Source organism: Psittacula echo, assembly GCF_963264785.1.
Source record: "Psittacula echo genome assembly, chromosome: 1".
Lineage (NCBI taxonomy): Eukaryota > Metazoa > Chordata > Aves > Psittaciformes > Psittacidae > Psittacula > Psittacula echo.
Genome location: NC_137735.1, coordinates 95,229,527 through 95,301,615, shown reverse-complemented (window position 1 = coordinate 95,301,615; position 72,089 = coordinate 95,229,527). Strand labels below are relative to the sequence as shown.

Sequence of the window (72,089 nt, the reverse complement as noted above, 5' to 3'; positions counted from 1 at the left end):
TGGGCATAACGTGCTGTGGTATGGAATACCTCTTTGGCTAGTTTTGGGTCAGGTGTCCTGTCCCTGCTTCCTCCCAGCTTCTCCTCCTCCCTGGCAGAGCATGAGACTCACAAAGTCCTTGGTCAGAGTAAACATTCTGACCAGCAACTGAAGACATCGGCTTTATCAGTACTGTTCCCAGGCCGAAAGTCAAAACCACAGCGCTGCACCAGCTACTAAGAAGGAGAAAAACTGACTGCTGCTGCTGAACTCAGGACAAATGTCTTCAACTAATACAGATTATAAATGGGTTCACTGTGAATGCACAGATGCTTTTTTCCTGTTTGCTTTCTGGAAAGAATCTGGCAGTATGGTTTGCTGGCAAAAATACTGGAATAAATAGCTAATTTTTGACAATTTTTGAATCTGAAAATATTATAAATCCTGCCAGTAAAGCAATTTTAATAGTTTCACAGGCTCACTTAGGGACAGAGACACAGCCTATGCCACACTGCATGTTTCCACCTAAAAATCAACCAACACAGACAAGATATCACAGAGCAAATCCTTGCAGGAACATGCTTGCAATTAACTTCTAACAATTAATCTGTCTTGTGTAGAATAGCACGTAAGAGCTGTTCAGGAACAACAGAGGAAAAAAAAAGAAAAAACAGAGGAACAAAAGAAAAAAGTGAGAATTATTTGCTCATTTAAAAATATTAGTGAATATGGGATAATTACAATGGCTTAAAAACACTGACACAAGGCTCACACACAACATCTCAGGCTTTCCCTAAGCCTGTGTCAGGGTTCTCCCTCACACCCAGAGGAAAGGAGGGCAGAAGATGTGAAAGGGTGGCAGCAGCCTTCACCTTTGTGCTCTGCAGCAGCAGGACACACTGCCAGGCTCCCTCTGCATATCTGGGCTCTGGTCTCTCTGGGTTGTCTGCTCTCTTTGCACTCCTTGAGCTCTGTCTCACTGTACTCAATGACACCAGATTCCTGTTGCAGGGAAACAGAAGGAAAGCTTGTTTAACAAAGATTGCAGTAAGTGACTCAACAGGTAAACATTGGAGACATTACAGAAAACATGAGGATGGATAACCACGAAAGAGCTCAAATCCTGCAAGCAATATGTGCTGCCTCCACATGGCCAGAATGTTTTGTGGTCTCTTCCTTTTCTCCCTTTTTGGTTACTGTCCCGGAACGCTTTTTTTATCTGATATTTTTTGTCTTTTTTTGCCTGGGATGGTACTGTGAAGTAGCTTTAGAAATCAAGTAGTTTAGAAGTCAGCCCAACCCTAAGAGTTTTCTTTAGTTGCATTCCATCACTGTTGAATATGCTTCATGGAGCAGCCTCTTCTGATGAGGTGAAGACTAGAAAGAAAGTAGCTTGAAGAGGCACAACGTGCTATGACAGAGAGCAGAGTATCTGAGCAGAAGCCTCTTACCAAAGAATGGTGATTTAAACTCCCTAAGCTCTTGACATGGTATGAGCCTAGCATGCTCAAGTCTTGCTGGATGTTTAGAGGGATAAATGGTACTAAGGAAGCAAAGTTTATTTCAGCTTTCTGTTCCAAGCCAAAAGGTACCTGTAATCCATTCTCTTCCCCATTAAAATATCTTGTCGCAGAGTTTTTAACTGTTTTGAGCAGTAGTCTGTCTAATTTTATGAGTGCTTCTTTGCAAGCCTACCTGTCAGACTATGAAAATAAACTTCTTATGAAAAGATGCTTTGTCTGGCAGGAGGCCAGGGTGTGCACTGCAAACACTAGATGCATGTAGGAAGAAAACTTCTTCTGTCAGCTCTACAGCTTCCTAGGCGATGTGTCCTCAAAACTGGAAGCTTAAAAAAGCTCAAAACTGAAATTGAAAGTTTAGTTTTCTTTTAGCTCTTTGCGCACTTCACTGTGAATCTGCCACCTTTCTCATCCAGTGTGTATTCAGAATTTCTCATTTTGTCTTTTCCTCACATAATTCAAACTGACTTTCTGGTGCAAACATAGGTCATTGGGGTGGAATGACTGCAAATGACAAACCACACCTACAAATAGCCTAACTCTGTTACCACAACGTGTCTGAGGTTCAATGCCTTTTTTGCAAATAGAAAGCTGTGACTTCCAGTAGTGTCAGTTTAGTACTTCCAAAACTGTATGCTGGTTGGCAATGTAAAAATCTGTATTCTGAGACAAACAATTGGGCTTTTTTTCCATGGATATGTACAAAGTGTCTTTTCAGGCCTAAAGGCAGCTTTATCTTCTGCTGTATCCATTTCTGGTGGGAATTTGTGTGTGTTGTCTTTTTCGTATCCCTTCTCCATCCCCTATCTCCTTGAAAATCTGGGCTGTCTAGTCCTGTTAAGAGATCCACAGGACCTGTTGATTTCCCAGGTCAGAGACCAGGCCAGTTTTGCACAGCTGAGAAGAAGGTGGCTCAGATTCAGATATCTGACAGGAATGTAAGCCAAAAGCAAAATGGCTGACATTTTCCTTGCATTGTGAACAAAAACAATGACACCAAGACAAGTGTGGCAGGGATACAAGAGACTGCAGGAATGTTATACAGGGCATAAAGCATAGGAAGTTTAATAACAGCCTTTTTTGTTGTTGCTGCTTTACAGATGGAAGTTCCTCATTAAGGGAGCAGTTACCTTACAGAGGTACCTTTATTTAGTGTGCTAATCTTCAGATGTCTCTGAAGAAAGCAGTTCTGAATGCCAGTGACCATGTTACTATGGTGCTCCAGGTGCATTCTCTACACTTTGGATTGTGATGACAAAATTGCTTGAATAAAGTGGTGTATGCAATTTTATTTCCACTTTCCTGCTCACAAACTAATCTCTATGCCTATCACTCCTGCTACTGCCTTTAAGGATGCAACATGTTTATCTTGTTTTCCTCGGTTCTCTCCATCACGGTTTTAAGGCTTCAGCCATGCTTACCAACAAACTTCTTCCATCACTGATTGAACCAGATTAACTTACATATGCTGGAAATTGACTGCTGTTTCCGAAACACATTACTGTGGTGGAAGACACAGTGTGTGTTTGCTTTATGATTTCCTTTTGGCTTAACCTCTCCATCTCACCTGTCATGGTTTATATTTCAATCAGACACTTACCTGCAGAATACTTTCACAGTTTCTGGAAGGTCTCATCTGATTTCACTCAGAAAGATCTCTCCTCAGGTAAAAGTGCTGTATCAGAAAAGCAAAAGCTTCACATGCAGAAATTACAGGAGTGCCTGAGAATTAATGATAGCAGGACTAGTAATTCACACTGGAGAACTGAAGCCCTTTTACCATTGCCCATTCCAAAGTAAGCTGCCTTTAAAGGCATGACAGAAGAAAAAGGAAGGACATACTATCAGATTGTTTGCCAAATTTCAGCATAGATCCTCAAAGGTATTTTTAGCCCGCAAGCAGTACCGTTCCTGGGGACATATGGAGAGCTAAGGCTATCTGGAAATAGTCCTGGGTGCTTCAACACACCTGGGGGATGTGTCCCTTGATTCAGTACATGCTTTAGCTATGCTTTAACTCCAGTGGCTGGAGGTTCGGTCCCTGGAGGCAGTAATATTCACAGCCCAGCCTACTGTATCTGCTACAGAAAAGACAATTGTTTTTTTTATTTGCCTAGATTGCTAAAACCATACTCAGAAACTTAGATTTGAAAGCAAGTTTTGCCTTTCTTTTCAAAGATGACATGATTTGGCTTTAAGGCAAAGCCAGCACCATGTCAGAAAGCATGTGGCAAATTCAGAACCCCAGCCCATCAGCTCTAACTCATGTGCTTAATTGTTTTTTGGAAGGTCCCTGGCCCCCTGGATCAACAGCACAGCCTGCCAGCCACAGCCTCAGGCCTCCTTCCTTTGACTGTCACACCTCCCACCTGGCACTGAAAGCACAGATCTAAATATGTGGTTTTGTCCTGGCAGAGGCTCCAGCATGCCAGGCATTTGGTTTAGAGCTCTTGTCATTGCAGCCACTGATATGGATGGAGGGAGGAGAGCACTGGGCTGGCTAGATCTCGCCTGTGCCAGAGAGCAAGCAAAGAACTGGGATGTGAATAAGAGGGGTACCGTGATAATTTTTTTTAAGTTTATGTAGCCCCTGTCAGCTGAAGAATTTAGAGAGATTTTCTGGCCAGATCAGCTTTTCACAGAGAGAAGTAGCTCAGATACCAGTTTTAGGTCTCTCAGGAGATGCTGAATGCCTTGCGAATGAAGCCCTAAATCTGTCAACGGGCAGTGCTAGATAAGGAGTGGTCCTGCAGAGCTATTCCCAAACCCTCCCCATTCTGGCTGCACGGCCCCTTCCTGCGCTCGCTTGTTTCCAGGAATTACTGGCCTGCTGTTGAGAAATGCGGCTTCACTCTGGTTCCCAGCATGGCCATGAAAGAAGTGGGGGCATCCACATCCACATGCACATTCATCCTGGGAGAGGAGCTTCCCCTCACACCTGCTGTGTGGCACAAAAGCCCTGGAGCCTGGCAGGAGGCACAGCCCCTCTCCCAGCCTCCCTCCCTTCCTCCCTCCCTCAGCTGAGGCAAAGGGAACAAAAGCAGGGACTCTCTCTCCCCTCTGCTTCAATACCCATGTCAGGGCCAAGGAGGAGGCTACGAGCAATCCTCTTTCACATCTCTCCCACTCTCCCACTTGGGCTGTGCTATGTGTGCAGTCCTCTCTCCCCTCTGACAAGAAAGATTTGCACTGGGACTTCAGATCTGATCCCTCACTGCCATAATCCACGGCCTTAGCCCACTTACCTTTTACTTTTTTTGGCCACTGTCATCAAAGATATTAAGACCCCTTACATGTCAAATTCCTAAATACCTTTGAAGTTCTGGCCTCCAGTGTTGAAGTTTGCTGTCTTAACGGGAGGGCAAACTACCAGGTGAAACTCAGGTCAGCCTAATACACTTGATTTCCCTAAGCTCCCTACACAGCTGGTGAGGAGAGAGGCCCTTCATGACATCTTACAGATTTGCTAAATTAGCCTTCTACTTTGAATCACCTTCTGAATAGACTTGTCATGCTCCACTGACTACAGCAGGAGCCTATGGACAGCCTCTGAGATTAACCTTCCACCTCACCCGCAGGGATGGTGGGTACTTAGCATTGGCAAACTGCATAAAAGTTTTTGAATCAAAGGTGTTAACTGAGAGTGTATTACTAAACTACAGTACAAGGCACAATAATGGCTGCTAAATTATTGTTGTCATTGCTACTAATAACAACAGCAAATAAAGAAGCGTATTCCTGGGTTTAAGATTAGAGTGGTTTTCATCTCCCTTGATGAAATCCATCTACTCCAGGGACTGGTAGCATAAATGCTGTGAAGTAGGAAGCTTGGGGCCTTTTCCATTGTTTTTTCTTCCTCTAAAAGCTTGTTGCTCTTCTTTTATTGTACCACTTTACTGTGACCTTACATTAAGGTTGCAGAGCACTTACTCTTTTGGGTACACACTGCACTGAAAGAAAATTCACTGGTCTTTTTCTTCCCATACTGGTAGATAGAGCAGTGGCTTATTTAGAGTGCTTTCCAGATAAGATAGCAAGTAGCAGTGATGATACACAGGCCCAGTTCAAATTCAACTGCTTACAAAACAGTCTTTATCACAGGGAACTTCTGTTTTGTCTTTGCAACACTCAATTGTGCAGGCGGCTTGATGGACTCCCGTCATCCAAGGAGGACAACAGCAAATAGAACAAATGCTGCACTTCACTCCCAGCTAAGGGTAAATGGAGACCCGGTCCTGGCACACCCTGGTTTTTGCACTGGGAATTGTCCTGTTAAATCAATAGGACTATCTGCACCATATAAAGCACAGCACTCACGTAAATTGTTACAGGACTGAGATATTATAAATTTTAGGATCTTTATACATTATATGATGAGTCTCAAGACGTTTCTCCAGGCTAAAAACAGGCCACTTCACATTCAGAATATATTGAAAAACAGGTCCTGAATTGAACATAAATCTTTCTTAGTGTATCTTGTCAGAAGCCAAAAGGAGAAATCTCTGGCTTTCTCCGTAGCCAGTTCCATCTACTGCCCAAGTAATCCTATTTTTGGGATGGGACCCTTCAGCACCTCGGACTGGGCCTTTTTTTGTATCTTTCTGTGACATGTATACCTATTTTCTTGTTGTTTTCCAAAATCACCTCTCATCTTCAACATTTCATTCCCAAAACTGCCAGCTCCACTGAAGTTTGAAGAGTCTGTACAACAGGGACTCCATGCAATTGCAGACATCCCAGACACATCTCTTCCCAGGCAATCACTTACTCCCCAGGTTTAGGTTCAACGGTATGTGGCCTAAGCCCAAACAGAGAATAAAAGAAAGGAATAAACAAAGACAGGAAGGAAGAAAGAAAAAGAGAGGGAGAAAGGCCAATAGGGATAATACTGCCTTGTGTTAGATTTCTTATCACTACCTCCACCACAAATGCTTTGAGAAGAAAGTGGAAGTTGGTCCATTCTTGCAGCTGGAGATTCCATTATATCAAGCACATCCCCAGGAAGCCACCTTGTCAGTCTGAGGAACCCTGTGCATCCTGCAGTGACACCAACTGCATTTGACCGAGGCTGAGTATCTAGATCCCATGAGCATCTGTAGCGCTATGTAATGAACAGTAGAAATACAAGAATTAATGTATAAAATAATTAATAAAAATAAAAAAGCTAAGGTATTTCAGACAGAAAAAAAAATTACTTGGGTGCAGAACTCTTTCGTTATGAACAGTAGGTTTCTGAAGATGTGTATTAGGGTAAAAAAAACCAAACCAAAATAACAACTCGTATTTCAAAATGCAATAGTATGCAAGGTAATTATCGGTGTTATAGAAAGCTCTTTTGCTTTCCTGCATCCCCAACATACTACATTTTTCTTTCCTGTCCCTTCAGAACCTCCAGTAACAAACAGTTAACAACTGCTAAATAGCTATCAATCAACTGAAAACATTTAGCATTATATATATTCTTTATTAATTTATTTTTTAAGAAGGATTCTTTCTTGTGTTCTGGTCTTTAGAGGTTTTGTCTACTGAACAGGACTAAAAATAGTTACTGACCTTTTCAGATCCAAGCTCTTATCTTTTGTTCCTGGGACAGAAATGGAGCAAAGTAGCAAATTAAAAGCATTAGAATGTAACTAAGAAAGCAGAGACTGAATAAATACAAATAAAAAAAATGTTCTTTGCCAATGGAGAAAATATTTTCAACAGTGGCTGTGTAGCAAAGGAGCTTTCTATAATTCAGGGTAATGAAGGAATGTAGGTATTTTTCTGTAAAAGACACTCTGTGTGTGTGCACATGTGTTTGTATGTGTGTGTGCATGTGTATTTATTTTTAATTTAAAATCTAATTTGACCATGAGTCAAGTGTAATGGTCTTTCTTAAGAAATGCTTTCAGTAAACAGTGAAGATTTTACAACAGACTTATGTTTTACTATAAGATTACAGGTTTTCTTCTTTCATTGGGTCTCTCGAGTTGATCAGTACAGACTAAGTAAGATGAACAAAGAGGAGATCTCCATGTAGGTGGCTTCCCACATCACCACATAAGATGACAATGGACAAAGAATTGTATTATTACTTTGTGGGAATGCTTAATCTTAAACATGAACAGTTCATTGGGCAAATTCTGTATTCTCAGTGAAAATCACATGTTGCTCTGTCATTTACAAGGCAAGGGATGAAGTGAATGTGTCTGTGTGTGTGCATATGCGACTATCATGTATTTGAGTATTAATTATAATTCTACCCTGTGCATCCCAGAGGGATGATGAAGTACAAACAGGCTTTTAACTTCAGCTGTAAAAATGCATAGATTGAGCTTACAGTTCTCAAAGTGGCCTTCACATTGCTACTGGTTACTTTTGCATGGACATCTTGTCACACCATTGATCGACCTCCTTGCATCCACAGACCCACTTAATGAACCACCAATCCCAGAAATTTGGAGCACAGAGTGGTAGGAGATTTTGGGTCTCTTCCGCATGAAATCCCCTTCATTTATATACTCCATATATAACAAAAAGAGGCTATGCAAACACAGAGATGGCCTTCTAACAAACTGTTCCATGAAGGCAACCCACCAGGAAAGAGCTGACCTAATAGAACAGAATCATAGAATAGTTAGGATTGGCAAGGACCTTACAATCATCTAGTTCCAACCTCCCTGCCATGGGCAGGAACACCTCACACTAAACCATGTCACCCAAGGCTCTGTCCAACCTGGCCTTGAAAACCCCAGGAATGAAGCTCTTTCCCAGACCTGTTTATAGCTTAGCCAGTATCTGGAGATAGAGATGGGAAGGACAAGAGAAATCAGACTGTGCACCCTCTATGATAGAGATTTGGGAAGCTAAGCATGACTTGAGACAATCCTCAACCAGCTGAGGCTTACTGAGCAGATCAGATATCTCCCATGGAAGAACCAGAGCACCTTAAAACTCTCTCCATCCCTGGCAGCGTTCAAGACCAGGTTGGACAGAGCCTTGCGTGACATGGTTTAGTGTGTCCCTGCCCATGGCAGGGGGATTGGAACTTTATGGTCTTAAGGTCCTTTCCAACCCTAACTATTCTATGATTCTACAATTCTATGATTACTCAGTAATCTGAAAATGTAACTAACTGCTAGGTAGCATATTAAAAAGAAATTTAAATTTTTCTTTTGTAATTCAATAGTAATGAGTGCTTGGCTATCCTTTCCAAGGATAGGATTTCAGTTGAGGAGTCCATTAGTGTTTTGAAGAACGCACTGCCTGTTTTCATACCTTACAATACTTCACTTTCTTCCAAACAATTTCAGAAGTCCGTATAAATCTCCTAGACTTGGAAACAGTGAAGCATCTCCCTCTTTTGGCAGTGAGTGATAGAATGGCTTGTACACAGTAATTAATTATTCTAACATTTTAACTAACAGTTGAACACAGAAACAAAACAGGAAAAGTATTTGGAACAGAAAGTAGATTTAGAAAAAAAGGTTAATTGAAGAACAAAAAGAAAGGAAAAGAAATTAACACACAATGAACATTACCTCAATTTTGTCTATTTAGTCTATTGATGTAGCTTAACTTCTTTGTTCTATTTTTGAGGCTTAATCATCTCTCAATGAACACACACCCATTAAAGTCACTGTTAAAGTAAAACTGCTGAGTACGACAGGCCTGAGAATAAGGTTTTCCCACTGCTCACCTGATAGAGTAACTTAAAAAAAAAAATCACAACAAAACAAACCTAACTCCTCATCCGTATTTGTGTCAATATTACACAAGCTGAAATAAATGTATACTGAAACAAGCTGCTTTACAAAATGGATAAGTGTCAGGAATTCGGGGCAGACTTCAGTATACACAAAACAGCTGGTTTCTGCTAGAATAATTTTCTCGCAGATTTCTTTCTACAGACTAAAACTTTTGTGAGTTTACAAATACAAGTGTTTATGGGACAGGCAAAACCTATACAGGGTGGGAAATTAGTACAGTAAAGAAAGACCAATAAGAATACTTGGAATTGATTTCAGAATCTTCTGATGTCCCCTACAGTTTCCACACCCAAATGAGAACACGACACTTCTGTGTATTAGTTTATTTAATTCTTTATCGCCACTAAGAGCAAGTAAATTATGTTGATACAATTGGTAAACATATACATTCGCTAGAGCCTCCCACAATCCCACAGAGCTAAGGGAAACATTGAGGGATGTTACAGGATTAATGCTTTCATTCTACAATATGGATATATGGCTTTCATACAAGTTTAAAAAAAAAAATTGAAAAGGTAACACACTGCTAGCTTACAAAATCAATATACAAACTGAAAAAAAAGGAACAGGAAAAAGAGAGTAACCCATGAGAAGACATCATATAGCACTGGTTTAATAGATATATACAGAATTAGAAATCCATTGAACACAATATTCAGGATTTAATTTGTTATTTTGACTTTCATTCCTTCTTTGTGTTTAACGTCCAATCTACAGGTATTATTTCAGTTTTACTTTATTTTTTCCATCTTTTTTTTTTTTCCCCATTTTCTTGACTTTTTATTGGCAGAGAAAAAGCCTTTTTCTGCCTGGGTTTCTATGTTCACACCTAACTGAAGCAGTCCGTCCATTTCGAAGCTTTGAACAAAGCCCTGCCACGCACTTGGTGTGACAGAAGAGAACATCATTGTGATACTAAGTCCTATTGGCCATTTCATTGGCATGTGTTTTGCGTTTTCCTCAGACACAGCTATCCTTAAACTGATATTCTAGTGAGTGGGAAGAAGCCCGTCTCTTCTTCCTACGTACTACTTTTGTATCCTTGTGTAAACACCAACACAGGACAAAAAGCTCTTTCACTTCTACTTTAGCTTGAAAACATGGTAGCACTATTTGTGAGATACATTTTGAGTTATGGATGCGCTTTTTTAATAGTTTTGCTTCCTCATATATGAATATATATATGCAGTATGTATGCATATATATTTAGAGACCTGCTGTGCCTGATGCTGATATCCTCATTACGTGGTTTCTAGCTCAAAGCTGCAGCAGTACCAACCTGACTCTGCTTGAGGTCCCCTCAGCAATCACAACACACTCTAGATTATCAGAGCTACTCCTTCAGAGATAAAAACCTAGATGGACTACATAATTACAATATGGGAAGTGCAATGAATGACCTAATGGCAAAAGTTAAATAATGTCTTCTTGCCAGGTAGATCAGGGTGAGGCAACTCAAACAGTGTAATTAATTGAATGAAATCGGCTATGGGTAAGACAGCCGTGTACATTCTACTGGACATTCTATCTGTCTTTCAAGCTCTACATCACAGAATTCAGGGCTAAAGCTTTTATACAGTCTTTAACTTTAATGACCTTCTGAAATGGGAATACTTGGGAGCCTCTGTTTTATCTCACCAGTAAATTCATACATTGGACACATGCTACCAGTTTTGTTTGGGATTTTGTTTGTTATTGTGTGGGTTTTTTTAAGCAAGGTATAAGAACTGTAGGTACAGTTTTTTCATAGGCACATCACTCAAAAGCCGAGCGATTTAAAGGCTAGGGCTAGGAGATATCTACTGAGTTTTTAGCCATCTGGGACCCCAAGACACTCCACATTTAAGTGGCAAACCGCAGAAAGGCGAAAAGGATTGCACAGCCCCCCCAAAGAGATAATGATAGTTGAATATAGTTGAATTCCCACATTTCCCTTGAGATATCTCATTTCTGATCAGGTCAGAGTGATGAGGCCACAAGGCAGACTGCCATTTTTGAAGGGGAACATTAAGAAAATTGTTAGACTTCAGCATCATTTAGTTTTGGTCCAAAAGTACACACAGTCCTCTGCTGAGCAAGGCAACCTAGACCTTCTAAAAATGCAAACACCAGTGGGGTGGAAGAGGCTCTCTCCATGCTCTATTTGCTCAGGCAAGTCTTCCACTACTCCCAAAGCTCCACATGACATGTCTCTTTCATTTAATTTGATGGTAAAAGATGGAACAGTGGGAAACAATGCAGCTTCTTGCCACTGTTTATCTACCTAAAGTGTTTTTCTGCGTGACGGCAGACCCTCTTTCACCGCTGTCTAATTTTCGATCATATGATGCATTTCTTTCCACCAGGAAGCCTTGCCCAGATTGAGCTATGACAAGGGTTTTACAAGCAAATCACTCTCCCAAAGAATCCAGGGATTCTTTTCTCATTCTCATATTTCCGTGTTCATTGTCATCTTCTGATTAACAAGTTGCTACTGTGTCTTTTAATCTTAAAAGAACACAATGAGAGGTACTTGACAGCAGGGGCTTGCTGGCTGGCTGCAACAATTCAGTGAGAAATGCAGAATACAGCCTCAAGCATGAGGAAGGATCAATGATATCCACAGAAGTCTGGCTGAAAGGTAGAGTGCCTTAGCAAAATTGACAGAAAATCTACAAATACTATAAAAAGTATGGATGAGTGGAGGAAGACAGACAACAGGTATAAGCTGTTCCCATAAAGGAAAGAACACAATCAGAAGTTCACAGAAGATGCTGTCCTAGAGAGTTTTAAAAGATTGAATATGAGATACCTATCCCCGTTGACATACTGCTTCCCCTTCCTGTAAGAATTTAGGAGATGTGAAAGACTACAGTATTCTGTCAAAATGGTGTACACCTCACCAGTATTTTGCTTTAGAGAAGTGTCAGGTTCATGTTGTTGATCTGTTGCACTTCCTAGGCTGAGGCAAAGCTGGCTTTTGCCCCACCCTCATCATTGACATTAGACTAAAGAAAGTCGGATAAAGTTTATTGTTATGTTAAGGGATTTCATTAAACAAATGGGAATGCTACACAATGTTTATCTTCAGACACTCCCTGCTAGCAGCATGGCTAGTTTAGGGGGGTTTATAGCCTGTTTCCATAAACAGTCTCCATAAGTATTCACTTTGCCTTAGTTTGTCCTAATGCTCTGTTGCTTTACTTGAATTGTTCATTGCCACATGCCAAGTGGTGAAAGATATACACCAAAGATAAAGAAATAAGTTATGTTTTCTCCTGCCATCATAGTTTGTACTCCTAAACCAGAAAAGCCACACTATTGTCTCTGTTTGACCTTACCTCTGGTTGGACATGTTCTTTTGAGGCTGCAGTGGGACTTGACTTCTCTGTAACATTCTACATTTGATTAGTTTTCATTAAGGCACAAATCAAGCAAAGCATAATAACCAATGTGCCAGCCACTAATCCTGCCTTCCCTGGTCAAGGAGCATGCAAAAGAATTTTGTGTAAAATGCTCCTGACTTCATACCTTTCTCTTTTTCACAGTCTCCAACACTGTCTGTTGATATGTATCATCATTATTATTCTTTAATTTCTTCAGTCCAAAATATCATTATGGAATTAGAAGATGAAAATCAGTAAGTTATAACTTAGTATCTACCTACATGTACAGCAAATGTTCTCGCTTCCTGGAGCCTTGCCCCATAGCTCTGCTGCATTCAGTAGTCTGTTGAATATGCCAGGCTGACAAGCAATTTCAATACGGGCACTTCTGCCAGCAGGTATGTCAAAATCAGAAAATGCCCCAATCACCAAATATTGTTTTAAATCAAGATAAAGTCAGGCCTAATTGCTTATAAGCTTGGCTCAGCCTACTCAAGAGGAAGAGAACTGAGCTATACCTAAATTCCCCTAAGTGTAAACTTGCTAGAATCCAGAGTCTGGATGAAGATTCATCCTTAGCTGATGTTCAATAACTCATCTCTCTTTTTCTCTAAGAGATCTGAGTGCTCAGAAAAAGCGTTTAACTTTCCATCATCTCTCCATACCATACTATAGCTGTAGCAAGTGAAGATGGAAACCACTTCTCGAGAGGGACATTCACAAAACAAGCTTCAGTTGGTTAAACTAGCTAAGCAATATATCTATGCTAAGTCATTTTCCATTTTAACAGGATAGCACCAAGAGGGTAAAACATATTGCATCTGAAGTAGCCACCCCCGCAGCACTGTCAGACAACTTGCCCTCCCAGAGGAGGGAGGGTAGAAGATTAGAAAGCAAATAAGGAGAAATTTCAGAATGACTCAAGTGGAAACTGAGCAAGATAGGATGGGAAGACGTTTTGTTCATATTCTTGCCTCTTGCTTTCTTGAAGATGCCACTAATGAAGCAACTGCTCCTGTTAGGTACCAGGCACCTCCTTTCAGAGCTGACCTGACTAACGTATTCTATTCAATCTTCCTCTGTTCTGCCATGAGTTACTTTTATCATCTCCTTCATCACCATAGTTTCCACAAAATGTTTTCTGCTAGCTTTTTAGAAATTTTCTTCACTGTTTATAAACTATGACAGATAAAACTCCAATAACTGTCAATAATAAGATGCTAATACAGATCCAAACATATGTGGCTGAGTAGTACAGAGGAATTCTCGTATTTCACTCTCTTCGCCAGCAGGACTGCTGCGCTTTCTTCTGGCCCTAACATGGTAATTTTTTATTTGTTTCTTTGTTTTCTGTAAACTCTCTCTATGGAGGCCCTATACCACCACAGGAACATGAGTGGCCTCCTTCAAAAACTAGTAGGAATGTTCCTTTAACAAGCCAGATGGGCAGTTAATCATAAGGGCCATAAGGTGTTGGAGGAAACTCAGGGGAAATTATTTTCTTCTTACTCACAGAGGTGAAAATCAGAAGTTATATCTAAGGTTTGCTAAAGGGTAGTCAAACTGTTGGTCTCAGCATCATTCCCAAATCCTGTCAGCTCCCTGTGAAACATGGACTAGATTAACCAGTGTAAGACAACGGTGCAACAGTGTTTGCACTCAAAGCTGAACCACTTTAAGTGAACTGATGCAGCATTTAGACAGACAAACCTTTGGTGAGTGAAAAAGCTTCTTTCTCCCTTTGCTTTCAATCAGACCTACCAATTCATTAGTTTAAGTCTGAGGCACAAGCACAGGTAGACCTGATTAGACCATGAGCAAAGCAAATAGCACCCAGAACCACCCAAATATGAGCCTTTATGATTTTGCATTTGGTCATTGCACATCCACCACATGCTGGGGACATATTTAACTATATCACTGGCTCAGATATGTCTAACAGCATAGTCAAAATAACAAGGACATCAACACAGACTGCAAAACACACCCAAGAAGTCTGGGAAATAATCAGGTGGCTAGTCTACCTTGAGCTATGTGCAGGCTTGGCTAGCTGGCTTCAGAAGGGTTTAGGAACATCTATGGATGGACTTGCCAACACTGTGAGTTCAGATCAGCCATACCCTCCATGTAAGAAAAAAGAGGGCAAGCTCTGCAATTGTTATGCATTTTTTTGCATAGAAAAGGGGAGTGATGTTAGTCTGGAAAAAGACTCTCTACCTGTCTACAAGCTAATCCCTAGAGAGCAATGTGATTTACTCAGATGAACACACGCTGCTGTGGCTTCACTGAAGTCAGTGGGTACCTGCAGGATTTCAAGGAGTCTATTCATCTTGACCAGCAGTCAAGCAATGATTTTGAAATTTATTTGTGCACTGAAAACACATTTCCTCAAAAAAGTCTGGTCCACTGGTTGTTTAGTTTATTAAACAACTGTTTAACTGGGAACAGATCAGCTCTTTGTTACATCATTTTTCTACTTTGTGACTTTTTTGTTACTATAATTTATGATAGGCAAAACTGAACAAACTGAAAACCAGCTGACTATTTTTTTTCCCTGCAGATAACTAAAAAAAAAAAACCAACCTAAAATCACAGAACTCTTTTTACATTGAGTGAAATTTTCCAAGGTTTTTTTCTGCTTATATAAAAATGGAGTAAAGAAAAGGTACTGCTTTCATATTTCCCTTCTACTTTACTAACAGAGAAACAAAAATTAATTCCATTCCTATTGGTTTCAAGTCCCACAAGTCGTCCTTTATTTTTTTTGGTTAAAAATACGAACAACTTCTCAGGCAGTTTCCAAATAGATTTCTTCTGTTACTTCCCATCAGACATAGTATTTTTCAACCAGCTATATTTAAAATCAACAGGAAGATTCCCACTGGTACAAAAGGGAGTTGGATCAGGAAGAATCACAACAATTTCAACTAGATTTTTGTCAAAAGGATATTCTCCTTTCTGGCAAAATAAACAAATAAAAGAAAGCATTTCTCAGGTTTTATAGGTAAACCAGAGGACACTACCATCCAACAGCAATGATATGCTGAAAAATGGAAGTTTTGCTAACACTCTACTTGGAAAAATCATTGCTAGAAAATAGTGAAAAATTAGGACTCTTCCATGTCCAACTGTTGAATGATTTCAAAATTTTTACTGCTAACATCCAAAATGTGACCAAGGATAGGAGTACTACTGGTTTTTACCTGGAGATAGTGGCATTTTGAAATGAACAGTCACCACACATCCAAAAAAAAATTCTATGCCTGTAAATACTAAAAAAAATGTCCCCATCCTTTCCTTAAACAAATAATTTCATACAGTTATCAAGATGCAATAAGTACTTAAGAAACAAGTTTGGGTTTCTTCAGATATGAGGTCCCAATCTTGAATATAATTGCATTCAGCCAGACTCCTATGATCACACAGGGCACCACTGGCTTCAGCAGAGCTCCACATGGGTTCAAGTTCTGCTTGCACGGAGTAACTACCAGACTGAGACCTATGGCAAGACTTCACAATATTTTAAAAACCTCTACATTTTTCAATACACAATAGACATAATTTTCTAAATGAGATTGGAGTCCTTTATTACAGGCCTCTAAAAGTTGTTGTTAGGGTTATACATCAAAAATACTAAAGTAATAAAAAAAAGTTGGGTTTTTTTTTTTTCTGTGTTTGCTTGTTTCTTTCTATGATACCATTAAGCTATAAATAATTTTAGGATAAAATGCCTAGGTATAAATGAAACTGTTAACAGATCATGTTTGCTGATGTCCCTTTCTCACATTGCCCAAGTTGGCTCCATTAATCCAGCATCTTCTCTTGTTTCTTGCCTTCCTTTTTCTTCTTCTTGGATTCTGTCAAGATAACAATAACCATAAAGAATTAGAGTCTAACAGTCACTGCAACAAATTTCGTTCAATACCCTGAAACTTTCGCTTGTTTTCTCTGTGTATGTAAGAACTAATTCTGATTCCTCATTCTGAACAAGGAAAGGGAAAACAGAAGGAAAAGAAATTAGAAAAGGAACAGCTGAGGCGCTAGAGAAGATGGAAAGGGGGTGCATGTGCCGTTCAGAACCCTTCCTATCTGAGCAGCTGACCCTGTTTGGCATGCAAAGCATTGTCTCAGGAACTTGCTTTGAAAATAAGAAAACAGCAGGCAGCTCCTGGAGAAACCGGGTCATGGCTCAGTGGAGAGCTGGAAGAAAGCTTTGCACACACTATCCACACACATACCCTTCTTCCTTGCTTCCTTTCTGTTTTATTGTCTGTCTTTGGCTTTCTCTAAATATAAGAGAAACTCCAGAGTGTGGTGAGAAAGCTCACTTATTTCTTCAGCTTCTCCATTGCCAACCACTTCCCCTTTGTCTGGGACTAACACCTATGTACACTTGAGGAGCCTGGAGTCACTGGAGCATAGTCTGTTCAGGCAGCTGGTACTGACAGGACGGCGAAGGGACTAGGGGACATCTGCTTCTCTGATTAATTTGAGGTAAATAAGGTAACGATGTGAAGGTGCAAGTTAAAGTTTATATTAAAATTACCATTTATGGTTGTATAATACCATACCATATAATACCAGCTTTCACTGTGCTAAAGGGGACTGTGGTATTCTACAGGTAAAGGAAATTCACAGAGGGACCTAAGACATGAAATATGTGTCACATGTCACCTTGCAATGGGCAAAATAACAGGTCTCACAGGGAACGTGAATAAATCAAATCCTCACAGATACCACCAAAAAACGCAGCACAACAGGTACTACAGAAAGAATGAAACTGAGTCTCTGTGAAGCATCTTTCCTGGAACCAAAACGGCAAGCAAGTAGACTCATGTTTGCCTTAAAACAGATGTCACTTTTCTCCTTTGAATCCTGCCTCTGTTTCTTCCTTCTCAAAAAAATACCTCCTCCCCATCAAAGAAACCAAAACAAAACAAACCAAAACAAAACAAAAAAAAGAACCCCAACCAAAAACCAAAACAAAAAAATCAAAACAACAACAACAAAAGAAAAACCAAAAGCAAAAAGCAAAAAACAAACCCCAACAGAAAACAACTCAGGTTAAATAACAAATATAACCACAAATGAGAAGACAAGAACTTGGCCCTTTAGGTGGTACACTCTTCTTTGTGAATATGATTCTTTTCTCTCTGACCAGTTTGCAGAACACAGACAAGCAAGCAATAATCACCTCTTGTAAAACCTTACTTGCATTAAAGCCAAAAGAACTACACTGACATCTTTCAGCTATGTATAGGGCCAGGGTACCTTCGAAGGAAGGCAGGCTTAAGTCATCACATTTCTCTGATGGTGTTTTTTTTCCTATTTTTTAGTGTTTCAAAACAAAATCTTCATCTTTTTCAATGTGACAAAAATTGTTTCTGATAACCCTTAGTCAAAGCAAAATAAAATACCTATTTTATGCTTAGTCACAAAATCTGCTCCATAGAATCCCTTAAAAACTCTTCTTAACATTTAAATGGATAATAATTTAAAATAAAAAGTAATTTTGTTTGAAAATAAGAAAATGAACTATTGGGTTTTTTTACCCCTGCCTTTGTATGTTTGTCAGTGTTTGTGTGTGCTTGTGTATGTATGCTTGCAGTCCAGAGCTATTCACAGAATCTGGCACTATTTTACATGTCATTCTAAAATGCCACTTATCATTAAGTTAATATCTAATTTGCTTTCAGCTAAAGCTTTTTTTCTCCCTACAGATTTTCTGTCTCTCCTCCTATCCTCTTTAATCCATGTTCTCCAGCACTTCCTCTAATTTTCCTCTGTACCACTGAGCCTCCTGGATTCTGTATTGATTGCACTCTCTCTGACTCTCTTTCCTCACCCCCCAACACTGCTTTCTCTGACAGAAACAGTGGTGGTTTATTAATCACACCAGCATTTGAATCTGCAAAATCTATTTAGACCAAGCACAACCAGAAAGACACTCTGCAGACTTCAACTAAACTTACCAAAAGCAAAGCAGACACATGAATGCAGGCAGACCACTAATAGGACTCTATTGAAAAGTATGTGCAGTTCACAGTAGAGGTGAAGTCACCACCAGGAAAAGTTTTTGGTCTGGACTTGTGTGATCACATCAGGTCCCCATCTTCACCTGACTTGAGTACCAAACAACTCACTGTTAATCCATCTGCACTTGGCCCCTGTGGGTATCTATCTGCTCCTGTCGGCAAAAGCTCAATTCTGCCCTGTTGTCTACCTTGTGATAATCTACATATCATCTCAACTGCCAAACCCATCTACCTACAAAGATAAGTGATTCTGCTTTGTGTCCCAGCAGAGTAAAACCTTTGTGTTCACTCATGGGATGTAAATTCCCTCACACTAAAGGTATTCACATCACCACAGCTTAATCTTTCAGACAGGTAAACTGTATTGATGCAAAGTAAATTTCTCTATGAAATGACATGCATCCCCTGAGTTGTGCAATATTGAAAAGGAAAAAAAGAAAAAAACCAAAACTGCTCAAATATTCCCCAGTCCTTAAGCTCTTCTAAAAATCCTACTACAGACATTAATATCAGATACTGACCCATGAAGACGTTGCTGTTAATCTTCTCATGTGCAGCTACCCACCAACTGTTTTGACTATGGGCAGGCTACAGACTATTCTATGTCCATGGCTAACAAAATATAAAGTTGCATTAAGAAGTACTTTGTTTATTTTTTCTCATTGCTCAGACCTAGTCTTTGCACCTGTGTCATTCAGGCTTTCACTGCCCCCATCTCTACTCACCCTGCACTACTATTTCAACTTTTATGACCAGCTACCAGGTCAGCTTAAACAGCCACACTGGAATCCATGTCACTCTGATCATCTGGTCTGCCAGTGTTTCCCTTCCAAGAGTAATCAGGCTTGATTGAAAGGGTCACCATGCCAGCAGTGCCAGCACTAATGCCATGCTAGGAAGCCCTGACCATCTGAGAATACAATGCCAGCTACCTGAAAGCTCAAAACAGCCCCATACCCCAGCACCAGCTGTAGCCATGTACAGTGGAAGATCCCCTAGATGCCACAAACTATGACATCTCAGTATAAAGCTTTATGAAAGCTATGTAGATAGGTAAGTAGAAAGCTATGTAGACAGGTATGTAAATTTGATATTTACAGTGAAACACATAATTTAAATACATTAAATGCCTTATCAAAGGTATTTCTCCTAGAGCTACCAAGATCAGGGTCAGAAGTGAGGTGGGAGTGGGTGCTGTCTGTCGCTGTCTCTCAACACTTGAGGTGAGCAGGCTGTGCAGTGGAGGGAACAAATGAGCACCGTTGTTTGCCTACTGCTCCGAGTGCACTGTGTGTTAGTGTCCCAGCCAAACTGTCCTTCTATTGCTGGCGTGGCTCAGCATATAGCCACACTGAGGAAAGCAGTAGCAGGATCTATGCCTTCCTCTCTGGCTCCCTTCACATCAAGGAAATACTTATCTTTACAATCCTTGTGCATCCTTGCAGCAAGACAAAGGCACTGGAAGTGTGAGCTATGTACGTTCCAGAACATTAATAAGGATGACAGAACAGTCCTCAGTTTTTGTGTCTGTGTTAAAGCATACACTTTTCTCCCTCTCATCCCACAGTAAGAAGCTGCCTAGTGGTGCTCTTGCTCAGACAGAGGCTGGGGTCCTGGACCAGGGGACACACAAACAGCAAATTCAGAATACCTTGCTGTCCCTATAGGACCCAGCAACAAGAATTGCACAGCCATCCCACTCCCCTCCTGGAACCCAGAGTACTTCCAGTCAGGTGAAAAAAACCCTATGTAACATTGTATAAACAGTCCTGCAAGACAAAACTGTCCCAGTGCACACATACTGGATTAGCTAATCATCCATCACCTGAATATGAACAGTTGAATGCCTGAGAATTACTTGCAGGATTAAAGGCTGTGTGGTCATGGATTAGCACTGAACCCACTTCTGTGATGACTGGTAACAAAAATTTCAGTGAGGATCTTGCAAGGTAAACAAATTAATTTGATAAGCAGAACATTCTCTATGGAATTTCGAATGGCAGCAGCCCTCTTTAAATAGTCATCTTTATTCTGAAGACTCATTCTCATTCAGCACAGGAAAGTAATTTTGTCGAACAGAAGCCACACACCATTTGAAGCCACCCTTAATGTATAAGGCACAAAAGGGAGGTAATTACATTTTAATGGAAGCCAAGCTTTCTAAACCAAGATTTGCAGGTACTTATTTTCATTTGTTGAGAAGAAGGTAACAATTCACTCATGACATTTCTGAACTCCTCCACATAAAAGGCAAGCAGTGTCCCCAAAAGCAATACAAATCATTCTAAATAGCAAAAGCTGTGCTGATAGAAGGTTAGAGTGAAGAATTTCAACACCAGGTGTTCAGGACGCAGTTTTGTCAGGAGCTAGCATTCAGTACCACTGAAAACAGAGGAAGGCAGCTCTTCTGAAAGGCTCTCTACCTCTCATTGGGGAAAATTTTCCAAAGCACCTGGCTGCTATAGTGAAGGGCAATGGTGCCACTGGGTGCAGCGAACTTCTGAATTTTGGGGATGAAATGACAAGCCATATAGAAGGAAGCAGTCTGGACTTTGATGAAGCAAAGAATTTTATCCCTGGGTGAAAAAAATCTCACCCTAAAAAGGCTCACCCTGCTCTCTAGGAACAGAAACTGCCATCTTATGATTTCCATGGTTGTAGAAACAAATCCCTTGATTTCTGAAATACTCTTTAATATGGTATTTCTTCTGCTTCTAGAGAAAGAGAACCTTTCATGGCCATCTAATTCCTTTTCTTCCTATTTTCCTGCACAGCATTTATATATTCAAAATAGTTTAAAAAGGAAAAACTACCTTACAACAGCAGTTTTGTTCCAAAATGAGTTCTTCTCAGGGCAACGCAGCCCTACTGCATGGAAAAAAGAAAGCAATACTCCACTAGCTAAACAGCAGTAGAAGGCAAGTCTCCAATGAATCAATGACCTTGATGAGGCTTTTACTTCATTAATATATTAAAATTGATTGTATTCCCTATACTTTAGCTCTGTGCTGTCTAATGACTTTCTGTAGTTGTCTGTAAGTGTCTCCCAATTTCTCCACTCTTCCAGTCACTCTCCTCCCGCACACTTTGTTCTGCTTCCCGCTTTGCTAAATTTCCATTTTGAACAGACTTGGAATTGCTCCCAGTTGAGCACAAGATGAACCCAATTCAAACCTAAAGGGTGGAGCTAAACTGTGTAAGACAGGAAGGCACGCTGCAATGTGCGTTACAAATGGGGAACAGCTAGATTTATGTCTGTAACAAACACTAACATGCCCGATAAAGAAATGGACCAAAGAGCCACTCATGGAAAAGGTTTCTCTCATTTTCTTCCTCATTGGAATTACAAGAAGAAATAAATGCAAGGAAAAATTAAACCAATTTATCTGAAACAACCTTAACAGTCAGAAGGCATTGCTTGAGCCTGACCTACAGATGCAAGACATTTTAAATACTCCCTTTACCATCCTTACTGAAACCAGTCAGAAATCACAGGTAAGGGAATTTGTTGAAGCCAAGATTTTTCATCAGTAAGTTTTAATTTTGGTGATTTTCCTCAAATATTGGGAGAAAAAGTTTCAAAATTGCCTAGGCAAAGGCACACAAAAGACCACAGACACACACATATTCTACATGGCCTAATCGCCCAAAGACAAAGATCAGGAAAGTTTCATCTCATTTTCTTTATGTCTGGGTCACACATACCTAAGCTGTTAGAGTCTTTTGACTAAGTACCCAGAAAACTGCAAAGGATAAACTTTCCAATCAAAGCCTGCTTTGCAACTAGAGACTGCTGAAGGGGTCTAGCTAAATGAAAAGTGACATCCATAAGTAGCTCACATTGCTCTTCTGTTTGCTTTTTTTCATCTGCCTATGGTACATTTGTACTGTTCCTTCTGAATGGTATGAACTTTCTGTTCTTTGTCATGTTCTGCGCACGAAGGACCCAGTCCCAGCTGGCTCTTCAGCCCTCCTTCTATGCTGTACACAAGATCCCCCTTAACGTCAGTGAGACAGGTGCAGGCACAGACTAATAGAGAATTCGGTCTCTGCGTTCACATGCCTGCAGGAGACTACTGAGAACAAAAAGTATTAATAGTCCGACTGGAGTTTGGCATACACCTATACAGCAAAAAGATTACGTGTTGCAGCAGTTTATATGTCAAACTGAGATCTATATTATATATAAATATATAGTTATTTAGCAGAAATTTATTTGTGATATACTGTGAATAGAGACCCTATTTTACTTAGTTTTTGGAAACCAGGCATACACATTTCTCAGCTGTGCCTTTTGCATCTGCCCCAGATGGGATCTACCCTCAAGGCACAGGATACAGGGTTGGCTTTGATTAGTGATCCACGCTGAAAAGTCTCCTGCAAAACTTCTGCAGTTAGCACAGACAGAAGAAAAGACAGAGTGATGGCAAAGTAGAAAATGAGATAGAGGGATAAAGAAGGGGAAAAAGCTTGAAAGGAAGGGAAGGGAAGAAGCAGAAAAGGACAGAAAGGAAGGAACAGGGTTTTCTCTCTTGTTTCACTGCTGGGAACAGTAATGAGTGTAAGCATTTGCTGATGACATTTTTTATCACAGCAAATCCCACAGCTTCAGGCATTTTCACGGCTCGAGGGCACAGACTAATGCCAAGGAGGCTGACTGCTCTTGCAAGCCAGGAAAGTGAGACAATGAGCATGTAACAGAATTGGCACGCAAAAGGCGATTTAAACTTTCAGCCACAAGGGTCTGTATTAAACCGTAACAGAAACTCCTGCAGCCACAAAGAGGGTTAAACAAGAACATTCATCACATCCAGTTTTTCATCATTTGGGGCAGTAGAATAAAACTAAAAAATCTGAAATACAAACCAGGAGGTGAGAAAACATTAAGGTCTACCTTTTTCGTTTTCAAAAATACCTGTGAAAGTGGCAGAACAACTAAAATTTGAAATACATTCCTTTCTTAAAAAAATATTTCTCTTTGTCCCTCTCTTACAAGCATTTCCTACTCCCTGAAATCAGGGTTGTGTCAATCAGATTGATATTATATCATCATCTAACAATGCATTCAGATTATTTATCCAAACAGTATAATTTTTCAAAGGTACAAAAGCAGTCTCAAGGGACAATACAGTGCAAAACCTCCAAGAAACATATAGACATGGAAGCAGAAAAAAACAGCATTAAGACATCCCAACTTTATTAGTTATAGGTTGCACTGGTAGCCTACTAGCAGCTTGAGCGTGGTCCACACTGTACCCCCATTGTGCTAATTTTTTCTTACATGGCTTACTGTTGTTCCCACTTAAATTGAGAAAAATCATATTTCCTCCTCCTATGGCAGCAAGGAGCCAAATCACAGAGATAAGCCTCAGAGCCTAAAGTTCCCAGTGAGTTTTACTTCATCCTGAAATACAGGCCTTGTTCTCAGACTAGCAAGGGGCACAGCGAAACACAACCAATCATTTAGTACCCAGTCTCACCCCTCCAGACTACTGTTTCTTCTCTTGGTTTTCACATTTCCCAGCTCTATAAGGCATAAATTATTCATGGCAAAACTGCCTCTCACAATGTTTATGCAGTGCTTAGTACAATGGCACCCTTTTTCAGCTGGGGCCTCTGGGCACTCATGCAATACAAATAATCACGATGATAGCAACAATAATAACAGTCAGCTATGCTGTTCCCACTGGGCATGCACTGCCATTGTCTCCCCTCAGAGAGCTCGGATCACTTTATTTCACTGCAGGCCCTTGGTCAGTGCAAGAGGCCATTCTTCAATAAACCTGCCTCATCCTCTAGAGCAAGAGAAAAACCTCCCAGTTTTGCCTTTCAGGTTTTTCTTTATCACAGTTGTTTCCTAATATGAGAAAATCCCTCATTTTTATATCTAATTAGTTTCAGCAGATCCTATTATTCAGCCTCCTGTAATACTAATTATTACACTAGCTGCATGCCTGCATGACTAATGAGTTACATTAAAGATGGGGAATTCTAAAACCTACAAAGGGAGATGTAGCAAGAGTGTGATGCCAAAACAGGAGACATCAGCATCTCTGAAACAAAAGAAAATCAGAGGCCTAACAAGTCATTTCTTCCCACCCCCCCCGCCCCCCAGCCCCTCCAGCTACTCTTTAGGAGCAGACATTTTGTTGCAGCACAAAGGCAAAGGTGAGGGAAGGCACCCCAGCAAAAGCAGACTGTCCAACATACAAAATGGAGTGGACCACAGGTGGATCTTTTTGGTGATGCAGCACCCAGTTTGTCTGAGCAATTAATAGCTGCCTATCAGGAGAGCAATTCATTCAGACAACGGCACTGTCAGCTCCTCGCAACAGCACCAGCCAAGTCATCCTGCCAAAGCACAGCCAGCCTGTCCTGGCAGCCCACTACGGGTAACATGTCCTCTCTGCCGGCAGAAATCAAGGCTGCCACTGTACTGCTCAAAAACCACATGTTGTTTTCTGTTCCTGGCACCAAAGTAAAGACAGGGATATACCTGATCATTAACAAAAGTCCAGTTCCATGTTTTGACACCAAGTTCCCTAAGAAGACACGAGATAAGTCAGTGTCAAACACTGTCTTAAGTCCACTGAGATTACTAAGGTCAAAACCAAAGACCCTAATTAAAGCCTGCAGTTCAGTCACCTTAAAGGAAATTCTGATAATTGTAATTTCAGGCTAGGATAAAAGGGAGCAGCAGCTACAAGTCAGAACATGGAACTAAGAGTCAACAGTTCCTAGCTGAGGTAGGGTTGATTATTTCTATTTCACTAAATTCCTAAGTAAAGCTCTTCAAACAATATGAAATTATTAAAACCAGATAGAGTGAGTCTTTCCTCCACTGTGGTAGCATGGACACCTTGCTAAACACAGGGAACTGCAGAGACATCTTGCTAGACTCTCAATTGCTACACCTGATCCGCATTACACAAAAGAGATTACAACCATTAACTCAGGAGGTTTTGCATGAGAAACCTTTCCAAACGTTGCATGTTGGAGGATGTGATCTTTGCGTGCCACCCCAATTATTAAAGACAACAGCAGTGCAAGCAATGCCAACTTTGACAACCTTATTTGGAACTGTTTTCCTGTGTGGCAAGGACTGAGCTGAGTAATAGAACTGAAAATTGACCAGAAGGTGGGAAGGAATATTTATTAAAAAGAACTAAATACAGCCAGGTGAAAAAAAATTACCAGAAAGGAGCATAATTCAAAAAATGAAGGGTACATTGCAGAAAGAGCAGGCAGACTGCTTATTCTATTTAATTTTATCTTAATCAGAAGAATAAATAGGTGAAAGTACAAAAGTTATTGGGAAAAAGAGAATGAGAGTGATGGAGAGAGTGCAAAAAGAATATTAAAGCCTACCAGGCAACTCAGCTCAATAAAAATAAATTCCTCTTCTCTCAGTAGTTAAAGCAAAATGTTTCCTGACTCCTGACAATACCCCATTCTTTTACTTTCTGGCTGGCTGGAACCCGAACAACCCTCAATCAAGTTTGGGTGGCCGTGAAGTAGGCCAGATGGAGCATGTCGGAAGTGTTTTCTGCTCTTCAGTGCAAGTAGGCCATTATAGCAGCTACCCGACAGAAGTACCTGAGTCTTTCACATCTGTCAAGATAGTTTAGGGAGACCTTGAACATCCCTGCCCTTGCAGACACTGATTAGAATTGTGTGTGCCAGAGGAGAGGTGGCTGCCTCCATGGGGATTTTCTGATAAAAAATAGCCTTTCATCCTTTTCAGCCTTTTTGACAGGCTTTCTCATGACCTCATTTGTGTACTAAATACACAGACCACGGTGTCTGGGATATCACTGTAGCTGATAACCTCTCTGTCCAAATATTCAAGAAAAAACAACAGTTTTCATCCACTGTTTACTTTAGCACAGCAGCCCAGGACCAAGCTATTCTCTTTCAATCTGAGAATACCTCGGCAAAGATATGGAGAAAAGCTTGTCAGAAATCCAGACAAAATTCAAATTCCTGATTCATCATCTGCTCCCCCTTAAGCCCAACGTACAGCAGATTCTCCTCATGCGAGCAGTGAACTCCAAAATGACCATGTCGCAGATTACAATCTATACTTAGAGTCAGGTGCTCGGATTAAAATAATACTGAGACACAGCAAAGCTAATAAGGACAATTTTTATTTTTTTTTCCTAGTTTCCAAAATAATGAGAGCACTGCAAAAAGATTTTAAGGCTTTTCCATGAATGCTGACTAATGATAAAACAAATCCACAAGAACACTTAGATCATTAGTTTATGAGGCAGGCACTGATTCCTGAGGTTAATAAGTATCTACCTCCTTGTTTAATTTAGCTGAAGTTTTGCTACAGCTCATACAAGCTCCTGGAAAGCCAAAATATACTTTAACAGAAAATCTGCAAAACGGTAACCCTTGGGATTTCACTGAAGGTATAATTTTCCTTTCTGTTAAGCACTGATTAAACTCCTTTGAAACAGCAGTCATCTTCAAAATAGCAGAGACGGACACAGGATTCATCCTACCAGCAAAGTTGCTGCATGTTCATGAGCTGAAAAGTGGATAAGTAACAGGAGAGCAGCAGCTACAAGTAGCATCCATTTATTTGTGTTTTTCTCAAAGAACAGAGAAGGTGAGGAAGAACTTTAGCCACCAAGCCAGAGTAAGGATTGGGCAAGCCTAGGAGAAATAATCTGTCCTACCCAGACACCTTCTTGGCTTAACTGTTCAAATTAATTGACTTTTAAGAAAAATATTAGAGTTAGGGAAAATCCTGACGGCCTCAGATAAAGATACCTACTCCACATGCAAGCAGTGATCAAAAGAAAAACATAGGTTTATTTAGTGAATGTTATAAACAATAAAGGAAGTATTACAATGGTATTTTCTGTTTCAATGCAAATCTGTAGAGAAGTTGGAATACTGTGTAGAGTCCAGTCTCTTCATCTCAAAAATGATTTTCAGTAATAGAAGGAATTTAGTTAAGTCCAGTAGAGTATAAATGGATTAACTGTTATACAATGAAACACTGAAGTTAGAGGTTCTATCTTCAGAAGACAGCAAGCATCAAAAGTAACAGGAGATACATAAAACTGCAATTGATTGGAGAAGCCAAATAGGGGCTTTCATTCACCCCATTTAAAACAAAAAATCAGAAGGAAAACTGATGTAATTGAGAGATTACAAACATGACCCAATAGAAGGAAAATTCCAGTGCAGAGGAAAGGAAGTTAGTCACGGAAATAATGAAAACAACCATTTTTCTGAATATACTTGGTATTTTCAGTGTAATATTCTCAGTCAGTTCACATCTCTTTTTGGTACTCCCAACCTGTTGCTGTTGGAGATGTACTCAGTGATGCAGCTCTTGAAGCATACACCAGTCAGAAAGGTAACGTTTAGCAGTAAAACAGATCCCTGCAATCAATAAGCCCCCGACTTACTATTCTGCCAGAGCTCCCAAATGCGAGAAGGCCACTGCTGTGCTACTCCAGGCAATCACAGTACAAAGGGACCACACTTGATCGGCATTTATATGTCTATCTATGTTTCAGTACAGACCTTCTGCAGCACTGTGCCTCAAGATAAAAATGCTGTTTCCAAGTAATGTATAATATGCTTTTTCTCTTGCAGTCTTCAGCCACTGGTGCAAAGCTATGGGTGGAAAGGGAGCCTAATACATATCTGCAGTTCTTTCCAAAGGCTCAGACAATAATCTAGATTTTCTTATCACCAAAGAATTAAATTGGGTCCTATTCTAACTATATATTGAATTCAGTTTGATTTTTCCTTTATCTACATATGGGTGGAGACTTACCCCCAACCTGCTATTTCCTTCACCTCAGGAAGGAAACACATACTCTCAATTCCAGCCAACATGTCAGCACGCAGATTTTTAACTCAGAAATAAAGTTCAGTAGGGCACAACATTTCACACAGTACTAATCTGCTTGACCTAATTTCTTACTCTAGTTCCTCCCTACTGCTGCCAACATAATGTGCAGTGTAGCTCCTGGGCACCCACAGATCTGCACTACAGAATTCTTATCCTTAGCTCAGGGCCCAGGCAGGCTGCGAGTGTGTGACTTCCTTGCATGCTGTTCCTACTAATGCCAACAGCAGATGAACGAGCAGGTGGCATGCGGGAAGATGCTGTGAGATTTCTAACACAAATAAGGAGAGCACAGTCATTCTGATCACAAACCTACGTTTATACCTATTTCTCCTTTTGCTTCCTTCAAATGAAATTAAGCCAGGTTTCCTAATCAAGTCAAACCACATAACTAGGTTTGCCACAGTCACAGTCCAAGTTTCAGTCCCAGCTATAACTCACTCATTTCTAGAATAAGTAAAAGTTAACTCCAATCCAGCAACTTCACAAGCGCTGCCTTTAAAACTATAACTTTAAAGAGACCCTGTACCACCCAAAAGCATTGCTCTCACAAAATAATGCTGTATCCATTCTCTGCTTTGTCTCCCTCTCCCCTCTTCTGACAGTCATTGATAGAATATACTGACTCAAGGAGAGCAAAACAGGGCAAAAGGCTCCTAGCAGCTCCAACTGCAGAGGTCTTCTGGTAGCATAAAAGGAAGCTTCATCCAATAAACTCCCAAATGCCACCAGGCATGGAAATTTACTCAAAAAAAACCAAAAACCAAAAAAAAAAAAAAAAAAACAAAAAAACAAAACAAAACAAAAAAAAAAAAAAAACAACAAAAAAAAACCAACCAACAAACAAAAAACAAAAACAAAAAAACAAAACAACACCCACATTAAACAACTCTCCCAAGGAAAAGAGAAAGGTCCTGCTCCCCAGACTAATACACAATGAAATCAAAGGCCTTCCTGCCTTCCCACTCAGTCACTTCCACCCCCAAATGAAGATGTTTACTGCTGCGAACTCAACCAAGTCAGCTGGTCTCTGAAAATCTAGTTTCTAGTTGTGAAATAAAGCTTCTGCTTTACAGCTTGTCATTATCTACACAGGGTCTAGGCTTAGTGCTGATGTAGTAACTCCATAAATGTCATGCGGGGGAAGACCAGTTACACCTGTACTGACTGCAAAGCAGACAGATGCATTAGCACAGCCAGAAAGCATCTGCAACCTCATTAGACATGTCTCTGGTAGCACCAGCAGAGCAGGCCACCTGCAGGTCCCTCTCACTCAGATCAGTGTTGCACCACCACCAACAATTTGAAAATGGCTCATCCCTGTTGCACCTGTCACTCCTAATCAATTTGTTTTTATAAATATCCTAGTATTCAAATGCTTGAATGTTTTAAATCTAGATGGTTTTAAGCAAACAAATGCCAGGGTAGCATAGCTTGTGTAATCCACTTAAAACACATTAATTCTGTATCTCAAAAAAGATCTCACAGTTTTAGCTCCCACTATAAATCACCCTACACACATAACACCTGCTACTCCAACAAGAGAGTATATTAAAAGGCTTTAATGATTAGAAAGAAAATAAGTTTGTCTGAGGAACACCTGGAAACACAAATGCAGAGCATATGCCTTTCTGTGTACTAAGAATTACACTGTCACTTGCACTTAAACAATAATACTCTCCTTCCTTCTGCCTTTGATTAAAGAACATTCAACCCCAAGGGTGCAGAACATCCATTTATTTCAGCATGCACTGAGAATAACATCCCTTCTATGATCCCTGTCCAGAAGGAAACAATTTATTTCAATCTTCAACTCATTTCCTTTGTTTTCTCAACTAGCCTTTATTTGATAGTGAACAAAACTTTTATAAAAAGTGTCTTTATCAAGAGACATTTTTGCACGCTATTATTGGTCTGTTCTCATCAACAGCGGAGTTATGAAATGCATCTGTACTCTGGAATTCTAGTCGCATCAGGAAACTGGTCGCAGTAGAAGTGGTCTAAGGTTAAAATCAGAGCTCTCAATCTTCAGCTTACCTCTTGTGTGAGACTGCCCTGACCATACAACTCGGGAATATTGTCTGCCTGACCACTGAGACATAGAAGCAAGTGCAGAACTAAGACAAGGCCATGAAAATACAATCTTTTGTACTACTGAGTTCCCACTGAAGCATGTGGGACATTACAAATCCAGTGATTTGAATGAACTAGTGTGCAGCCTTCAGCAAATGGAATTTACCTTGAAGTTTGGGTTTGGTAAGCTTCCCACAGGGCTTTGAGATTGTGACAGTCTTCTGGCAGTCAGCATTATGAAGGGCTCTCTTTAAGTTTCCAGTTCTAGTCTTCAAGGCAGTATTCAGGTCACATTCTCCCCAGGCCTGGAACTGGTATTTGCACTCTGCTGCAATGAGTAAATACATGGCAATTTTTAAACCAAAATGACTGTGTGAAAACAAAAATGTTATGAGTCTAACAGAGTATCACAGTTAGTTCGTGTAGATAAAAGGAACATGCTAAGCAGAAAATACAGGCTTCCTGCTCCGTATTTGAGTAAACACAAAAGCAAATCCCTTGAGAGCAATGCTTACCTCCAAATTGCTTCTTCCAGTTGCAGGGGATCTTACACTTCTGAGTCTTGGTGGTTTGTTTGCACTCAGCTCCAGTGCGAGTGCCCTCACGTGTCCCCAGGCCACAGTCACCATTGGTGGGTACACAGACACTCCACTGCCATTCTCCACAGTCAGACTTCTTTGACTTTTTCTCTGGATGAACACAAGGAACCAAACCCAAGCAAGAGAAATGGTTAGCACCCACCAGCCTATGAAAGCTCCCTAAACTTCATTAAACAGGCACATCACCTGAAAAGATCAATGAGGAAGACATTTGTAAAACAACTGCTTCAAAGGCAAAAGGTCTGGCATCCTTTTCACAGTTCTGCAGAGACAGGTCAGTCTCTCTGACTCCAAAGCAGGGTGGATCATTCAAATTCAGTCCCACTACCACGTCTACTAGCCCACTTAGATATTCTCAAGTGGATTCTCATCTTCACAGTGGGGAATCACCTAGAAACCCTCAGGGATCACTAACCAAAACATACAACGCTCATGCAGAAAGGACACTCCTCTGCATACAGTAGCTGATGGCATCCAAATATTTTCAGTTCCAACTGAAGCACTACACACTATACAGATTAGAAATCATAATCATAGAATGGTTTGGGTTGGGAGGAACCTTAAAGCTCATCCAGTTCCAACCCCTCTGCCACAGGCAGGGACACCTTCCACTAGAACAGGTTGCTCAAAGCCCTGTCCAACCAGGTCTTGAATGCTGCCAGGGATGGTGCACCCACAGCGTCCCTGGACAACCTGTGCCAATGCTTCACCACCCTCGCTCTCAAGTGTATGTGTTGATGTTGCGTATCAAAGGATTCAAGCACATCCAGGGAACAGCTGCGGGACACAAACTTTTCGCTTGGTATACCATGCCACATTCTATGGCAGAATATGACCAAAACTCCGAAGGTGAAGAAAAGTCTACACTGAGGAGTGTACTCAAAATGCTGTTAATGCATGTGCTCAGGGACAAAAGTAAGGGTCATAGTTTCATTTAAATCCTTAAACCCAAGTCTGATAAGAAAAGATAGCAATGTTATCAAACCCAAGTGCTCATCCCAAAACGTCACAAGTAACTTTAAATAACCTTATAAAAAAATTATTTTCCTTCTAACTCCTGTATATTTACGTTCACATTTTCTCATATTTCCATACAGCCACAATGGCTATAAACACCTTTGTAATCAGAACACAAATTCAGATAGACTCACAGGTCATATTAACTGGTGTGTAAGTGGCCTGTAAATCATAAGACCTTAAGAAAAACACCAAAAGATGCGTTCCTTAAAAAATGTCACAACTGGGTTGTATAGATATGAATTTTCCACCACAGGCCTGTCTCCCCTATAATGAGGTGTGAGTTCATCACTGGCAGAAAGCAATTATCACTGGATGTCTGGCTGTCTTTATGCAGCAGCGAGTTAGTTCAGTTCTTTGTGGGAGGATTTCCACATCACACAGCATTGGCCTAGCATTGTCAGATACAACACTGAACAAGCAACTTGGTAACTACTCTTACATCACTCCTATTTGGTTCTCCCTAAGTCAAGAATGAACCTATTCCCAGGACAAATATTAAGCTGCCTTGCAACATCCACTCTGTGGTAAAATAAGGACTACGAGGCTGTCAAGCTGCTAGCTTTCATGGAAACTACCTTTCATTTTCCTGTTTAACACAGAATAACATGTCACAGCCACAAAGCCCTACCCTGTAGGTCAAAAGGTTAACAAACAACCTGAATTTCATAACAAAACCAGAAGCATTTAACATTCTCCCACACGTGCAATCTGTCAAGGGGATTAACTCTGAACTACACTGGACCTTACCTGGTTTCTCTTTTTTGCCAGCCTCTGTGGTACTCACAGCTGCCAGAATAAAAACAAGTGCCAGGAGGGCAGCTGTGAACATTCGACGTTGCTGTTGTTGCTGTTGCATTCTGGGGATTAACAAGAAAAAAAGATAAAAAGGTTGGTCAGAATGTAGAAAGAGGGACCCCATCTAATGAGTTGCTACAGCATTTTGGGGAAGCTCTGCTTCAGGCCAGTAAGAAACAAGCAGGTAAAACATAATTAGCCGTTGGCAGAATGGATATATTTATTCCAGAGAGAATACAGATATTTTTTTTACCAATTCTTTTCCAGCCCATGTACCAAATCCCTGGTCTACATCATTGCTGTTATGGATGAGTTTTGCCACAGGAAGTTCAGTAATTATTGCTCATTTCTAGAAACCGATCAGAGAATCAAGGCTCCTGATGGGCCTGGAACTCTGCTCTTCTTTCTTGACCTCTGACTGATTTATTGTGTAAAACCAAATATATCATATACTTTGTGTTTCAGCATACCCATTCATATGAAGCAGGGAACGTTATACTGTCCACCTTGCAAGAGAGCAAGTTCTTACTAGGCTTACTTGACATCTGAAAAAGGCTTATTTCATGAAAACTTATATAGGTAATATGTGATGTATTACCTTAATTGTCATGGGCATCTTGCTGCTAACCTTCCCCTCCAATTAGTGTCTCTTCCTGATATAAATTAAGCTAATTGCTTGAAATGCAAAATGGGCACAGAGATAGCACTTGCACACACAGCTAGAAGCTATCCATAACATGCTAATGAACCCAAAATCTGGATTTGGGATTCAAATATTCAAAATATAAACATAAAAAAAAAAATTAAAAAAAAAATTAGAAACATCTGCTTGGTGGTGAAATATCATTTACTAGCCAATCACCAAAAGTCATTCAGAGCTAGCTGATTTCAATGGCTTACATATGTATTTCTCTTTCACTTTGCTATAATTTGCATTGTTTCATTCTGGCATTGTTTATCAGAAAGCAGGGCCATAACAAATACACATGTTAAAAATAAGCAACCTTCCCATTTCTCAGAGGCACTTCTCTAGTAGGCAGCCAGGTATCAAGACAGTGGACTCCAGGTTGCTCAGATTGAAGGCTTCTCCAGCCTCTCTTTTTTTTTTAGCCAGAGCCCATGACATTCATGCTACACCAGCTTTCCAGGGAAGTGCCAACAGCGCTATCCACTAAGATGGCTTTAATAACATAACTAGACCAATGCTACTGAGAGTTTAAGATGCAACCTGATCTCATTTTGCTTAGCACAGCAACCTTAGGGGAGAAATAATTCTCACCATGAACACAGAACAAAATGTATTTGAAATTTAATTTGGCACTCCTCAGTATTCCCTGCTGGCAATCTCTTGCTCAAAAGCAACATAACTGTAATTGACATGGAAAAAAGGAGAGGAATCCCAAACCCGGAGACTTTTAAGTATCTAGCTTTAATACAGTGATAGAAGCCAGAGGAGAAAACCTAATGGTTTTGTTGAAATAAAGTTCATGTGAAGACTGCAAGAGACCTGGCATTCAAATGTCTGAAAGAACTGTTATTAGCACCCATTTGCTTTATTTCAAAAGAAAGTACCATTTCCCATCATGAAGAAAGGACCACCAGTGTTTCCAATGAACTCAGGGCCCGGAGCTAGAGGGCACACGAGTTGTATGTGACCTTGGGTTTGATTTTTTCCTTTCTTCTACTACATTTTTCCACTTAGAGCTTCTCGTGTTTTACAGAAAATTAATTACATAAATAAGTAATAATAATAATAAATTAATCTGCCTTTTTATTCAGCTTACTTCAAACTGGTCTTCCATAATTAAACACAGTTTGAATACTTGTAAGACACTCAACTTTTTGTCTCAGCCCCTCTCCCTCAGAGAAACCTCACCACTTGTAACAGTGCACCTCACATCCCCCTTTCACTGCAATTTATCAATTTATCTTCTAACTTCCTCTCTTCCACTCACAATAATTCCTCATTGGAGAAGGGAGTTATGGACTTGTACAGAAACACATCTGGAAGGAGAAATACTTCCATAAACTCCAGAAACCATCTCAGCATGGTGCCTGGGGGTGTCGAAGCTGAAACAAGGCAGCAACAGAGGGTTTGCTGCACAGCACATTGCTGCACACAAGAGATGCCCGCTGTGGGCTTGGGACTCCCTCCTTCATCCTTGCTGCCCACCCCAAGGACCTGGGATGTAGTCACAGGTACCCCACAGTCTGCTAGCAGTCATTGGGAGCCATGCATAATAGGGAAGCTGCCTTATATTAAGTTGAAGAGACTGTAATTCAAATCTGATTGACACTATTTTCAGCAAATCAGGCAGGGAAAATAGTTGGGGTTTGGAGTCTGAAATGATCCAGAAGCCCTATAAACAAAACCCCATGGAGCCTTAATATAGCATGCTTTCCTAAGACTCCAAACCTCCCTACAGCCAAAACACTTGCTGAGTTGTCTAAAGCAAACACTAAACCTGCACACAGTGAAAGAGAGAGATCCCTCTGGCAGAGAGAGCAAGGCTGCTTCCTGAAGTGCTTTTGCTATTAATTACCAACAAGTGAAAAGCCATGTTGTACAGACAGAGGCTTTGCTTCACACCACACCTACACCTCAAGTATCATGTAACCGGTATGACTACAGAAAATTGCAGGATTGCTTTGTACATGATAGATCAGCAAGGGCAGCTGCTCCCACAAAAATACAAATGGCTTACATATAGTACCCATTAGATTTCAGGTATTTTTTCAGTAGGCCAGAAAATCCCACCTACCGGTAATCATTCGAATTCCATCTTCAATTTTCCCTGCAAATATTTCAGGTGGCCATTAAAAAGTTGAATGGAGAGAAAAACACGTCAGGCTGTTTTTGAAAACAATATATTATCCTGAAAATAACTTTGTGGGATTTTGGTTTATTTTTTCAAGTATTTCAAAATAGGCAAAATGGACTCCTCGATATATATTGATTTTCATAATAAGCCTTCTATCTACACCAACAGTAATAAGTTGTCATGGTTAAATCATGTGTCCTGAAGGGAAACTATTTCTACAATCCTGTATGTGCCTTCTCCCAACAAAATGAGGCACAGGAATTCCTTCTGTCTTACAGTTCATTTCACAGTCAATCACTGTTTGGGATTAGAAAATGAAAGAGAAACTGAAAAAAGGGAAGGCAGTCAGAAAATTGATTTTTTTTTTCATCAACCATCCAAGCATAGATTCAGTTGCATGTTGAACACCAGAGTCAGGCAGAAGACACTACGGCTGCAGTTTAAAGGATCATCTGAGCAGAGGTGGACCCTCCAACTCCAAACCCCTAGTATCCCCCTGACCTGACAGAATCACTCCCATCTCTTCTGAATCTGATTCACTAAACCATTCGTTTGCTATGATGAGTACAGTACACATGACAAAGTTTACCAAATACTTCAGGAAATATCTATCCTATGATCTGCACAGACCGATCCCAGATCTACTAGAGGCCCAAAACAGTACCTACGTAGGATACTTGCATTTGGGCTTCATGCAATCCCAGACTTTGTCTAACAGCTCAAAAAAAAGTTTACTCCTTCCAACCCAAGACCCTGCAAATGCAGCTTGCTTATTTCATACCCAAGTTGGCAGCCCAAAGCAGCTCAGGTGTTTTCATCTTTAGAGCTCTGGATCTCAGTGTAAGCCAAACTTGCTGGAACAACTCTGGTTGGCACTCATGCAATTAACTCATGCACAGCTTCTCCATTTCTCACATCTGAACATGTCTTTCCTGAACACAAGCATCCAGAAGAAACAAGACAATTTCAGATGAAGCTCGACTGAATGTTTGCTTTTCCTAGCCTTACTGAAGCTATCATATGTAGCACATCCTAGGATCACATATGCTTTTTGCAGGTGGCTTTTTTGCTGTTAATAATGATTACTCATAAACCCTTCCCTTTATCTGCTTCCCTTCAAAGCAACTGGCAAAGTCCCAGATTATAAAAGCAAGTATTTTATTATTAGTGCATACGAGTGTAAACTCCCACTCTCAACTATCAGGTTTTCTCACATGATTTAACCTATCCATATCCTCCAGTTCTTCCATTATAATATGCCAAACATCAACTGTGTTGATAATGCTGTTACCCTGCATGTACTGCAATACTGTATGCATTGCCATTGCTAATGACAGGCTGTGTAGTGAGTTTGTAAGGCCTCAGGACTGAGGCTTGTCAAGGTTTGCTCTATCTGAGCTTTCCTTGGCCTGTCAGCAGCCTCAAATTTTCTAATTGGCCAGCTAGCTGTGACTAATTTGATTTATTTTTCTTTGGCATAGTATGGAGCCAGCCGGGTTTTATGACTGTCATATTAATGTACTATAGAGAAATACAGGACTGGTATCTTAGCAAAAGCCTTGAGAAGTGGTGGCATAGGATACAGTATAGACAAGTAAAGGTAGGAGAGATATGAGATGGGGCACAGGCTTGACAGTGAATACCCCCCAGCTATAAACAACTTGCTCATGACCAGATAAAGAAATTAAGACCTGAAGCTAAGGATACAGGAGTAAGAACGAGAACACAGAAGTAGTTTCCACCATACTTAAAAGGTGCTACATAAGTTTGGATATAACATGGAGCTGCAGGCTAATGAAGAAAGAGAAATGCATAAAAACAGGTCAGCAAACAAAAAACACAACCACAAGTTGATCCTAAAATGAGGAAGAAGAAACCATCAACATGAACATCCTCCTGGCTGAGGATCCCAGATGATAAGTCACCATAACCATCCCCACAACCACCACCATACTGAAACCATCAACCTTAGGGCCAAGAAGAGCTGGGAAAGGGTCAGCATAACATTAGAAAAAGTAGTTTATCCATCCCAAACGCAGACAGAAAATTCCTACAGACCATTATTTCTCTCCACAACACTGCTCCTTACCCATTTTAGAATTACCTTTTGCATTAATCCTTGTTTTTCCTGCTTGAATGAATAATTTCTCATCAAGTCCCACAACAAATACTTTAATAAATTACAGTTTGATTAGTCCCAGATTAGTCACATCTACAAATCAGTTTTTAAATGAGGTAGTTTGGGACATCAGTCTCCTTTCAACAAACACATGCTGCGTTTAATGAAACTTAACATTTACCTCTGCTTCTTAAATTATTCTCTTATTCAAATTTTGTTCTATTTTGCAGCCCATCGAGGGCAGATTAACATGTCTGCAGTTATCTGGATCTATTTCTTTCCCCCTTTTTAAAGAAAAATATTATATTTATATACTGTATATTTGCTATGCACCAGTCATACAACAGCATGTTTTAAACATCTTAATGAATCTGAAATGTCAAGTGCCATTTTTACAGTACTCTGACATGAAAACACAGTTCTCTCTGTAACAGAGAAGTTAAGAGCATTTGGCTTTTGGGAGCCTGATCTCTCTAACAGTTGCATAAACTCCTGCTTCTCCAGGTGAATCTCTCTCATTCACCATATGGTTCATCCTTATGTCATACCTGTCCTAGTCAGACCTTTGTGAACTATAATCTTCCAACTGTAAAATGCTCCCTCTTCCCTCACACGCATACACATTTATTTGAGTCTTTGTTTGAGGACTAGAGGAAAAAAAAACCAACTAAACAAAAAAATATCAACCAACCAATCAACCAAAATAAATCCCACCCCACTAGATTTGCTTTTGATTTCCTTCATAAGATTAGGTTTAATTATAAATAAAATCTGAATTTATATTATATTATATTATAAATTATAATATAATATTATAAAATATATATAAATTTATTTTAATATATCTATATATAATTAATATAATTAATATTTTATAATATATTTATATATAAATTTATTTATATATAAATATAAAATTATATTATATTATATTATATTATATTATATTATATTATATATAAAATCTGAATTTAGCAAACTTCTGGACTTCCAAGACACTACTTTCTTGGATGATCAGTACCATTTTCTGAAATTTCTGAAAGCTCCTGATATCACTTTAGTGGGTTGATCCCCTGTTAGATTTGGAATTCCTCTGTACAGGCTTTTTTACGCACTCTTTTTACCTTGAGGAAACAAACTGATTTTTTTTTTTTTCCTCTACATTGATACAACGAGATTTGAAACAACCCTGTGTTAAGTATCTTTCATTGGTCCGATACACATCAGCACTTTCCTTAACTTCTTTAAAATCAGCTATTAAAATTGAAGACCTTAATCAGATTTGCATTCATGCATGTTGTTCAGTTGCTAGCCGGGATTAAATCACAACAATGCTCCCATGTAATATAAACTGAATCAGCTTGTTAACACTTGATATAAGTGGTTATTTTTAAGGATGAGCTTTAAGGATGAGCTGTAAGGTTATACTGAATTAAATTCTAAAATAGCATCAACTTTTTATAGTCCTGTGGTAGGTAGTAAAGAGATCTTCTTATTACATTTTCCTCATACATAACATCACTGGGCCTTCTAATCCAACTCTGGGTTGACACAAAGCCAGTAGGTATTTTTCCATACTCGCCTGAAGTAGTTGAGTCATATGAATCCTATCTTATGCACATAAGTAGCTCTTATCTATTTACAGTGTATCATTAATTTCCATTACAGTTATATGACTTTTACTGTGGTTTCTATCTTTTCTGGACTTTCAAGTCCTGCCTATCAGTCACAATTTTCATTACAGACTATGTGTGGGCTAACCCAATAATATCCATTTGCAAGTACTACACCTCTTTCCAGCTTCTCCTATTCATTGCCCAGTTCACCTACACCTGATACTTCTTTCTGATCTCACCCAAATGTCTTCCAGGTACCAACTTTTCATAAACTGCTTTCCACCCTGAGTACTGCAGTTTTCAACAGTAATAATTTTGTTCTTTGTCTTGGCTATCCTGCAACTGTAGTGTTGTTTCTCTACCTAATGACAAATCTTTATTCACCTTGTTTTTCCTTCCCATTAAAAGTAGACATAGAATCATAGAATCACAGAATCATAGAATAGTTAGGGTTGGAAAGGACCTTAAGATCATCTAGTTCCAACCCCCCTGTCATAGGCAGGGACACCTCACACTAAACCATGTCCCCAAAGCTCTGTCCAATGCTCCAGGGATGGAGCATTCATAGACATCACATGCATTTCTCTATATGCTTCCTTATGGGTAAAGATCCCCAAAACTCTCCTCACAACACAAAGCCCTGAGCCAGCTTGCTGATCTTTATCACTTAGGTGCACCTTCATGGACCAAAGAAATGCTGTATTCATTTCAAACAGAACTACTACTATAGCCTTAGTGGCCTAAGCATAAAAATGAACCAAGGTTTAAGGAAAGAAGCTTTAATTATAACAACTTGATCAACCAAATGACACTATCTCTGTCTGAAAACTATGCCTAATCTCATTCCTAACAATGGTTATGTTTCAGAATGATTCTATTAAAGAAAACCTACTAGAATAATAATCAAACACCAAGTTTTCTTCTATAGTCAAATTAAGTAATTAAATTGTATTTTACTCTTTGGGTGCTAAGGGTTGAGAGGGTTGGTCAGTGTATCAAAAAAACCCCAAACATATTAATTCAGAGACCTACAGCTACTGCAATCCTGCCCAAAGCAAAATCTGTGTGCTCATTTCCCTTACTCCTTTGATATTCCTGTTTGTGATCGGAATTTTCTTGTGCTATAGTAATGAAATTTTGGGAGCTGCGTCAACACCACAAAACAGCGGACACCAGTGTTCTGAGTCTGTGCGCTAATAAGTTAGTTCAAAGCTATGTAGGAAACCCCAAACCCTACTGAAAAAAGCTCCCTGCATTTCAGCCACAGGAGGAAGGCTGGGTAGCAGGGCAGATATCTTGGCACCATCCTCCAGGCCCCCATTCCAACACACACAACAAAGTGCAGCTGGCAGGTTGCTCTGCCTGGTGAAATGACAGAGAATCAGGGAGCTTCAACTAACAGGTGCTTCTCAGCTTTTTTTTTTTTCCATTTTCTCCTTTGCTTCATTTTGTGGGGGAGACAGAAGCTACTCCAGCAATGGATGCAGCTCCAGCAACGCTCTCCCTCCATGCAGGGGAGGGGAAGCTGTCAAGCAGCAGCTGGTAGGGAAGAGGCAAATGCTTCTAAGGTGAGCTGGTACCAGAAAGAGTTAGGTAAGCAGCAATTTATTTAGCACTATAATGGCAAATTCAAAAATCAAATAAAAATCAAATTAAGTATCAATATCTATAACTGTTGATGCAGATCAGCCAGGGAAAAGTGAGAAAATTCTAGAAGACTAGAATTATATTTGGCAAACTTTATTTTTTTAAACCAGCATTTCTGCTCAGCTACAGCACAGGATACCTGTACAAGCCAGCATCAAACAGCTAAAAAGGAAAGATATCACAGCATGACCCTTTGATAAGCCCAAGCCAAACACTTCACTTCAAACACTGCAGTGTGCACCTCAGGGACTACATTTTTCAATATGTAATCAACTTTATGTTCTCTTGTAAACATGAGCATCATTAAGGGCTAGAAAAACGAGCACCAAGGGCAGCGATTATGTTGTGCCAATGCCATTAAAAAAAAAAAAAAAGAAAAAAAAAGCAGAGAACCAAGAGTTGCATGGCTGAAAAAATTATTCAAATATAAACAACAAAGTAAAAAAACAATGATCAATTAACATGCCCCATATAGCTTTGTTCAAGTAAACAAGCTAAAGTAATTAGTTAAGTTCTGTATAACAGTCCCCCTAGCTTTTGATATTTGCATAGTTGATTGCCTGTTTGTCTCTCACATCAGGCTAAGGCAACACACACGCTGTGGATATTTCATATTTCCAGCTCCCCAGACATAAATTAATAGTTCAAGTTGATAACAGATACCCCTGGGTACATGAATTCTGCCTTTTAGTGCTGAGCAGAATTTAGATTGACTCAAGACTCCAGAAAACAGCCAGTCCAAACAAAAACCAACCGAATATTTATTTCATTTTTTCCAAAATGTTTGCCAAAACTGAAAAGTTTCATGGGAGAACACTTTCCACAAGATGCCAAGTTTCTGAAAACATTTTTAGGAATTAAAATAATTTTATTTTTGTTCTTACAAGCTCACTAATATCAAACTGAATTTTTTCCCATTTAAAATACAATTTTACAGAAGTTACACAAAGGATCCAACTGCTTCTCAAAGGCAGACTCTCCAAATACTTGGCAACATAACATCAGACCTAGAAACTAGAATTTCTATTTGGACTTCTCATTAGCCAGCTCTCCAGGAGCACCAAAATCTGTGTAATTCCTCCACTGCAAGTTTTAAGCAAAATTTTGCCAACCCAGGACACTATAAGCCTTCATCTGATCACAGAAGAAGGAATCAGTATAAAAGAGGTCTTTTGGAGGGGTGAAAGTTTGGTATTCATGCAGTAGTTTGTGAACAAATTCAGAGGAAAAGTGTAGTAACTGGAAATGCAGTGCTAAACAAACACTGTATGTGCAGTATGGATGGTTAAATGGCCAGGAAACTGAAAATCTAATAAGAGAGGCCAAACGTCCCAAAAAAGATTAAAAATTTTATGCTTCTCTCTTTCCAAATTTCCAGCACAAGATTTTACAAAAGTGCTTTTATTTTCAGAAAGCCTAGGGAACCCACCTAATATTTTTAAAACTCTGTAGCAAAGAAACCCAAACAAACCTAAAACCCATATCATAAAATGTTAAGAAATTAACCATGTCAATAAAAGAGTGAAAAAACCATGCTGTCTTTTTGAGAGAAGCATTGCATTTATTAAAAGGAGTGGTTGCTATTTTCTCTGTTGGTTGCCCTCCAGTGTATAGATAATTTTCTTAGCCCTGGCCTTCAAAATTTCTCTTCACAACTACATCATTGAAATGAACATCACTGTTGAAATCCATTTTCTCTCCTTCCCTGAGCTCTTATTTTTCTCTCTCATCCATAATACACACATTTTCTTCCTCTCTTTTGCTCATGGTGGGTCTGAGCGAGTCAGGGTTCTCAAGAGATAACTAATACTGTCTTCTGCAGCTGCCTCTTCTATTAACCTTCCCCTCCCACTGTTCTAGCTGAGAAGCTGAGAAAATAAAACAAAAAAAAACCAACCCCAAACTGACCGATATTTCAGTTCGTTCTTTTGTACTACCACATCCTAACTGAAAAAGACATTTTAAGCCACTTCTGTTACTGTGATTCCCCTCCCCCCCGCTCTTCTCACAATAATCACAGCTACTGTGTCACTATCAACAGTCACACTGGGTTTCTTTACACTTTCATTTCTCCAAGACTAAAGAAGAGATTAAACAGCCCTGGATCTGATCATCGAGAAGACCACAAGAGACTCACCTCCATTCTCTCCAATTATTTTCATTTCAGTGACAGTGAGGCCAAGCCATTGACTCAATTGTCCCATGCATCATCTGCACCAGTGTGCGTCTCCTGGAGAATACATGTGTTGTGGTGATGAGTTTCCCCAGCCACAACTACTGATGTGTTCTCTCTCTCTATTCTCTACCAACTCTGCTCCTCCAATGTGCAAAATAAATAATTACTCGATAACGTCAGAGGGACCAAACATGCCTATCTATGGGAAAACAAGCTCTTATTACAGCTATTTTTCTGCCTTTTTTCCCCACCCTTGGCTAGCATCTTTGCTTTACCTAATGATCTCCTGGTTGCCTGGGATTGTTAAAACGCAAGTGTTTTTTCATGGTTTTGCAATGCCTCTGACAGATGACCAGATCCCTACTACTCAGCCACCATGGACACTACAGGACCAGAAAAAGACAAACACTGTAATACAGAGTCTTCTGGTATAAGGAATACATCTGACACCTATTTGGCTAGCTAATATGTTTTCATCTACCAGAGATTAATTTGTGTTCCTTCTGAAAATGTTAGAGTTAAGCTGTGGCATTTTCCCCATCCTCTTGCTAAGCAGAGAACAGAAGAGAACCTCTCGTTGTCCCCGTCTGACCGAAAGTTTTTCTCACAATTATAAATTCATTAATTGAAACAGAATAAATTTATGAAGCCCCATTTTTCTTGACTGCAGCGGTAGTAACAATGTCCTATGGGTATTACAGTCAGCAAAAAGAGAAAAAAAAAAGGAGCAATCAATAAATATAGCTATTTTTGTAATCAGGTCCACAGCCAAACATTATTACTATTACAAGAACAAAAACTGCACAGATATACGCTGATGTCACCACAGCCCAGCAGTGATCCCATAATTGTGAACGCATCATGATTTGAGAGCTGTTTAAGCTGTGACATGATTTTCATAATGAACAGCTGTACCGTAGAAGCCAGACAGATGCCTCCACTGTATTTTAATTTTCTTTTTCTCCCTCTGCTCCAATGAGGACATTTTCAGCTCAATGGCAATAGGCAAATTGCAGCATCTGTCACTATCCTCACTTCTCCATCTATGAAATAGGGATAATAGCCCTTGACTCCTTCAAAGGAACACTGAGAAACCCATAATAAAAATTATTACGTGAAGGGGGGAATAATTTTACTATCCAGCATCAGCTGCAGCTTGCTTTACTTTCCTGGATCTCACACCTCCATGATTCCACGCTTTGAGCAGGGTGGCCAGACTCCCCCAGGCAGAGAGCAGGCAACACTGTGCAGCTCAGCTTGTTGTTGAAGGAAAATAGCAAGACACAGCATAACCCCTTTATCTTTGATGACTACCTTTTCTTGAAAGTAATCAAATTTTGTCAAACACTTGAGTTTTGATTTGCCTGAGCTGACTATCAGGCTGGAGACCTATCTTCTTCTTTTTACCTCCAATCAGACTCTTGGAAATACTCTATATTCCTAAAGAAAATAGCCCACTTTATTTCCTTTACTCATTATGACCCCCTGACTCCTTTGACATCTGTCTATTCAGACAGCACTCCAAAATATACAGTGTAGTCAGAAACCTATTTAAGCTGAAAGTACATGACCTCCCACCTATACCCTCTAGTAATCTTTTTGCGGGACTGCATTTTTACTTTTTTTTCCCCAAAGAAATTATATCCTCATTTCAAATGAGAAACCCCAGGACTCTGGGACAGTTCTGCAAAAATGAAGAGGAAAAAACAAACTTGACATGCAAGTGAAATTTGTGTTTCAACCATGTTGTAGCAAGGGCAAGAATACACTTTTAAATCATTCTCCTCCAAAAGCAGTTAGTGAGCAGAAGACAGCAGTTGTGTAGCATGTTATCACCTCTTTGCCAGTCAGAAAGCAAATGGCATCTCCAAGGCCCACATGCCCTCCTCCAGTATGATACCCGCTAGCAAAGAAAGAGAAAAGTCCAGACCTCATCGTCTTCAACGGATATTAATAGAATCATAGAATCACTTGGATTGGAAAAGACCCCTAAGACTATTAAGCACAATCGTTAACCTTGCATTCCCAAGTCCATCACTAAATCACATCCCTAAGCACTACATCTATGCATCTTTTGTATGCTTCTAAGAATGGTGACTCCACCACTTCCCTGGGCAGCTTGTTCCAGTGCTTGACAACCCTTTTGGTGAAGAAATTTCTTCCAATATCCCATCTAAACCTCCCTTGACACAACTTTAGGCCACTTCCTCTCTTCCTATTGCTTGTTACTTGAAGAAGAGACCAACACTTACCTTGCTGCAACCTCCTCTCAGGTACTTCACAGCCTTTCCTACATAGCTAGAGCATTAAGAACAGCCACCCTTATTGCAGTGCAATTTAAAAATCACTTAGGATGGACCCTACCTTGAATTCACAAAGACATTCACCATCTACTCACTGTGGCATTTAATGGTAGCAAAAAATAAGTTGGGATGCAGTCCCACTCCCTTTTCAGGTATAGAAGCCTGGCCAATGTTCACTATGACCATATTAGTGCTAGTAATGAGCAACACCTTTCAACAGCTATGGTGAAGTGCTGTCAAGTACTGCTGGTGAGCAGTTGCATTCTGTGACAGCACCCCAAAGTGGTCCTTCCATCCTTAGGAGATTATCCTAGAAACAAACAAGGGGAAGAGAGGAAAGAGCAATCACCTTCACTTGGCAGAACAGAAATTGAGGTTTAGAGATCATAAAAAAAGTGTGTGACAGAGATTTTTTTTTTTTTTTCAGATAAAACAGTCTTGCACCTTAACTAAAAAAAATATCCTAGACAGAAAATCCCACTTTCAGTTTTGGCCAAGAAGACAAAGTTGCCTCTGCTCCAGTTATTTAATTGCCATAACTTTCATAATTCAATCCAAGGTAAAACACATGATAGGCTATTGTAGCTGCATCATTTGATGCAGATGGCAGACAAAGCAATTGTACAGTGTGAAACATAAAAGGTGAGACTTCGGAATAGGCTTTTTGGCTTAGACTGTTGATTTCTTCTGCTATATTCCATAAAATCTTTCCATTTTAGAAATCAATGCAGAGCTACAGGTCACACATGAAAAGTTTTCATAAGAATTCTCTTTCCAAACCACAATGGCTAAACAGAATTATTTCTTTTTTTTTTTTTTTCCCCAAGAAAGTCCAGAATCTGCACAGACTTGTGTGACAAGAGTCATACTAATGACATACAGTATCATCACAGTACCACAGAATAAATCAGTGGATGACAGAAAGACAAGATGGCATTTAGGAAGAAATAAGTTGGTATTTATAACCTCTAAAGGAAGGCTACAGCCCTGGAGGAGGTTAAACTACTGCTGGAAGGCAGGTTTTATTCAAATTGAGTTCTTATTAACATACAAATAAGGTGATTTTTAAAAGCTATATCTATGCCACATATCCAAATGTAATAATAGCTCAGGTTTGGTTGATTGTTTCCAGGCAATATACTTTTCTACTTCTTTCCAAACCAGACTGTTTTTCAGTTTTGGAGCTTATATCACAGCAACCAGGCTTTTGCTGAAGCTCTTTGGGAACCACCTCTTTGGGACTTTGAACAATCAGTCACATAAACTTAGTGCTAATTCAGAAATTAAAAGAATAAGAAAAATAATTTATGGTTATGCTTTTTTGGTTGAATTTTGTATTGATTTCAAAGCAAAAATTTAAAGCTTGGAAGATTTGTTTTCAGATCCTGTCAGTGATTGATAGATGAGGTTTTGATTACTGTTTCCTACCTCTCAAGATACCATTACCTACAGCTCAGAGATTTCTTAGGCAGGCATCTAGAAAATTTGTCCCACACTCCAGTTATTTCTAATGGCCTCAAAGGCATTTTCCTGGAAGGTAGGATTATCACTAGTTAATATTTAAGTACTTTATATCACATGATTAGCTTCAACAGGAGATGTAGAGAAACTACCACTATTGAGTACCTTGTAGGGCAATATTTACAGCATTCAGATACGTATGTGAGGTGAGTATATGTGATATGTGAGTATGTGAGAAAAACTTTTTCAGTCCAACAGAGAGGGATGTGAACCAGGACTTCCTCACTAAAAATCCTACCAAAAAGACTACTACGTAAGGGCAAGGCAGTACCATACAGAGTAGCCTCACTGCTCTCTTCTCCCTTGCATGAGCAACAGTCACTCCATAAACTTTCACACTTAACCTACAGTTACATATAGCTACATCTCATAACTGTGTTTCTCAGTGAATAAAATATCTGCCAACTGTGATTCAACAGAATTTTCTTGAGAACATGTCTCTCAGCAAATTTGCAAGACAATCCTCTTTCTTCATGTGTGAAAGAAGCTGCTCCTAAGCACTTCAGCCACCATAAAGGCAGGATTTTTAGAACAAAGTTCCAAATGTTTATGTTCCCTGATCCCAGTGAGAGAATTCCATTGCAAACCCAAGGTTTTTCAGACCATATTCCTAAAGTTGAAACCCAGGTGGTCTCTTTAGAGTTTGCTGATGAACGTACCTCTAGGGATCACATTGTTTACACCATTTGGATTTATGCTTTTTTCCCCTTCCTCATGCAAACTGCCATTTCTCCTTCTCCCATTCTTTTGCATTGCTATTACGTGCAGGAATTCAGTACTGTGTTCCCCCATATGAAGAAACTGGCAAGGAAAGAGAGCATGCTCTTGGCAGAAGTTTATCCCGGGATTATGCTAATAAACAATCATTTTCTGGTTGCCACAAGCATTCCATTATTTCAGTTTGACCATTCAGTCCACTCCAATTCAGCCCTGTTAGTTCTTCCTTAATAAATCCTTATTATCAGGGGCTTAGGCCTCAGTTGTTTGAATTACTGCTCAGCTGGGATTTGGTATTCAGAGACCCAGTCCAAACGTCCTTTAAAAAAATATATAACTAAAACACTTACTCCACCACAGAGCAGACACAATGGAATTTTTTTGGCTGCAAGTTATATTTGCAGTCTTAAAAGTCTTAAGAAAAGCTGGATTTTGAGGGTTGTTATATAAACAACACTTGGAGGCTTTGGTTCCCACTAGAAGAGAAATGTGACAGCAGTGTTTTGCCTTCATCCTTCTTTGCATGTATATGCCTGTTGTTTACAGTGCAAAGAGATTTTATTTTCACACCCATTTTTAATCACCTACTTTGGGTGCTAGATTTGAGGGGAGAACCCGAAAACGCAAAAGCGCTTTGAAGCTCCCACTGGGGGAGGTACCGATCAGTCACAGTGCTGAGACAGCTCCTCCTTCCCTGGCACAGCTGACTTGGTGCCTACTGAGGAAGCAGCTCAAGCCACTTATCTGTACAGGACTGGCTTTACAGCTTTGATCCAGGAACCTCTATTCCCCTGAAAAGCAGCAGGCAGTCTGTATCACTAAGGGCACCAAACACACACACACGCTCACAGAATTAGCAAGTTGGCCAGCTCCAGACCTTGAACTTTAAGCAACCAAAGTCAACTTCATTTCTTTACAGATCAATTAAGAAAAAGAGTTTGCCCAGAGGTTAGTTGTAAAGCCTGGACTGTTAGGTTTCCAACTGAAAAAGCTCACAGCCATCACCCTCAGGTACCCCACTGTCATAGCCCCCTTAACATTTAACTTGTTCTTTACAAGAAAGGTGTAAAACACAGAAATTTATTGGCTGGATGTTTTTATGTAGTGCCTGTGCAGGGCAGGAGTAGTAGCATGTATAACTCAGACACAGCAAGGATGGCATCTGTCTGCTCTTCTGCAGTAAGTTCTTTTCACACAAGTCAGATTCTGCTGTAGTTACAGTGGCAGCCTCTAGAAGCCAGCATTTAGATGCAAAAAGCTGTATCACCCATGGATCAAATTAGCAAGGCTTAACACTTTGTTTATGTTCCTTCCCTTCCAATACAACATTCATAAATATCATACCATTCTTACTGTACTAGAGACATGCACCAGTGAAACTCATTCTCATCCACTCCACCCTCTTCCCTCCTTTGCTCTCTGCAATTATAATCAGATATGTCAATGAGAAAATGAACATGATTCCACTTCAGTGTGCACTCGCAGCCCAGAAAGCCAACCATATCCTGGCCTGCATCAAAAGCAGCGTGACCAGCAGGTCGAAGGAGGTGCTCCTGCCCCTCTACTCTGCTCTTGTGAGACCTCACTTGCAGTATTGTGTGCAGTTCTGGTGTCCTCAACATAAAAAGGACATGGAAGTGTTGGAACAAGTCCAGAGGAGGGCCACGAGGATGATCAGGGGACTGGAGCACCTCCCGTATGAAGACAGGCTGAGAAAGTTGGGGCTGTTCAGCCTGGAGAAGAGAAGGCTGCGTGGAGACCTCCTAGCAGCCTTCCAGTATCTGAAGGGGGCCTATAAGGATGCTGGGGAGGGACTCTTCATTAGAGACTGCAGTGATAGGAAAAGGGGTAACAAGTTAAACAGAGAAAGTTTAGATTGGATATAAGGAAGAAATTTTTTACTGTGAGAGTGGTGAGGCACTGGAATGGGTTGCCCAGGCAGGTTGTGAATGCTCCATCCCTGACAGTGTTCAAGGCCAGGTTGGATGAGACCTTGGGTGACATGGTTTAGTGTGAGGTGTCCCTGCCCACGGCAGGGGGGTTGGAACTAGATGATCTTAAGGTCCTTTCCAACCCTAACTATTCTATGATTCTATATGCAAACTACAGAAAATGGAATTTCTGCCATGCATCCTAATAAAGGTGGCTGGTCCCCTAGAACAAACTTGCTTGTAAGATGTGGAAGCCACTGCTGACTTGTTTTGGAAGGAGGAACAGAGAAAAACCAAAAAAGTGCGGTAAAACCCCACATATGTATTTTGAACTCCTAAAGTGAACTCCTTCTCCATTGCAACTGGTAGGCACTCTGCAGGTTGCTACAGAGAGTAGTCCAACCTGGGAGGATAGGGAAAGTCCAGAAGGTTTTTCAAAGAGAAGATTACAGACAGAATCTCCTGGGAACACTTTCTGTCTCTGTTCTCTGTTCCCATAAATTCAACTAAATCCCTTTATTGCTGTTGCTGGTGGAAGAATCTGGAGAACAGCACGGTAAAAGCACTTTTCCAGGGACTGCCCTATACTGGCTGCTGCCATAGTGGTAGGGGAACTGGTGAGCATCTGAAAGAGCAGTTTCACAGGCTCCTCTCTGGGCCCAGGGGCCCTTGTCAGAGCAAAGTGCCCCTGAAGGCTCTGGATTCTTTAGTTACATCAGTATCACACACAGATGAGACCTGAGACAACAAGAGTGAAACTGACTTCAAAGGAAATCAGAGCCATATAAACTTGTGAGATTGCAGCTGTCTAAAAATCAAACTAGAGTACCAGACCTTTTAAGATCTCCACTGGTTTTTAAACTTTTCAGGAGGGAGTAAATAGCTGAATATATTTGTAATTCTAAATGGTACTTTCCATCGGTCCTTTGTGTTGAATTTCTTCCTGAACAGAAAAGTATTATGGTATGCACGGTTGTTACAATTTCTGTAAAACACTAATTCAACTTCAATTAATTCAATGATCAGTTTTAATTACAGAATTTCACCACTGTTCACTTTTGTAAATTTACCAGAAACAATGATGGGGGGAAAAAGCCTTAATAAAACTGCAACAGCTGAAGAAGTTAATAGGCAAGAACTGGGGGGGAGGAGCGGGGAAGGAACAAATAAAAGGTGGGGGATGTTACCTCTTGATAGTTTTGGTGGAATGTTATGACAAGTCATGGTTGTTTTATTTCTGCTCAAACCCGTAACGCAAACAGTCCATTCTTGTATCAGCAACACACCTACCATCAGCGGGAGTGACTGGCCCAGAAAAATTCCAGGACTTTATTGCAAAACCCCAACCACAAGGTTAGTATAATCCATCATGAATTAAAAGCATGATTTCTTACTAGGGAAGATAACTCAAAGGACCTGGAGATAAACTCATTTGCGGTATCTGTATAGGTGCAATACAGCATTGCCCTCTGCTGGTTTTCAAGCTGCCTACTCCTGCAAAAGTTGCCTCTGGCTGAGCTAGAAAGGATGATTCTTAAGCAAGCACTGTACTAACTATAATAAGGTAATGTCTCACCACCAAATAAGGAATGAAATAGGAATTGCGCTGATTCCTAAACCTTTTATTTTTACTTTTTTTTTTTTTTTGACTTCTTCAAACAGGGCCAGTGGTGACTCATTCAGCCCGTGCCCGGTCCAGCAACAGTCATAGATTATTAACACATTCCCTAGAGTCCAAACACTGAACAGAATCAGTGCACAATCAGATCCAGAACATCTAAATGGGCAGAAGCTGAATTTTAGGTGAACCCTGGCTAAACCCATGTTACCATCTTGCAGGTTCTGGTACCTGCAAGAGTTGTCCATATACATGACTGCATGTCCAACTGGGCGTTTCACACCATACAGCATTCCTGCTAGACAAAAGCCTGTGCCACCAACTCCTTTCTGGGTACCTGGTGAAAAGTCAAGTGCTATTTCCAGTCTCTTCACAGGGATGCGCACAGAGACTACCTCAGTGTGGGCTGATGTAGGAGTATGACAAAAACAAGAAAGGGCAAACTGGATGCAGCATTATAATATAAGGCAAATCTTTTTGTCTGTTCTTGCTGTTCAGCATCTATAATTTGATGACTTTTTCCTGGCTTACTGACACTTGGTATAACAAACCAAATTCACACACATATATAGGTATACCTATATGTGTAAATACATATTTGAATACAGCTGCCTGTGATGGGCTAATTACAATCATACCATCTAGCTAAAGACAACAAATCCCACTTCTGTACTTCTTCAGCTATTATTCTTGCTGATCATGTAAAAGACACAGCAGGGCATTTTGCATCCTCTAGCTTGATGCTGTGCATAATGGGACCACATCCAGAGAATCAGGACATCTGCTAATTCAGACTAATATATGGGAAACGGAGTTAGCAAAATACTCTTTCAGAAAAAAAAAAAGAAGGAGCAAAATAAAAGCTGTTTTCTATTTATACTAATTTCCAGCCCATAGTCTACCCTTGTGCTTCTTAAATGGTCCTTTATTGAGTTCCATTTAACTTTGCTTTTTCCCACCATTCTTTCTGCTTTCAGTCTCTACTTTATTCTCCCATATTAATATTTTGCTCATTTTCCCTCTTCCATCAAAAATACATGTTGTATATCCTCTTCAAAAGAGCTAGTCTGCAAAAGCAGCTGCTTATATCCCTAGTTTTCTTAGGATTCCAACTTTGTTATATATCTGTTCTGCACTGGTTACTGTGGGAGCAACTTACTCTTCTCCACAGGTGGTGGTATTAATAACAATAACAATAAAAATAAACAACCCAGTTTCTAAAGATACTTTCTTGCTTTGTTGCTTGATGAGAATAGCTGCATCCTGAAAAGCTCCCTCTAGTCTGCTTCTCCCTGCAAGGTATTCTGCAGCTCTCTGTGGGAGGCTTCTTCCTAAAAATAAATGTCATGATTTGTTTTCTCTTATGTTACAGCTAATTAAATTTTGCCACCATAACATTTCACCACTTCATTATGCTGCATTTACAAAAGTATCAAGCAGCACTTTGCCCTTTTCCTGCTTCTTTTTCCTCGCTGTACTCTCAAGCCGAGAGCAATGGCTGAGTTTTAATATGAAAATTATCAACCCCAGCCATGTGCAGTGAAAATAAAAAGCAAACTCCACATTGTTTGATCTCCTGAAAGAAGTCAGCACCAGGAGTGAAGATGGTTTGATAATATAGCAATTCCAGCTTACAAACTACAGAAAGTAGGAAACTTAACTGTAATAAAAGGTCTATGTCACTACATATGAAAGCTGTCAGACATGAAAATGTGAAGAATGCACTAAAAGGCTGACAGATAGAAGAATTATTTATGTAGTAAAAAAAAAAAAAAAAAAAAAAAAAAAGAAAAAAGAAAATGGTGAAATGGTTCATATTATCCAGAGCTCATTTCTTAAATACAAAGTTTACTTAGATGCCAAAAAAGAGTTTTATGGACCAGAGAGGCACTAAATTTAGAGCATCAGCTCCATTTTTCACTGCCTCATGTTTTATTTATGTATACTTGTGCAAACGAGCAGGCAATATCATCAGTTAACATTTTATACTCACCTTGAACCAGTGACTGAACAACATGCAAAGCAATAAAATGGATCTTGTAATAATAGCAGAAACTTAAACATGAGGTAATTTAAAAATATTATACAAATTGTTTTGGAATTATCAGCAGTCACTATGACCAGTGATGCAGATGATCTCTCCAGTTTAAGACTGAAGGAATAAGTCATAATGCAAATGGTTCAGCAAAGCAGAGGTACAAAGGAATATATAAAATTCTCAACATGTCACACTCAGGTGCATTTCCTACTTTACATTTTAGAAAACAGCCAAGTGGAAAAAAAACACTGCAGCTTACATTTTAAATTGCAATGACAAACTTCTGTTTCATGTCTGCTTACATTATAGCATACGTTTTCTATAATGTTAGCTATTTGTGTTTTAAATCGGAAAATGCTAGGTGATGATGATAAATCAGAATGTGAAAAATCTCCATGTGAACACTGTCCTGTCTTGAACCTATTTTGAACCTACATTCCCCAGGTAAAAAAGGGTAAAAAAGGATAAAGAAGCTTTGCAAGGCTATAAAGGGCCACAGATACAACAGTGGCTATATTGCTGCTACTTCTTAATAGCAATGTCAGAAAGGTAATGCAAGAAAGCTACCAAACTGCTAATCCTCTTTTCTCCCTCAGGGCGTGGGTGTCCAAAGGTCTCAGCACATTCCAAAGCAGTTTGCAGAGTCCCCAGAGAACAGGACTGGAGCGTGAGGACTCTGGCAACATGCAGTCTCCTTTCAAGTTAAATGTTGCAATAAGGAAGGAGGAAAAAATAGTTTGTTGTCTTCATAGGTATGCCATAGAACTGCAATTATTGCCAACAAGGAGGCAGGAAAAGTCTAATGTGGATTTCGAAATACCTCCCCTGAAAGAAACAGTGGTATTTAAGCTTTCCTGAGACTTTTAGTCCCTATCAGAAAAAATAACTATGAGGATTGAGTTTATGTTTCAATTGCAATAAAGCATCAGAAAAGTCCAAGCTCAAACAGAAAAACCCTTTGACTTAACAACCACTCAGAACTCTTGGCACCATGACTCTTAGGAACTCTGAAAAATAGAAGAGCAACGCTGATAGAAGAGCAAGGAACAACCTCCCATGGCTGAAAATTTCTGAAAAATATGGTATTTGTTATTGCTCATTACATGCCAAGAGAAAGCAGAGCTGAAAGGTGCTTTCTTTACAAGCAAAGCCTAATGTAAAGGATACTCGCATGCACACCTATTCCCTTTCCATCTCAACTTCTGCAAAGATAAAAACAGTAATAACAAATTAAAAAAAAAAAAAAAAAAAAAAACAGAAGCAAAACAAGCCAAAACAAGACAAATCCCAGAACACTCCACGGATCCACCATTGGATCTTTTCTGTCACGCACTTGCACAGGTTCGCATGTTCATTTCGGTAAGGCTGCATGCTTTAGAAAGTAAACCCACATTAAGTGAACCTCCTACCTTTAACAAGAGTGGGGATCCCACAGACTCCATGATTTTTTTCTGGTAACTTGTTGTGCTGGCAGGGTTAACCAGGCAAGTGCTTGGATATTCAGTCTCAAGCAACTTAGAGCCTTACTTGCATGTGTCATGACCCAACCTTCAGCACCCAAGTTACCACTCAGTCAGCAGACCTTTATGGCTTCCAATCATGCACTCTTAATTGTCTCTGTACATCAATCTTAATGAATTTTTATTCCACTCCTAAACTATTAACTCAATAATGAGCTGAATGCACCTTCTGTGATGTGTGCCAGCACGGGACACATGGGATCAAACCCAAATCCTGCCTCACCACGTCAGTTTTTTTCCTTCTGGAGAGTTTGTGGTACACAGGGTATGACAAAACCTATTGGCTCTTTTCCATTTATACTTTTTGCTAAGGAAATAGAAGTTCAGCTTTTGGATAAGACTTTCTCCCTCTCCAATATAGAGCAACTGGCACACATGCATGCAGGAAGGCAGGGTTAAATTCAGACTTGCTTGAAGTTCCAGGCCATTTCAATTAACTTCTCTACCACTCCCTCCCTAGGTCACTGCATCACATTGACTTACAAGGAAATAAATGCACTGTATATCTGTTTGCCAGTTACTTTGACTTTTTTCTTCACCAACCCTAAAAAGTGCCAGCACAGAGCATATGTGTATCTGTTCATTTAATGGGCGTAAGTGTACAAATTACTTCTGAGAATATTTCTGCTATTCTTTGTTGTAGCAATAGGAGAAACAAAACCACATAAAAGCAGAACACAGAAAGAACAAAAGTTGAGAAAAGAGGATATTTGATCCTGAAACATTTCCCTGTCTCCATTTCATTAATATTCGTATTTTCTTCTATGAGAGAAAGGAGGAAGAACAGCTATATTACCAAGGATCATAACACCAGCTTTCTAATACGTGGATTCAGGGAGGCATGAGGGAGCATTCCTACAGGTAATTAGGCTTGACTGCTAATCACATCAGCCAAAAGTGATGAGCAAATTAGAGCTTTGGTAGAGTAGCTACTCTGATGGTTTTCCTAGATCCCTAGAGCAGCATTGCTGGTTACTGTGATGCTCTGATGCACAGAGACCTGCAATACATCCTCACTACCATACCAGGACTGGCCTCCACAGCAGCCTGCCCTTGGAATAGGTGAGAATAAAGACAGAGTGTCTTCTATCAGCATCATACCCCACCTCAAGGACCATGTTTCTTTACAGGTCAGGGTAGACATTCAACTTCTGATTCTCATGCTGCAACAGTACAAACCAAAGAAGAGCAGAAATTATTTGCTTGATCTTCTCAGAGTTAACATTTGCCTGGCTTGCAGTTTTCCAGAAAAATAGAAAAGTCATGATCCAGTCACAATGAACAGAGTGAGAAATCGACAGCAGCTTGGATTCAAATTTGTCTGTACCTATTGTCTACTAATCCTTTTTAATTTATAAGAAGGGGGAAAAAAGCAAATATACTATAGCATTGCATTCAATGTGACCTGTCACCTGAGGACATATTCATTCCTAAAGATACAAAGTAAAGTCCCAGCACACACGCTTCACCTGCAAAAAAGGCACATCTATTTAAAAGTTATCAACAGGAAACAACAAGCATGTAGACAGTATGGCACAGTTTACACTTACACCATCTATACCTGGAACCTGAAAGAAGTGACCATGCAAGCAGCCCCAGCAGCCTGTTTTTACACACAAATTAGTGTCATACAAGTGTCACACATGAAGCACAGGACTCAAGAATTGATTCCCTCAAAAGGCTCTCCAAAAGCCAAGCCTGGATCTCACACAGGTCAGCTGGGATGCCCTGTAACCTTCCTCCCATTCCTTGAGCCCCCAGACCTGGACTCATTTCCCAGTGAATGTTGCCTTGCTGAGTGACTGCACCTAGGTGCAAAGAAAAGCTCAGCTCAGCTGAGCACCAGACCAATCCTTCTCCTCCACAGATACAACTCCGAGATGCAGCCTAGTGCCATGTCCCTTTCTTTATCTTATGCCCCATATTTGCACTACTGAAGATATTCGCAGCAGAGGAAGAACATTAGGTCCCTTGCTTCAGTGTCATGCAGGGTCTATGCTACAGACACACCAAGGAAGCGAGCCAGTCGAAACAGCGCAGAGAATGCTGAATGGTGACTCTCTACTATAGCTATAAGGTTTCCAAGGTGACAGTGGGGGGACTTTTACAGAAGTTGCATGTAAATGTTTTGTAGACATGTTATGAAAAACAGCCTCCAAAAGCTGACAGGGATGAGACAAAAGCTGTATGCTAGATACAATGAACAGAGAGATCATCAGTCCCAACTCTGTCACTCAAGGAAAGACTCTGAAACCCTTCAAGGTAGAGGACCATGTCACAGATGGCACAGACCTAAAACAGATGGGATGAAAAAGGACTTGGAAGAAGATGATGATCAGGAACGGAATGGACCAGGAGATACAGCAGCAAGTGGGCTGTGCATTGAGGAGGAAGGTTGATACAGAAAGTATCTCAATATGAAGCTTAGCCCAGCCAACTGTGTTGAAGACAGGGGCTGAGGCAGTTGCTCCAACACCCTGAGAGCAGGTGACTAGTTCCTGTGTCCTGATATTTTTAGAAACTCAGCGAAGGAAATGGAGAAAAATAAATCCTTCTGCATATTCTTTTTTCAATCCAAGATGATGATAGCTTCATTATGCTGGAACTTATTAAGGGCTAGACTTTAAAAAAAAGTACCCTGTAAGATTTCAAAGGATGGAAACATAGATATTATTACTAAACCCTTCAGAATTTAACTGAAAACAGTTACAAGTGGATGGCAGATTTCCAGTCACTAGAAGATCAGAGTAATTTGGATTCTCCCTCATATAAACATTTACATAAGTCAGGGGGATTTAGCAAAAGGAGTTCTACGTCAGCAGAGTGGGATTTCCAGCACCTATTTCCAGATCTGTGATTCAGGCTATCCCACCCCATTTCCACCCTCCTACTCCCCTCCTGCCACAGGATAGGCTTGTTGTAAGCAGCTTTCTGTCAGAAGAAGGTTGGATGATTAAGGTAACTACCTCACAAGGCTCAAGGATTATATCTTCCTCTTTACTGATGCAGAAATAACCTTAGACGGAAAAAGGAGATTCTTAGTGACAAAGGCTAGAGACTGAAGGTAGAAAGGAGTGAAACCATCTGAGAAGTTCGAGACATTCCAGGGCCCAGGTGACAGCATCCCATTCCCAGAACATTCCTACCATTTTTTGTAGCAGGAGTTCATCCTCATGGGTTTCAGGAAAGCCACATTTAAACACTTCATGTGATCAGGACCTCTCACACCATGTGGACTGCTCAAAACATCCAACTGTGTCTTCAGTCTTTTCTCCAAAGCAAAGACAATTCTGATTTAGACAGCTTCTCACCAAAGCTAGCTCACGGCTACTTTGGCTTCCCTGCTCCGAGAGCAAAGACGACGTATAGGATGTCTAGAAAGTGCTGCAGTCTTACGTGCTATGTAGGTCTGTTTAGTCTAGAGAAGAGAAGACTGAGAGGGGATCTCATTAATGAATATCAGTATCTCAAAGGCGGATGCCAGGAAGGTGGTGCCAGACTATTTTCAGTGGTGCCCAGCAACAGAACAAGGAGCAATGGCCATAAACTAAAACACAAGAAGTTTCACCTCAACATGAGGAAGGACTTCTTTACGTTGAGGGTGACGGAACACTGGAACAGGCTGCCCAGGGTGGTTGTGCAGTCTCCTTCTCTGGAGACATTCAAAACCCACCTGCACACGTTCCTGTGTAACCTGCTCTGGGTGGCCCTGCTTTGGTGGGGGGTTAGACTAGATTATCTCCAGAGGTCCCTTCTAACCCTGACAATTCTGTGACACCAAGCCTGGTTTTGTACAAGGCTGATCACTCACAGACCTGGCATGCAAGTTTTACAGCCAAGCCAGAAAGGAAGGTAAAAGTCCTGTGATTTAATGTTTGTCATATCTACTCTTCAGCAAGATACATCTCTAAATGGAAGGCATACATATTGCAGCTTACGCAATGCTGTATTTCTGTATTTTAATTCTCAAAATGGCTTGACAGGAAAAGGGAAACTGCTTGTGCTTTACCCACTCAATCGTATTACAGCCTCTACAATGCAAGTACTCCCACTCCTCAGATAACACACAGATTAACAATGAAGTCAGCTTTACGATTACTCCTGGTACTGGCATTTTTAAGCAGAGTCAACATTAATAGGTTGGGTTTGCTACAGAATGGGGAAGAGTGATTACAAGCAGCTACGAAAATACAAAAAGTAAGCAAGGCAACATCCCTGAGGGTGAAACTACAGAACAATATCATGAAGGAAAGTGTATGTGGAAAAGTAGAATCAAGCACAGCAAAACAGGTAAATCCAATCTTTGCATTAGATCAAATCTCTCTGATGCTCCCCATTCTGTTCATTACTCATTTATTGTTTCAGGTGAAAGGAATAGAGGACTAACAGAACTGAAAGTCCTACTGGAGAAGATTTGTTTCAAACAAGCATCTCACCAATAAAAGCAGATTAAAAATAGAAAAAAAAGGAGATAAATCTCTTTTGGGGAACAGAGAATGGCCCTAGCTCACTGACCAGTACACTTCTAAAAGTGCTGCTCTTGGGGCAGTTCAGATTCATGCATTGATGATATGCTGCAATGAACATCACATCCTGCAGATACAGACTGATGTGATCAAATGCCATAATTACAAATATGACAGTGGCTTCCCTCCTATTTCAGTGCCAGTAGACTCAGACTCAGAGTCTACTAAAGTAGGACAGTATCTTCCTTATTAACAAAGAAACACTCCACCCTCAGTCCCTGCACTGCTTCCCTCTACCTCTCATGTAAAAAGACCTACTATGCTTTTGTTCTCCATTCACTTTCTCTCTGCCCTATTTCTGAGGTCCCTTCAGCCTGAGTTTGCATATCTCTGAACCAGTGGCTGCTTTTGAACCTTTCCCTGCTGGTTTAGTTGCCTTTATTAGCTGCAGCTTGTCACTAAAGTTAGACATGTTTCTCCCAGCAGTCTCTTCTTCAGGATGGAATAATGCATATTAAGGCTGATTCTCTCTCTAATTAGAGGACTTTATCATCTCTAGATTTACATATGACTGAAACATCTCATTCAGTAATACAAGCATCTCTCCCCCCTTTGCTTTTCCGTTTAGGGTATTTCTGGCACCTCACTCTACTCCTTCCCTTTCTTCTCTACCCCAAAAAAACCAAAACAAACAGACAAGCACATGAATGTCGAACTTCTCCAATAATCCTCCTAATTTCCCATTTTTATCTCCTGTGGTCACTGTATCAGTCTAGACGATCACTAGATCATCAGTCTGTATCTGCAGGATGTGGTTCTTACTTTTACTGCATCACAAAGATACAGGATTTGTGCAAATCAGTCTGAAAAATCCAGTGTTTCTTTTGCTTCAAGCCCCTCCTTGTTGCTTTTTAAACAAGAAATGCCAAATAGAAAAAAGCTCTCATATTATCTTACTAGGCCAATTACTGGCTACTACTGTCTTATATACCACATCTGGGAGCAAAAGCACAGTGAAAATATGGACTTGGAGAATATATTAAAACAAGAACCTTTAAGAATGTTATTCTATAAGATTTTGAATTTTTTTTTTTATTTTTTTTTTTATTATGAAAGAATACATAATAATAAAAAACACAACAGCAAAAGACAGCCAAGAGTCTGTCACAGTTCATTGTCAACAAAGAGCCCCAACAGTCTCCAGCAACAAAAGCAGCAATTTCCTACCCAAAGAAAAAACCCAGAGTCCTCCTCCACCTTGAACATGTTAAGCCATTTGTTACAGGCCCACAAGGAAGCTCAGGGACACTAGTGAATGGTAAAATAGGCAGAGGAACCATAATGATGAGAAAGACTTTGCTAAGTGCCAAGTATCCTGAGAGAGGAGGAACTGTGTCTTTTCAGGCACCTCAACTTGACCTGGACGCTGAAGGCATCAAGTGTGATTCAGAGTACAGAAAGACTTTTCTTGATTGCTGAGCAGGAATAGTATTGTCCAGTTTGGGAGCTAGCAGATTTAGCTGAGAAATATAATGCTGGGAGAGGTTTTAAAGAGAATTCCACAAGGAGTTTAACACCAAACATTTGCATTTTCATTTAACACAGAAAAAGACATGAGACCAAAGACGAAAAAATTTATACACTATTAAATTAGCATGCTGTCCTGCTAGTAGACATTAGGATCAGGTCATCATAAAAGAATTGGATAACCTTAGGGATGGAGGGATAACAAGTACTGAAACTCAATAGCATCAGAAACAAGATCACACACTTGGGAACTAATGGAAAATTCTCCTTTGAACAACTGGCTCATCAGGGTGCACAAAGCAAGAAAGGAGAGGTTTAACACAGACCCTGATTACCACCACGATAAGACCATTCAAAGCAGGGATATGAATATATCATAGACACACGGCATAAGGTCCGGGTGCCTCCTTAGATTCTTCCCCCTGAAATCAACCTTCAGAGAAGAAACATCTGTAAATGACGATATTCAGCAGGTTTTCTTTTGGTTTTTTGTGGTTTGTTTTGTTTTCAATACAGGGACTAGCAAGTCTCCAAATCTAATGTTTTTTAAACACCTAAATTTTAGACGTTTGGAAATGGCTTGATACACTTTGCTCTGCTTCACATGCTGTCTTTTGGGACACAGACTTTCCTCTCAGTGACTATTTGTATGATGCCAAGAAAAATCCCTCACCTTTTTTGTCTGAGTCCTCCTGACACCTCTGTGAAAGAAATGAAAAAAAATAACCTAATGAAATTCCCAAGTGGCCAGAATACTTATCTGTACTCAATCTCCCCCTCCCATTGCTTGGAGGGGAAGGGTTGTTTACCTAATCAGAAGATTACATTTGTTGATCAAAGGATGAGGGGAATCCTCTCCACCTCACATGCCCCATCCATATGCAGATTTCGGGGCATGGCCTCACTGAAGCATAGTGTATTGGCAACACAAATGAACTACTCCTATATTAAGTAACCAGATGTAATCCTGACAGCAACTCCAAGCTCTTGGGGTCCTCCTCCTCCTCTGATCTCTCTCTTTCTCCTGCCTCCCTCTCCCTTTGCTTTGATGAATTTGACAGCCAAGTTCTTGGAGAGTTACTCCAGGTTACAACATGTCACTTTTAATGGAATTCAAAGCTTTAATTCAGAAAGTGGCCACTCTTGACCTCTGGCCCCACTGCCACCCACTCTGCTGCCCCCCTCCTTTCTCCATCACCATGGAAATGAATAGCCCAGCGAAAAAATGGGAGCAGGCGAAGTCTAAAGCTTTTCACAGAGCCCCCAGAAGAAAGATGAATGAAACTCATTCATCACTGAGCAAGGGACCCAGAGAGCAACGCTGACTGAAAAGCAAGCAGGAGGGAGAGCAAGCAAGGGAGAGAGACAGACCAAGATAGAAAAGGTTACCTCATGCAGGAAGTTATGTGATTTGAAAAAGAAAAGCACAGGAGGTGTGAGGGAACATAGTTCACTTGCAAAAACTGCAGATTCTGCCGAGAAAGATAATGTTATTTGGAGAGAAGGGGTTATTTCCTCACCCCCTCCCCATATAGAATTTCTTGTCAGATTACCAGGAAAGCTGGAAATTTGAGGGGGGAGAGAAGGAGAAACACCTAAAAAAAAAAATAAAATTGCAGTGAAAGCCTGAAGGATGGGAAACTCACTGCAATGAACAAATACAATTAGAAACAAAGCCGTGTTTATAGTGTTTAAATTCCTTTCATCACATATCCTACTTTAGAAATATTTTGTCCCCAGTGCATTCCCCTGCCTTTCCTCCCCATCACCTCTGCATCACACAGAATCACAGAATCCCAAGGGTTGGAAGGGACCTCAAAAGATCATCTAGTCCAACCCCCCTGCAAGAGCAGGGTAACCTAGAGTACATCACACAGGAACTTGTCCAGATGGGCCTTGAATATCTCCAACGTAGGAGACTCCACAACCCCCCTGGGCAACCTGTTCCACTGCTCTGTCACACAGCTTGATTTGTCTTGATATGTGATAGGAATCAAATATCAAGGCAATTTTTAGCACTAGGGATCAAATGCACTTAAGATGCAAGAGCTTTTTCACTCAGATGTGGCACCAGTTTTCTGGTGTGTTTTTCTAATTTCCCCATTTCTCACAACCTCACTACAACTGCATTGGCAAACTGCTCCTTCTTTCAGGGCATCTGAAACAGATACACAATAAAAGAAACACCAGATGAAGTAAAATGTGCTACTGCATGCTGTCCTACAGAGCTGAGGGAGCTTGCTGATGCCAGTGACAGAAAAAAAGGGAGAGGGAGGGAAAGGAAAGTCATAGACGCAGCAGCTCCAAAAATCTTATTTGCCTGCACCACTTGGCAGAATCTGCAGGTTTTGCAACTGAACTATGTTCCCTCACACCTCTGGCTCTTTTCTTTTCAAATCACATAACTTACCACATGAGAAGATGAAAAAGAGATGAGCAGGACAGAAGGAAGGCAAGAAGTGCTAGCAAGTGATTCCCTAAACCCAGAATCTTTCGCAAAGGTATTAGGTAAGTGTCATAGATTATACTGGGATATTTATATAGTTGATGACTTTACAGAATAACCAGTCAAAATTCATCTCAAGCATACCAAAGACGTGGGAGAAGCCAGCAGGGCACTTCGGGATGCTTATGGGAGAAAAGCTGTAAAGGGCAGCTCTCAGGAAGAGGCAAATTCTTACCCAAGATTGCCTTCCTGCCTTATCCTGATAGAGAAATGATAACGCAGCTTTCCTTTTCAGTAAAGACCAGTACAAAGCTTACTCATTAAGTACGACTCAGAAGAGCCTACCTAGAGACTAAGTAATAACTCCAGGAGACAGTTGCCCCTTGCAGAGCAATTACCATTCTGGTTCTATTTCCTCCTTTCAAAAGCTAATCAGGCATGATTCTCTTTCATTTCCCCAGCCCTTTGCCACAATATAATTCCTTTTTCTTTTAGTGTTTTAGTGAAAAGGTATCACCCAAGAGGCAGGAATCATTAAACTTTATTCATTGTTAATTCAGTGAACAAGATGCCAAGCCAAGAATCCTGGGAATGGCATTAGCACCTCTGCTGGCCAGTGAGCTCAAACCTAGAGCTCATACTCAAGCTTCAGCTTTCTGACAACCTGTATTACCCTACATGGTGGTTAGCCTGAGCTACCCTGCAGATTCCCCAGGAAGGAGAGTTCAGGTACACAAGGAGAAACACCCACTTCAGTCTATACAGCATATACAGTATATACAGCCTGTGAGTCACAGTAAGAGGTACATTCACAAAGCCTTTTGAAAAAAGTAAAATAAAAGTGGTAACCTGTATATAAAAGAACTGAAACTAAAGCTGGTATTCTCCCTTGTTGTGAAGTCTCTCTTCCACAGCTATCAAATGTGTTCATCAAAATGGAAGCAGGCAGAGGTAACACTCCTTTTCATCTGCTGAATGCCTACTACTGAGGTGGGATTTTTACATTGTTGCTTCTTTCCTATTACTGAGGAATCACTCCCTCCAAATACCCAAAGGCTCGCTAAGACCACAGGTATCACCTGTTAAAAAGCTAGTGAACCATATTTCACTACAGAAGGATGCCAGCACTGAAGGCACAATGCAGAATCACTGCTACCTCTCTATGACTCATACTTCACAAGACGCACCTCTGCAGATGTAAGAAACCCAGAAGTAATGCTACAGGCTCATAAACTGAGGACAAAGGGAGAGCAGTGCAACACAGCAGAGGAGGGAAGAAAAAGCCTAAGAAACCTCACAGCGCTGTTCTTCACACCTTGCCTCATCCTCTACCCTCCTTTGGCCTGCAGATCTCTTCCTCTCTTCTCACCCCCAAGGTCCCGTAGCTCTTCCTCTTCAAAAGCTGGCTTTCAAACAGAAAGAGGTCCGTTAAAGGTTTTGCTAGTTACAAAAAAAAAAAAGGGATGAATGCCATTCAGGACAGTTGATATGATGATGCCATTTCACACAGGCAGAAAAAGCATACAGCTCTGGTCTAAAACAACTTGTGTTGGTCTTAAGAACGGGTAACAAGAATATTTTAGCAAGGAATTACCCTCTAAATGGTTCTTCTCTCTGGTGGCCTCAGGCTAAGGCTTTGAATTGTCTTGAATGAAGATGTCTCTAGTTGATCCATGCTTAATTCCCACTGTAGGGAAGTTCAGGTCAGCTCTGTGTTGCACATCTGTTTGTTAAACAGACAGATTTTGGTAGCAGTAAATTGTGCTACAAATGGCTCCACAGCAGTGGGAAGCCTCATTTGGTCTTCAAAGTAACCAACTTCCTACAGTAAATTTAGAAACTTCAGTGCTCCAAACCATGAAGGACACCTGCACATCATTAAGTACTTAATGCTGAGCATACAGCTTTCTGGGTCACCATCTGTTCAGTAAGAGCACCAGCTCCTGGCTGCTGTTCCCCAATTCAGTGTGCTCCAAGGTTTGAACTCTCAGCCTTGGCAGCTCACAGTTACCCAAAAGGCAGCATGGGTGGGTCTTCTGTGTCAGCAATATAAACTGAAAAACAGTGTCCCAAGAGAACGATTCAACCAGGCAGAGTTCAGTAAAGTATGTTTAAGGATTAGGAGCTAATCAGAATAGCTCAAAGTATAAGCCTCTGTTTGTTACATCTACTGCTGCCCTTCCAATCTCATCAAGATGCCTGCTTATCTGCAGTTATCTGGCTCTGGTAACACTTACTGGTTTTGTTGTTTAAACAAAGTTCTCTTGTGGTAGCAAGGTTGCAACGTAGGCAATTATTCCCAGAAGGTTCAAAATTAACATGCCTTCATCTAGACAACAACACTTGTTGCAAACACTTTTTGTAGCAACAGGAGGAGCTACCTACTTAAAGCTGTAGAAGAAATATCTCAGCAGCTGTAGAAATCCAGAATGATTTTCTCTCCACACCACAGGAGCGAGGTTGGCCCAATGCTGGCACTTCTATCCAAAGTTTTCAGCCTAAACATTCAGCCTTCTGAAGTTGAATCACCAGATGGTTCCACTACATCAACATCATCACTAAATTAGGCAGCATTAATCACAGAGATAAAACAAAAGGTAATGGGTCCTAACGGTCACTGGGGAAACATGACCTACACATAAAACGAAGCAGGGGTAAGAGAGAATAGGGGCTGCTGTAAGGTCTGGGGAACTGATATAGGTTATAACCACTTTCCACATCACAGGCTTACAGCTTCTGCTTTTTGCCCCCTGTCATCCCCACCCAAGTTGTATTACACATGAAAACTCAATTTAAAGAAATGTGCTTTGTAGAACAGTTCCATATTCTCAGAGAGGAGTGTTTTTTCCCATTTGGGAAAATCCTATTCGAAATTTGATCTTTCAGAATCTTCTTAAGTAAAGCCAGCAATTTATTATGACTATAGCCAGTGCTCAAATTGAACTAGAGTTCAAAGCTGTTAAGCTCCTTCATTCTTTTCAATAAGAGGAAAATCAGCATCTCTTGATTCTGGAAACAGAACTGGCTTACCCACATGACTAGAAAAGCAGAAATAGAGGTCTTTCAATCCCATGAGCAAAGGAAAATGATAAAGCTGACACCCTCCTCCTCTCTAATGCCTCTGTTTCCTCAGTTTTGCAAAATCCAGATGATGTCCTTATCCCTACATTAGTTGCACATTCCCCAAATAAAAGTGGGCAAGAAATAGCACACAGTGGTGTGAATAATCTTCTTTGAACTGGAAACACCTTAGCTTGATTCAGTTTATTTCACTTCTAAAGAGACTTGTTTACATTTTAAAGCTGACACAATCTACCTGTCTGTCTGATGCATGTTTTACTTAATTCGGATTCACTTTTCTAGGAGGCTTTATACAGGCAAAGCCTAAAGACTGTAAGACAGTGCTTGCATGGAGACCTTTTGTGCTAAAGGATCAGGGTTTCAGGAATAAGGGCTGCAGCCTGCTTGTCTGTTACCAAGAAAGTCATCTTGATTTGAAAGGAAAGCACACACTTAGCTACCATCCCACCAAGGCAAGGTAAGCAGGGAAAAGAACCAAAACAAAACAAAAAACCCATCACGACACACATAGAAAGGAAGGAGTAAGCAGCTCTATACTTTGATGATAAATGCCCTCCCAGCATGGCCCTTCTAGTTTCTATAATAAACGTTCCCCTATTCACTCTGGTTTTCACATGATGTTTGGCTCTATTCTACAGGGTTTACAGCAGCTGAGTGACAAATTGATACAATAAAGGGCAACACAACAGGTGTGACTTGCAACATATTTCAGCCTTTGCAGGAAACAAATTGACACCTAAATTACAGTATTTGTGTATTAAAATGAGAGGTCTATTACTTGTTAAAGCAGGACACATTTGCTGTCTTTCACAGCACACACTTCTGCTTCATTGACCTGCCACATTTCACCTCTGAGCAGCTGAGAAAAACTTTTCTGCCAAGACAAAAAGGATGTCTTTTTGCAAAAGCCCCAAGTCAGTTCCTTGTACCAATTTTCTGGAATCCACAACTTCACATTTGCCATTTATGCTTCATAAGATGAGGGATCCACTGCCTTCCATGAAAGCTTTTGTGAAATTGTCATCCTGCCTCCCACCATCAACACTGTAAAATAATAAATTAGTTTGTAATTGAATTTTTCTTATCATGGCTTTCCCCAGGAAGTTACAGGCCTTCAGTACTTGTTATTTTTCTTCCCTCAAAGTTATTTATAATGTGGTTACCTGTTCTTCTTGAGTCTGTCAGGCAGACTAAGCTCTTTAAGCCACAGAGCAAACCTTCTCCAGCTGTTAGTTTATTTTGGAGAGTTTTTCCCTTCCTTTTTTGCACCTTTTGAAAATGTCAGCACCAGAGAATGCCTTATCCTAGTATCTGTGTCATCATCACCATCGTTCTAGTCCGACCTTCTCATGTATATGCCTAAGAATTGGTTTTAGACACTTCTCTATAGCACTGCATTCATCTGCCAATGCCTACATTCTATGACACCCTAAAAACCTTTTTACTCACTGCTTTCCAGATATTTCCCACTATATAAGTCTCATTCACACATACAGAAGTAAAAAAGACTAAAACATGCTGTACTAAGCCACCTGCATGTTTATTTTCAGCCCTGAAAACACAACAGGGAAAATGTCACCCATCCCTAAGAAACAGACATAGACACAAGAAGGAACAGGTAGAAAGAGGCTCCCTGCCTCTACCTGGCACCTTCTCCCATTTCCAAAATGGTAGAAAGAGGTCCCCAGCAGCCTCAGGCTGTTAATGAAGATGACAATGCTCAATAAGTTTTGCAACATTTAGCATTTTCTTTAAAGAGTAAGGTCTAATTCTTCATTAATTTTTAAAAGGAAAAATAAAAGTATTTTCAGTCTTCAGCTTTGAAGAAAACACTTGAAAGTATGACCAACGGGTTACATTAAAATAATAAAACCCTATGCAGAAGGCCAGAACAAAGAATCCCATCGTTGTTTTGGATTTTCTTCATCCAGTGATTTTTAGGCCAATACCCTGACAGGAAAGGGGGAGGAGTGGGGCTATCAGTACTGCATTCAATGAGTATAATTACACTGAATTAGCGCTAAGGGGTTTAGAGAGAGGAGAAAAAATACTATTCCACAGAGTTAATATAAAGTGGGCTTTCATGTACATACAAACCCACAAGGAGCAAGCTACTGCCTGCTGAGACCTATTTGAGAGCCAAGGGATTGATCGGACTCAGCCAGCCCTTGCTTAAGAAAAAAGCTGCAGTTGTGAATTACTGTAAAGCAGTATTCACATGACTGATGGGTTTACCCCCACCACCACATTTGTTTCAAAGATCCATTTTGTCTTATGTGGCAATGGTGTGAATTAACCCCTCTCACAACAGCTGGCTGCATTTTGCAAAACCAGTCCAATGTCTTGGAGCTCGATGAAGCTTTTATCTTATGCAGCCGTGTGACTGGTAGAAAATGGGAAAGAGATTTAAGACCCAGGCTTCTGAGCAGCACCACAGTAACACCAACATCCTCAAACAGTCTGCAAACTTTCTAACATCAGACCAGCCAGCTCCTCACCTGCCTGGAGAATCATTTTTGAAGGTGCTCTGCCTCTGATCTCCCTTGTAGTCTGATACTCCACCCACTTGTCCTTACAACTGAGGAAGCATAAGGCATTTTTATTTAATTCCTTGGCTTTTTAACCCAATTTTCTGTCAGAAATAGATTTTTTTTTCTTCATCTTCTTTTTCCACATGGAGAGCAAGAGAAAGCCTGAACTCTGGATGTAGTAAAGAATTCAGACTCCAGGTATATTTGTGATGGGATTTCTCCTCAAGCCTCAGGCGCTGTAAATTAAAAGAAGTAGTTAGAATGGCCAAGGCAATGGGTGAGAAAAACCAGAAACATGCCCAAATCATGACCAGCTTTTAAAAAGCTCCTGAAATCTTTTGAATTGACACTATGACACAGAAAGCCAGATTTCCATGGAAGCCAACCACACGCCTGCTTAGGAACAGGCCCACAGCATCTCAGGAACAGCTTATTCACCCAGGAATAAATCTGTTTGTGTCAGCTGCAAACTGCCCTGTGCTCTTCCCAGTTCCCAGGAAGGTATTGCATACACGAATGAGAATTCTTTTTTCTTTATGAGGTAAATACATTGCTTAAAGTGCCAGGGGGAGGGGGGAAGATGGGGACTAGGAGGAGATGGACAATGACAATGACCCAAAAAACCAGAGCATTAAGTACTATTAGCTACACCAAGCTGGCTGCAGGCAAGTGAAATGTAACTTTCCTACACAAACTCTACAAATGCATTTCACACTGTCTGCACTATTTCATTTTTCTTGCCCTAGACTTCATAAAACCATCTGTCTTATCCTACAGCACCTCCTCTGTATTCACAGTCCTGTCCTAGCCACAAGGAGAAAAAAAATGATGCATTGTCACCTCAGACATCTGTGTCACCACCACCACACTTCCAGCATTTCTTAATAGCTACCTGTAGCATCCACTGATCTTCTCAGGGCAGTGGGTGCTCCTCTCCCTTATACAAGCCCCACAACCCCACTTGCTGTCTCAGGCCTGGCCCTGGGAAGAGGGTGTAAGAGCAGGACAGTGCAGCTGGTTTTACAATGAACATTAGGCTGGGGAGATTTCTCAGTGTGTCCTGCCTTGGCTTGCCATGGCACATCGTAAGAGTTTTCTGTCCTCAGGTTTAGAGCACTTTGTAATCCTCTTTGGTCCTTTCTTGGACACCATGTTCATTTGCCTTGATAGTTATGGCAGACATCACTGGAATCACAGACACTGGAAAACAAACACTGGGAGAGGTTTCCACCTAAAAAAGCAGCCTCCAAAAGGGGCAGATGCTGAAGTAGCACCAAAAAGGGTCAAATATGAAACACTGGAACAGGTTGCCCAGAGAAGCTGTGGCTGCCCCATCCCTGGCAGTGCTTAAGGCCAGGTCGGATGGAGCCATGAGCAACCTGGTCTAGTGGAAGGTGTCCCGGCCCATGGCAGGAGAGTTGGAACTAGATTGCCTTTAAGGTCCCTTCCAACCCAAACCATTCTATCATTCTATGAAACACATTTGAGCCACTATGCTTGATTCTCACCTGGAGATATAAATTCTCAGGTCAAAATGTGCCATGACTGAAAGCACCCAGTACCTACATTAGCCCCCTGTACATGACAGTTACTAGCGGCCTATACAAACCCCACTTAGAGCATGGCTGTCCTGGAGCAACTGGGTTAACGGATGAATGTTCTGCATCCTCACAAGCATACATAAACTCCTGACAGACCTTCTTTTGCTATCCTATAAACTTGTTTCCAAATTTTACATGTGTGCATTTTATTAACCCCAAAGGACAGCATGTTTCATTTCTCTGTGAAAAACTCTCTCAAATTGCAGGGAAACCATCCAATTTGTCAGGATCACTTTGACTTTTGGTATGCTTGTGACCTCTGCTGCTGTGACATGCAAGTTCTACACTGTTCTACCATGCAAACAGGGAAGGAGAAGAATGGGGTGAATGGCAGGCTATGCCAGGACCTCACAGAGCTGCCAGCAGCCTGCAAAACACACTTATGGAAAAGCATACCAAAAGACAATGTCAGGAATCCTGCATGAGCTGGAGTGGGGGAACACAGAGCAGCAGAGTGCACTAGCATTATCAGTGTGTTAATATGGCACTGCTGTGTTATCAGAGCCATCAAATCCCACAGACCCACCATACTAAGCTGAATGCTCACTGCAGTCCCAGGAGGCTGACTGTCTTTGTTGCTACCTATCCTATGACAGAACATCTCCACTCAGCTTTGATCAGCACACTAAGTTATTATCTTCCCTCCCCCCCCAAGTCCCCTAACTGTGTAGTTCAGTCCAGCAGCAATAGCAGCTGGATGTGAAACACAGATATGCTAACAAGAAAATCAAGTTATTTTATTTCCAAAGCCTGTACACAGTGGAGGACCAGTAAAACCAGGCACATTTTTCTTCTCATTCCACCTAAACAACTATTTAAACAAAACTTACTCTTGTCGTCCCCTCATTTGACACACGCACAGGCCTTGTAGGCAAGTGATCTAAAAGCACCATCATTACAAACAAGCAGGGGGTTAACTTCAATTTCAGTTGGCTTCTGTTACTCCTGATGCTGCGTGTCACAGCAAAAGCTGTAACACATTTAGCAACTCACATGACGGCAAGAACCACTAAGCCCTTGTGCCCATTCACAGCACCATACATAAAGCCACTTGAGCTCATCAAGAATAGGAACGAGCTCTTTAAGTCCAGCCCAATCCAGTTAACAGGCTTATACAGAAATGCTGATAGACAGGGCTTACAAGTGGCAATGCACCTAATTTGCACTAGATTGCTAAAAATTAAGGAAGAACATGTACGCACTGCCTAGCTGACGTTTCTATCTGCCTCATTCTTCTCCATATATTCCTTTACAAATGCCTTTCTCTAAAGATATGAATTTAAGAAAAGGCGCAAGTGACCTTTTCGATTAGTAATCACTATAAAACTTGTTCCACTAGCACATACACAAAAAAAATACTGTTAAATACAGAAGCCCATTTTAGCCTTCCTGATC

The 72,089-nt window shown here is 40.5% G+C and overlaps 1 protein-coding gene across 1 annotated transcript; it reads right to left on the bottom strand.

Moving 5' to 3' along the window:
* Nucleotides 1-16,419: 16,419 nt before the first annotated feature.
* Nucleotides 16,420-63,867, bottom strand: PTN (pleiotrophin; the record flags this gene model as incomplete). The annotated part of the gene is made up of 5 exons (XM_080636913.1): nucleotides 63,827-63,867; nucleotides 32,967-33,076; nucleotides 31,116-31,289; nucleotides 30,767-30,928; nucleotides 16,420-16,472 (listed from the first exon to the last, which is right to left on the bottom strand). The coding sequence occupies exons 2-5, from the start codon at nucleotides 33,073-33,075 to the stop codon at nucleotides 16,420-16,422; spliced, it is 498 nt and encodes a 165-aa protein (XP_080493039.1). The 5' UTR covers nucleotide 33,076; nucleotides 63,827-63,867.
* Nucleotides 63,868-72,089: the final 8,222 nt, after the last annotated feature.